Source organism: Sinohyriopsis cumingii, chromosome 6 (genome assembly GCF_028554795.1).
Source record: "Sinohyriopsis cumingii isolate HCF-2022 chromosome 6, ASM2855479v2, whole genome shotgun sequence".
NCBI lineage: Eukaryota > Metazoa > Mollusca > Bivalvia > Unionida > Unionidae > Sinohyriopsis > Sinohyriopsis cumingii.
Genome location: NC_142966.1, coordinates 135897203 through 135969291, shown reverse-complemented (window position 1 = coordinate 135969291; position 72089 = coordinate 135897203). Strand labels below are relative to the sequence as shown.

Here is a 72089-nt window from a genome sequence, read left to right as displayed (position 1 = left end):
CTTTGGTATGACTTGGCCGGCGTTTCGAACCAGCGACCTCTCGCATCTGAGGCGGACCACTAGGCCAAGGGAAACCAAAATGAAGCTTTCAAGGGCACAAGTCGACCCAAAAAGATCATTTGTGATGTTTTAAGAAGTTTTTAAACAGCTAAAGTTAACTAGGGAGGGGATTATATCTTATCTTTCAATTTTATTCGTCCTGTGGGATAGAGTCCTAGGGGGATTTTGTCCTGTAGCATTTTGATTGGGTGGGATTTTGTCTGTACCTGGTCGCACTATTGTCCGGCCATTAATGATTTACTCATGGGTAGCTGCCGGATGTGAGCTAGAAGACGCGCTATTGTAACGATATTGAATAGGTGCAAGCAAGGTTAATAATATCCGGAAGAACGCTTCACTTTGCGTTGAATAATATTGAATGCATTGTGTTCAAATAATATATATATATATATATATATATATATATATATATATATATATATATATATATATATATATATATATATATATATATATATATGAGTAAACAAAATCAAGTATACTTATATCTTGTTTCAGAATATAGTTTATGTTCGTATAAATTTGCTATATTTAGTAGATTAACCTTGGTAGGAACATAAATCATTATTTGATGCCCCTTTGTTACATATAAGCGTATATGTATGTACAGAGAAACTTCTAAAATCTGAACACAAAGGACCGACAGTAATATACGCTTTTTAGAGAGTTCTATTTTCAGATTTCGGAAAAGGTTAGGTATAGATGCACTTTCAACATTGACTTTACAATAAGATTAAAACACGTAGCATCCTATTGTATGTCCTATAGGTCTTCTTGCGTCAATATCTTCGAGATTACAAACGTCGAACCTTGATTTTATTCTCCACGCTAACTCTGACAACGATATGCCATCAGCATCATCCACATCATCCTTAGCTTTCAGAATCTAATCCGATAACAATATCATGTCATCCTCATTGCAGTCGGTACTAAATCTAACAAAATGGAAGCACTTCTAACATGGTTGAGGTTTTATTTGATGTTAAGAACAGCCAATCAATTGCACCATATCCACTTATGTAACAGAAATGCAGAATTAACTAAGACCTAATACGATCAGATTTTTGTGAGGGTATTTGTATCATTAACTTACAGTAGCGATCCTTTTAAACACGGATTGCGCCATTTTGTTCTGGCACATGCATATGCGACGTAATATGTGGAGGGAGGAAAGGTTATGTACTTTTTCAGGACAAATCTGTCCTAATATGACGTACAGAAAATAATCATTTTTTAAATTTTATTTTTCATTTCGCGAATTTTACTTAAAATCCAGTCAGGGATTATTTTAGAATGTATGCAATATTTTCTGTTATAATTTAAAGTAACAAGCAAATTGATTTTTTCTAGTTTGCTGAAAGCACTAAGGCTTTTTATATTTGCCAATAACTAATGGTGTTCGATTAGAGACGGCATGTCTCTCCTTTGCGCTGTTCCCTCAGTCAGCAGACTTCTCCTTTTCTTACTTAGTGGTGTTTAGTGCAATACATGATAGTATGAACCAGCATAATCTTTCCTTACGTTTATACCATACGTGAATACAGGAGTTCTTTGTTTAAAATGTTCATTTTCGAATAGATTTTAGTCAAGGTTATTTCCTTTAAACTTCTCTTTATCTCTGTGACATGAAAATTTGATTTAATAGCTGATCTTTAATTGCTAACAAACTCTAGAAAAGACAATATAGCCTGCAGCACTTCATACCAGATCTTATGAGACATGTACATGTTTTAAAGAGATCGCACTGTCAAGTACAAAGGCAGCAAATTGTTTTTAATAACAAACCATTCTGATGATTATGTACCTTCATCTTTAGAATACAAAATACCCAGCGATACTTAACGCCTTTGAGGACCACGACTGTTTCGACATGATAACGAAGAATTGTTATTACACTTTGAGCAGATTGCAGCAAATATTACTGTCTCTAAAGAATCTATTCATATTTAAGTGGTTACAAAAGCTCAGACTACATGCAAAGAGTGGTGTATGTTCAGGGTAGGTTGTACAACTGTCATAAAACTGAAACCTGTATGCCAAACATCAGCTCAGCAGCCTTCCCATTCACTTATCATGAGTATCTGCTGTCCTCATGTAAATTAGTCCACTATCAGTGCAACAAAATGAGGGTGTGGCCACAAGAAAGTAGCTTTGCAGGGATATGTTACTGAAATGTCCCATTTATATGAAAATTTTGAAATGACTGATTGTGGATTTGTCATCTATCCAACTTTCCTTGCATGGGTGCTTCACCTTATTCTTTTGTAAAATATGATTGGTGTGGCGAGGGATACATCGATAATAAATGCCCATTCTGTGTGAGTTGAGAAATTGGTTGATGCTACAGACTCAGAACTCATGCTTGCATAATATACAACTGAAAAGGACACGTAACTGTTATTATCAAGCTCGGTGTCAGCTATTTGTTTGTGGGAAAGACTTCTGTCATTTCATTGTTTGGACTGAAAAAACTATCGCTGTTAAAGAATAGAGCCTAATGAAGGAATTCAGTCCTCTGCATTAGAAAAGGCAAACCGATTTTTTCATCAGCTCATTTACTTTAGCTAGTGGGAGGTCTTACTGAAAGCCTGTTCAAAATGAACATATAAAAATGTTTTGTGTGAAACGTTATTTTCGAGGCAAGTAAATATTATTAACTATGCTGACAGTATAGAAAACAGTGGTGGTATCATCTGTGCAAGTCAAACAATGCAAGACGTTGAAACTGATTCAGTTACTGGGTGTGATAATGCAGATTTTTTTTTCAAGTTGTTTAATTTTGAATGCGTTAACTGAACATAGTACCAAAAAGATCATACTGCTTCACGTGTCGTTCTCTAGTAGAAGTTAGAAAGACTATAAAATCCAAGACATTCCTAAAAATAGTTGCGATTTTTTTGTCACATTACAAGATGTATTGTGTTCATGTATCTCAACACATATTTGCTATTAACTAATATGAATGGGAAAAATCAAATCTAGTTATGAACCTGTATTTATTTCGGCGTTGTTCTGAGAATTGTTCAGTGACAGACCTTTTAATACTTACTTAAGCTTTTGAATCATACGTAATCATAAGGAATGGGCAAAATGGATGATAGTAATATTGACAATATAAACGTATTGTAATAAACACTGTAGAATAATACTAAATGATACATATATATTGATCACTTATTAAACCAATATTAAAATAGTTGCTCTTGAATCATTTAATCTGAATATGACTGCTAAATTCTATTCAAATTCATTAGAATGTATATAAAATCATTGTATTTAAAAACTAATGAACAATATTTATACCAAGTACAATCGCATAGTCCATATATTCCCCAATTACACTCGTATAGTAATGTATGTACCAAATACACTCATATTATTCACTTGTGTACCGAGTACGCTCATACGGTCCATATATTCCCTGGCTTTCAATCAATCGTACAGATATTTAATGTGACTAACAATGAAAGCAATTTAGTATACTGGTATCATCATTGGCAGTTTTCAAATGCAAATATTAATATGATCAGATGTGCACAACATAACTTAATTAAATGGTACAACAAATCCACACAAATTAATTAGTGCAAATCAGACAGTAGTAATTGTTTTCAAAAACAGGAATGTCATCTTCAGAACGTATGCCATAGTCTATAGGAAGTGTATCTATGTACTAGTTCCTCGACGGGCAAATGATGAATTCTTAAATGCGATATTTTATAGATGTCTCAAGCTCCAGATGTGGAGACATGTGTTTATTGTCTCTAGTAAATGCAGGAAGGTTTGCCTCAGCACGTCTTAGTCCAACACATTATTTTATATTCAATTTACGGTCAGCTTAAACTATATCACTTGGGTTTAATTTAACAAAAAATCCAAAACATTTTTAATGGATTTTCAATAGTATAGCCTCCTCATGCATGTGACAGAATGATGTAAACTCCCTGATGTGTAGTACCAATTATGTATTTTATTATGTTTTGATGTTTGCATGAGGACCAGGCGGATGCTCTTGCATTGAGATTGGATGGGAGCTAAATGAACACCTCAAAACAGTATATAATTATAGTAACGTTTGAGCCAAATGAGTTCCTAAATACCATAGCCATCGTTTTTCGGAGCTGCTCCATGTCTAGCCAGAAAATTAAGAATTGCAATCGTGAATAAAGGACACTCATCAATGGAAAACAACGCTCTTGAAACAGTTGTTTTAGACACATTGAATCTGTATACTAAATCCTGTACCGGAACGTTCAGTCTCATCTTCATAAACATAAAAATTAGCTTTATGAAATTTAGACAAAGAACACTTTGAGGAGTCCTTAATGTTGCCTTCTTCTAATTTTCACACAACCTTTAAGATTACGGATGTTGGTAAACTTGTAATAATATTTCATCTTTGTATAATTTCCAATGAAGGACGTTTAAATTAATTCAGTTGCAGATTTCGGCTGTACTCTAATGTTAACATGTTTAGTTCATTCATTAGGTCTCTTTTGAATATAATTTTTTCATTAGAATTTACAAAAGTGTTTACCCATTAAATAGAACTTGCACTTATCTTGAGAATCGTTTTCAAGAACAACTGAAAGATCATCAAAATCAACATTTTCCTCTTAAACTTCTGACGAAACGTTAAACAAAGCACGTGCGGCATCATAGACCTCTTTCTTTTCTTTTTTTTTTTTTTTTGGAGTGGTGATGACTGTGCAATTATGTTTCGCTGATCAGCTGTACATGTATGTGTATCATTTGTGAATCCAACATGACTAAAGGGTGCCCAGACTGGGTTTCTTTCACCGTAAACTACGGCAGATTTACATGAAAACATATTAAGTAGCATACGTAAAACGATGACGTTAAATATTACTATGTATTGCTTAGAACTGCAGTTCCGTTACATTTATTTTTCCTGACGTAGAAATAGGATATGTTCAAACATGGATATATTTCAATACGGAATACAGAACGTGTACTGCTGAATGATAATACGCATGCAATATATTCAAACTTTTTATATAATTGCTTCAATAATCCCCTGTATCTTCTATCTTGAAAAATAAGTGAAAATCATCCAAAATATGACAATAATGTATTTCGTGTGATAGTATTTTCATTTTATATGTACATGTACCACAACAACAGCACATATACATGCATATACGACACTGTCACAATTGCAACGTTGTTATACTGATGTACATTAAGACAGAAAAGAATTTTGTAAACTGAAAATGAGCCGAACGTATTTTGGAATGCTTGATGTGAAAAAAATTGAACTTATTGGGACGATCTAACCAGAGGGATTGGCTTACATCACTCAACTGTCTCGTCTTGTTTCCTTGATTTGTATCTCAGACGGGATGGAATAAAATGATTTCTTATCACGACCTCGTCCGTTATGGCAGCCAACAACACTGCATGTATTTACCATGATTAAACTAGCAGAATAAGCTCAATAATTGTATATAATTATTATATGACGCGTGTTATCCCTAAGCACTTGACCATTAATATGGCGGACCGGAAGTTGCAAATACCCACTTGCTTAGGATTGAGAATTGACTATTGTGAAGGTTTCATTTCATCAACAACTTTAGGCTTTGAGATCATTTATATTTCACCTGTATTAAATGCATTCACTTGACAAATTACTCTAGCTGAACTGGTTAACCGTTACACCCAGATTAACACAAGACATTGTGCATCAATTTGTCAGTTATAGGATTAAACATAATTTGGCGCTTCTTATAGCGTGTGATCAGGTCCATACATCCGGCCTTTGGAGGTAGGGTTAGAATGAATTTCTAAGAATGATTCCGATAATATAGTCGGTATCCAAAATAACGAGGTTCCGGTTCGAAGAGGTTTTCAAACACAGAATGTATAAGAGTAATCTGTATAAAACACAAATGGTACGTTATAGAAAATTCCAGATTGGAGAAGATCAGGATTTCAGACGTTCCTTGTTTAAATATACCATACTCATGCACATTTCTTTTGTTCTTAGATTTTTGGCAACGCTCCAGTGGCGAGGATATCAGAGAGTCCGCCTCGTCCGTCTGATGTCGTGAGGTCGCGGGATGAAACCCCGGCCAATTCATACCTAAGACTTATCAAACTGGTATTAACAACTGCCTCGCAATACCGTCAGAATTAAGAGATTAGTGTTTGGACCGGTCCGGCTGGTGTCATAATACAATGACGGGGAGGGAATATATGCTACATGTATGCGACTTGATACCCTAATGTTAGATAATACAACAAATTGCCACTGACTGAACAATTGTAAAAGCCACTTTACAAATCCAAGTCGCACACACTTTGGTGTTTGAACATACTAAACAGTCAGAACTATTCAGGGCAATAAGGTTTCATCAAATTTGGATTCAAACGGTAGTTGTGAAGATTACATTTTCATGAAATACACTGCTGACATTAACACTAAATACCCTTTTTAAGTTGTGACTATTTTTTGTGATACAAACGTGTATATAAAATTATTGGGACAATATTTGCATTTTGTTGTAATGTATTTAAAATGACATATATGTCACCAGAAAAGAAAACATTTCGATTTCCACTTTTGTTTTAAATTTTAGACAGCTGTCAAAAAGAGAAGAAGAAGTCAGAAGGTATGATGACTATGCTGTGTTGATGGATCAAGTTAAGAACATTTGTTGCCACTAATATTGTCTGCGTTAGTCAAAGTTTGATTCTGGTCATTACTCCAAACTGATACGAAGAAAGAAGTAAATAAAGCATGAAACTTAAAGGTTTTTAAATTCGCTTTCTGTTTACTGTTGCTATTACTAGTCATACATACATATTAGTTTAATAATGTACATCCCTTTCTTGACCTAAAGATGAATAAATGAGACAATTTCAAAATGAGCACTCCGTCCAAACTGTAGGAGATACATGCATCTAACATTTGAATAAACATGGTCACTTTTAAATTGAAAGATTCAAATATTCAATGTCTATTTATGGATAGAGATTTGAGAAAAAATATATAAATATCCTACTTGGGTAGTTGTTTTATTGTTGCATATATAAATATATCCAACGATTAATGAACTAGATGAAATATAATTTTTGGATTAATTAAATTGTATTAAAACATACGCCTTAAGAAAACAACAATTGAAGTCGTAAAGCCAACAATTAACTAAGTCAGCATTACACATTAGACTATGTTCTGTTATACAAATGACTTGTTTCTGTATTTTGAAATATTATGAATACAGTTAATGGTGACGAGTATAACTATATTGGTATTATCTAGTACAGAACACATTTTGTGACTACTAATGTGCAGCTAAACAAAAACTGAAAACTGTAAACCAAACGTCACGAAGAACTAATATATTTTTGTACGTGTGTTTCGTATCAGAATATTTATTTCTTTAGATCTATAAAGTGTCAAAATAATATTCTTTATCTAGCGGGATGATTTGAATCATGAAACAGAACAAATATATTGGTTCATGTGTGGCAACATGCTCTCCAGACTCCTGTGGTGTGTATGTGGGTGGTGGTGGAAGTAGCAATGATGGCGGTTGTCAAAGAAAGTGGACGGACACACCACACCACACCACACCATACCACACACACACATACACACGCACAAATATACACACCATTTTCTTTCATTACAGTAGGATTCATTTATGTTTTGTTGTTTTCTCAACTGAAATGCTACAAGCCGTTTCGCATTATAAATTCGACACAATATTTTATTTTTCCTCAGGATGAAGAGCGAGGAAAAGAACGAAGACATTAAAGGGAGGATTACAGTCTTAGAGAAAACCGTTAAACAGCCCCATAGGTAAAATCAGTGACGCTGCAATTATGCAGCCATTTTCATTCTTAGCATTGTGTTTAGCCTCATTATTTTTTTTCTCTTAGTGGTAGTTATACCATAAACGCAAAGATAAAAGTCGGTAATAATAAACGTCATACAAAACACGATCTCCTCGCAATAACGTAACTAGCTGGTTCACTGGTAGCAGTATAGCACTATTTATCTGCATTGTGCATCAGATTTAGTCTGATTTAAACATAAAAAAGAAATCTCATTACAGATAAGTAGATATTTCTTTTTTAAATACGTTACCTGATCATAATACATTCAAAGAAATAATAACATCTCGCACATTCAGCGCTCTCAGACTAAAAGAGATTTTGCTGTAGAGCTAAAAGTTATCGGCTCACTTAGGTTTCAGTGAGATGGAGTGGTCTCCCCTTTATGCAGAGATTGGCGGAAAATCAACTGAATACTTAATGTATTGCTTCCACTAGTGGCAAGTAGCACACTCTGTGCATAGAAAGAGGCCTTATATAAGTATTATAGAAGTTTCTACCTTACAAAAAGGTGAAAGAGTCGTCTCTTCGGAGGGAAATATACTCCATCTTTAATTTCCAACGTTTCTTTCTTTAATCGATAACGTTCGATCATTTTAGAAAGATCACTTTGCCGCCCTCACACTCCTGGGCGATTTTCAAACCCACTCGTCCCCACTACGTCCTCTCACATTGATGTTGTCTGATTTAAATATATGCAGGTTTGGTGCCTAATTAATAATATCCTTTTAACATTTTCTGTAACTTCATCCATACACTTCGTAATTATATACTCTAGGGGTTACCGAATTATCTGTATAGGCCTCTTTTACTTTCCTTCAGTTAACATTGTCTTGCAAATTTATATTATTGCCTCGTAAGGATCACTAGTGAGCTGTTGTGCCATTAACAAATTCATTCTTCCGAGATACAGATGGCGAGATCCGTGCATCCTTAAATCGGAAAAGACTAGTATGCCATCGTCCGAACTCAAAGATGCCTAATGTTGAGTCTAATTTACATAACGATGTGAACATTTTTTCCCGTTTGCTTACTGCGAAAAAGATAACCAACTTTGAGTACTTCTATTCATTCTAAAAACCACTTCCTAGGTTTTTACGAAATTATGTACTACGTAATCAGACATTGTGCGTCCACATCATCTACGTACACGGCGGTGTATATAGACGCTCTCCTCTAAAAATGTTAAGTTTCTGCTTCTCAAGAGCAGAAGCGATTCGTGTCCGTTTTTAATCTCGGTTTTATCGTGATTTGAGATAATTAGTTCCTTCACGCACGCCAGTGATTTATTCAAATGGGTGTGGAAGTTATGATTAGTCTCAATCTGGTACGCCTCCCTCATGTCTGAGTAAACCGAAATGTTAAACACGAACGGATAATTCAGCCGATAGTTCTTGTAAGTAATCTGGTTATTCAATGTGGCTGTGGATTTTATCCCGCTGCGCTGCCTTTAAATGTATATCCATGATTATGGCACCTTTTTAAGTCCGCTCTATGAAAAAGTCAATATCGTGAACGAGATAAGATTATGAATGTGTGAGTGGCGGCAACCGCGGTTAGCTCGAGACAGGCATTCTTCTGTAGAAACCACAAACGGAAGTATACACACCAGTACATACGTGTGGAGGTCCACTTGTTGTCGCACTTCGAATAATGTCGGCGGAATATGGGGACGAGGAGAACCACCCTACAGATCAACCTCCATATGAAACTTGTTAAAAACGCCTCTCAGTTTTAGAAGGGCAGATTCTGCCTTAAGGCAGTCTTGATTATATATGATGAATCGCAATTGTTGACTTGCCTATTCAACCGGACAATTCGGGGCACTAAATCCTCTGACCTATGCTTGCCGTTTGGGCAGTTTCTTCGGTTTAAAACAAAACAACGGATAAATTCCACTCTGAATATTTTGGAGTGAAAGCGACGTATTTTCGGGGATTAGAGCTGAGACATTAGCATATCATCTTTTGATGTCTCAACCCTCTACTAGCCGTCGTTTTCGACTAACTCAACGAGGAGAAACCTGGGTACCAGTTACCACTTCTGTCGCATTCATCATTCATGGCAGAATATATATCTCGTGAACAAGACCTATCACATCTACTAGAAAATTTTGATGTCAATAGGTAATGATTTTCCATCATGTTTCCAAACGGGCAACTGGCCTAAATTTGATTATGGCTCAATATAGAAACATTATAAGCTGTTAGCATGCTAATCTCCTATACGATAGTTTTACTTTCGGCATGTTGGGTGAGAAACGTGCATGCCTTTTCAGTCGATCCGAACTATTTTTAGTTCAGATCGGATGGTTCGATGATCGATATAAACCCCAGGTTTAGTAGCAAAGAATCAGTCACAATTAACGGAAAGTCAGAGAGTCTTGATACGCTATATTTCATCTGCTAGATCTCGTATATGCCCTCACGCGCGATAAGACAAATCATGTCAAGCTCAATGAACTCTATCTCCCATGCCTTAAATGGTTCATCTGCTCGGCGTATTTTGACGTATCAAACAAGGAATGTGGCCTCGTGAGAATATGTCCGCGCATGTAGGTGGACATGCATCATATACATTCTCGATTTTTATCTCAGGGATTTATCTTCACAGAGACAAGCCGTGAATCTAGTGGGTTCCGTGGCTGCAGTCTACATGACCACCGGACCCAAATAAAGCAACAAAGATTCACAACTTCACTGGATTTGCCAGTGAATGTTGACAGTAAGAAAAGTTCAATAATCATTTTTGAAACATGACCGATCCCTTCGGGATCACGTGCTCATATAATGGGTTGCTTTAATAAGAGAGCTGGTCATCGTTTACATAGAAAAAACAATCTTTCTTCCTAGAGTGATACCCGAAGTATAGGTAGAATGTTCAGCATTCTCTACTCCTCTTGTATAATCTCCTTACTTCAATGTAATCAAGGAACGTATTTGATGGAGAAAACAAATTTTTAAGTGAATTGTTTTCCCGAGAATATTTACCCGATCACACTACTTAAACCCTCCAAAGCACCCAGCTATGAGTGCGTCTAGTCTGGTATACATTCAGTTTAGAAACACCTGACACCTGATGTTGCCAAGGGAAGTAATGGGTAAGAGTTATTGTCCTTTCTGTACATGAAATACATAGAAATGACGAATGTTTATATTGTGTTATGGCTAGATTCTGGAGGTATCAAACGTATATCCTTACGTATACTTATTAACGTCTTATTATTCGCACAATCAGATGTACTAGCCATACATACAATATAGTTTAATAATGTACACATCCCCATCTTGTGCTGTTGACGAATAAATTAGACTAATTTCAGAATGAGAACTATTTATAAAAACTGACTTGCTTAAAACAATTACTTGCGTGGAACATTTCATAAACATGGCAAAATTAATGAGTATCCAAGGTATAATGTATTTATAGGAGGCACTGGCATGCCACCTACCACGTTGTTTAATTTGGAATTAAATATTTCTTATGCTTTACATATTAGTAAATATACCGCATAGTGCCGTTCGTGTCTTAATGAATATAGCTTGACAATTGCCAGGTTTCATCACCTAATAATCAAACACCTGATTTGTTTTAGCGAATGTATTGAAAACATCACTGGAGGCGTAGCGTCTTTTAACAGTTGATCAGGTAGTATACTGGCCTTGTGCTATGCCTATTTAACGAATTCTGAAACGTGTTGTTATCCTCTGTGCCTCTCTGCTTGAATTTGATGACACTTTCCAGTCCCTCTGCCTTGTAAATATTAAATGAAAATATAAAAAACTATAATAACAATAATAATAATAATAATAATTATTATTATTATTATCATTATTATTGATATTATTTATCTCTTTGCACATTTTGTACAAGGCCACCTAGTGGCTCTCCGTAATGGAAACGAGCATCATTACTGAGCCGAGCAGTAGTGAGACTGAATATAGCACACACAGATATAGCAATAGCTCTCATGCACGGAACATCCACATACAGAAGCTTCATACTACCTTTGTTTATCGACGGGCAAGAGGTACTGTAATTGCGACATTTTGTTAATATAGATTTAAATGTTCATTGTTGGGTATATATCGAATTGTACCTTATACATAATTACTCGCAAACAAGATGTTAGGAACTGTATGTTAACTCTGTGAATCATTAAGGACAAAGGACACGTCGGTAAATTCTCAACCATTAGTATTTAATCCTTGTAATTCAAATTTTACTTCTTTTTTGTCCAATCAGTTGGCTCCGTCTACAAAACGTTTGATTTTTATAGAAAGTAGCTTTCACTAATTAGCTTCTTGACATGGCGCGCAAAATCCTAGGCCCAGTTTGCCACCCATGGGTCGTTGACTTTTCAGATGGTAGTTAACATTGGGTAGACTGTTAGAGCGGGAGATATGAGGACCTTTTGCCACTCACTTGTTTCTATTTCCCTAAGAGGCTATTGCTCTTTCAACATTAAGATCATATCTGGTGCTTGTAGCTTTTGTATTCGTTGTACTTGCTTTCTCCCCATTCGCTCTTTGAGCCAGAAAATTGTCTTTTCTTAGTAAAGTTCTGCACGTATGTCACATAACCAGAATCTCCAATAAAAGCTGTTGAAACAATGTCAAAGCAAAACTCCAATAATTTATGGCCGAAATACAGTTCGTAATGCAAGTCGTATGCTTTGTTTCCCTACATATGTGAGTGCTTGAGTTGAGAAATGATTGAACAATTACATTGCTTGAACTTGTGATTGGAGATTTTATCTGAGATTACGTATTTTGATCTAATATCATGGGGATGGTAGGGGCGTTTTTGTTGACATAGACAAAGTTTGACGGAAAGTGTACCGCACGCTGACTGGAACCTATTAAGCCTCTAAAATTTTACCCATGTGTTAAAAATTCCCGATCAGTATGGCTTATTCATGTATATCCAATCACATTGATAAATCTCAGTTAAATCATAATAATTGTAATTATTTGACTGTATTTCATGGGTCAATGTTGATTTGTATCTATATATTATATAGCTAGCATATAAGATACATACGGATATACAAGTAATATGCTGCCTAGTAGCACGAAAACACCCCAGAGCAGTCAGTATTGAAAAGTTTACATTATGTCAACACTTAATGTTAGGAGTACTCAGCTGTTGTTTATTTTAATGTTAGAAATATCCTGGTACGTAAGTCGCATTGAAACTGTACAAACTAAAAACAGTTATAGCCAATCGCCATAGTAGCAGGCTTTTTTTTATTTCAATTTATTTTAGTTTTTTCATAATGAATCCAATGATGATTCACTATACATTCATTTAGTAACAATACTAGTGTTTTTCGTTCACTAAAATCACGTACACAGTGCACAGTTTTTCATACTACCTTAGAAATATTTATTTTCTCATATGTAAATTAATATATACTTGCACCTAGTAATATACATGACCACACTGTAACTCTAACCCTAAAATAAAAGCAAAAGCTTATATTATGAGAAACTAACGCATATAAAATTCAGTTCTATTGTATTTCATTATATAATTCAGCCATTTGGAAGCTGACACAGACTGGAAACTATTATAACCCAATGCCCATGTAGCTTGCCTTTGTATTTGTTTTTCATAGCGAACTTCAAAACATCTACCATCCAGTCGCTTACCGTCTGCTTATTGTATAATCTGACCCTCCATTCCCTGACTGTTGGATTATACTTATTATTGCTTGCACGCACCAGCCTATATTCCATCCGTTCTATCTGGTGTATATTTATAATTCTCTATAAGTAATCCTAGATACCTTGATTTCTTTCATTGGAATATGGAATGACTGTGTAGATCGATGAAAATAATGATTGCGTCATCATGCGAGTGTGTCTGCTACGCACGAGTGCATATAACACCGATTCAGTCGCATCATATTTTGGTGATGCGTGCATAGTCGTGATGGAATATGGGCTGGTGTGTGCAGCCAAGACGATAGGTGCCGTTTACCTGCGGATCTGGGTTCGAATCTCTGTAGAGTGCGAATTACAAAATTATCTAACCTCTATGATAGCATTAGTTGTATTAAAATATTAATTATGCCTATTATCAAGCATTATTCTATAGAATTCATTGATAGCATTTTCCGTTCTGTCTGGTGTATACTTGTAATTCTCTCTCTCTCTCTCTCTCTCTCTCTCTCTATATATATATATATATATATATATATATGTTCTCAAAATAATTTTCGATTTTGCCGATTATTCAGCACCTTGAAACTATTGGAACTATTATTTTTAACAACCACGTGTATATCTTAATGTAACTGAATGTAAGAAACTTTACATACTGAGGTTTAGTAGTGTTCGTGTTTTCAGACGAGCTACCAAATTATGGTTAGATACGCTCGGAGTGTTTTCAACAAAACCCATACATGTGTCCTCCTTGCCGTCGCTGAGGTGAATTAATTAACAATTCTAATTTCGTAACTTCTTTATATTCTGAGATTCGGTCCCAGTTTTTTTTAAAGTCAAAATGGTATATGGTTCATTTAAATACTAGTTTCTCTTTTGTCGGAAACGTTTTAAGAGCGCTAGTGCCAATTTTGATATTATTTTCATCAAAATTCACATGGTGATGCATTAGTGCAAGTTAAGTTTGGTCATAAGACATTGCAATTTTTAATCATATCATTTCATTCCAGATTATGCAGATATGTGTTGCTACCATTTATCAAGGTTCATTCCATGACATCCACAATTTTACGGGGTATACACAGGCAAATCACATGCATATACCTCTGAATGTACCCGTGTGTATTAATGTTAAAATGTTTAATTTTAACTAAGTTTTTTGTTTACATACGTTTTTCATTTAATGTCAAAATAACATAATAGTATTATAAATTTTCCATTAGGTTGACTAGTAGTCATACCAAGGACCGCAATTTACTGATGAACAGATGTGACAAGGTTAGTTTGCCAAAATGCCATCTATCTAACCCAAATATACCTAAATCCATAAACGTCGACCAGTTTCCTCAATATAGAATGAACCAGCACTGTAAGGTATGGCTATGTAAATATTCTTTGAGCATTATATCTATCCATCCTGTACTCTGCTCTTTTATGTTTAGCGGCTTCGACCATCTTTGCATTAAACACATATCTACAGTGCTTTAGTATTACCGGGAATGAGTATATTAGGATTCAACCTTAAATAATGCATTTATGTGTGTAGTCAATGTACAGGGCCGTTTCAATTTTTTTAATACTTTTTACGTTTATTTGTTTGTGCTAAATATCCGCTCATTCTGTTTTACATTATATTCTGTGAAGTGATGCTATATTCAATTTTATGGATATACTGCAGATGACAAAGTATGTTTTTTCCATTCCTAATTAAACTGCGTGCAAAACACAGATTATAGCTTTACAAATTGGATGTTAGATTGTCTTATTCACCTGATCTTTAAAACAAATCATCACGATTTATATCCATTTGCATGTTGGAACTTTTAGGAATGATCATAAGATATAAAATAATGTTTTGTCTGCAAGAGACGTATATGCAAACTTAAGGCACAACAAAATGTCCAGGATGAGGTTCATAAGTTCGCTTCCTGAACATGTTTAGTTTGTAAGAAATGCTAGACCATGAATTCAAATCTCAGTTAACAACATGGCACAAACATGTGAATAGTCATTTAGGCCAAACCTCTATCTATGGATTAGGCACACGATACAATTAAATATACACAGCAGTATATTCTTATGTTACAAAGTTTAAAAACAAACCAATACTTATTATTTTGAAATATTAATTATGTTATGCATTGGACTTAAAAAGATTGTCTTACGAAATTATTGTGAATCAGACAGATATAATATTTGCTTATGGATCAAGTATGAGATACGCATTTGTAATATGTTTTTAAAAATAAAATTACACAATTGTATTTGCTATTGGAACTAGAACAACAATATATGCTTGCATTTCCTCTATATGTAGGCACCAAACTCCTGTATTGCTGTTGTTGCCATAAGTTGTGGAAATTCAATGTCCCGATGTGCCTTTTCGTTCACACATACTTACAATACGCATCCAAGGAAAATTTTTGCCCTTGACTGGGTGGCAGACGATGAACGAGGACAGTTGTGTATTGTCCCGACATCAGTCCTGATAGAAACGGATGGGAACACATTTAATTCCTTTGGTTATGAAGCTGAATGTAAATATGCTTGTCTAGACGAAAATGTGCAAACGAAATGGTATTACTTTCATCAATTCAAAATGCTGCAGCATGGGAAAATGGTAAGATCACACCACTGACACTACCACCATTCCACCACCATATCTTCAACTAGCAATAAATGAAACGACTCATTACTACTACTTCTAGAACTAGTCTTGCTACTACTATGTCTAAAACTACTATCACTACTACTAGAACAATTACTACTGCTACAACAACAGCAACCTCAGGTCATGCCATAAATCAGGTATTGCACCTCATTAATATGTCGATACACTGAACTTGAAATCAAGTATACATGTATCAGTTGAAATTTGCTGATTAGACGCAGTTGTTGCAGACACAAGCCAGACAATATGAAATTAATGCAGGGTCTTCTTATGAGCCTAAATAGCTTTGGCCGAGGCTAGAAATAATAATAATAATAATAATAATAATAATAAAGTAGGAAAACTGTTGTAAAAGTTATGACAGTGACCATAAAGATAATATTGATGAACGTCATCTACATCATAAGATCGTATATTGATCTAGTCATACGTTGATAAGTAAACAGATAAACAGATAGACTTTGGTGATAATATCGTTGCTTCTATTCCGATTAGTATTAAAGGAGACATCAGTTTTAAGGAGAACAAATACAATGTTTCTTGGACACTAGTTAAGTATTTATATGAATCGGAAAATATAATTTACGCTTATACACACTCATTTTCAGAATGCGTAAAGTTCCCTTCAAACCTGGAAATGTAGTTGCTAAATTTTTAACATACGTTAGAACATATTAATTACTGTCAGCAAGTACTTTAGTGGGTTTACCAGAGACCGAGGCCCTGTTTGATGCAAGCTCTTAGTCTATAAAGGCTTTGACATTTAGACGCGCAAACGTACATTTCAAATTTTTAGCTCATGTCTACATTAGCTAAAAGCCACCTTACATATATTTCCCGGATATATATATGCAGCCATTATTCAGTTAAGTAAATGCACTAGTATGTCTTATCCACAGATAATCGATGGAAATATAGATCTAGAGGACAAAGCGCACAAGACTTTGCCAGCAAAAACAGTCTACTCTTTTGTCATTCGTTACTTGAAAGATGACATGATGAGTGTCCTTAGAGAACAAACCGTCGGGATGGTAGAAGAAAACGAGATATTGTGGGTTTTTACCGTGCCCGCAGTCGCAACGAATGTTAGCATACAATTCATGAGGGACGCTGCGGCTAAGGTTGGTTTAGTAAAAACCTATCCGTCTGAACTAATTTTAATATGTTGCTCGTAATTGAGTATTTTATTATTATATGTCCGTAGTACATATTGTAATGTAAAGTTGTCAGTAAGTTTCCATACTTCACTCAAATTAATTACCCTTGGTATTTAATGACCCATCATTAGCAGCGACTTACATATCTATATGTGAGTCTATTATCAAGTGTGTGAGAGAACCTTAGATTTGATGACATAAGAGCAGAACGTTTAAAGTTCATGTAAATTTTCAATTATTTTGTTTTCCGTGTTCTTCAGTAGTATGTTTTAGGACTGAACATTTACTGTTAAATTAATTTGCGAAATCACAAGGAATCGTATTTCAATGACGTTGATCATCATTCATTTAAATGTGAAGAAAATTATATATTCAGAGGTTTCGTAAGGGCTGAAAATGATCTTTAAATATAAATGCTAATTATTGCGTTGAGTGATATTAGCATCGCATTTAGAGGAATTATGCTGCATATAATGGTTTTATAGAAGATCCCTTGAAAAGTATGGTCAGTCGACCGCAGATCATTCAGACCCTACCCACCCCTCGAAATAAAAAGCAGTGCAATGGATGTTATCCAGAGGTTTAGATAAACAGAGTTTGCACAACTTGAATCAGTTTCAGAAAGAATGTGCCAGTCAATATATTTCACTACACTTTATCATAAATACTCAAATACGACAGTATATCGTTGATATAATTACTATTAATTGCAGAATGACTCAGAGAGAAATGTATTCCAACATTATGTCTACTAGTGGCTAACATTATATTTCCTGTGCGAATTGGTTTACTCATTCCCAAACATGTTAAGAGGCTACGGATAGTCTATGTAATTACAATAAATTCCAGTTTTCTTCTGATATTTGTTTGTATTGTCTATGTTGTATTTTATACACTTGTAGGCTGGGATTAAAGACCAAAATCTACATATAACACTAGAACCAGAAGCTGCGTCTATGTTTTTCCTCTCTGCACCGATGGAGAAGATGGTCAATGGAAACGAAGTGGCTTCGTTTGAGCCGTTTTCAATATATATGGTGCTAAATGCAGGTGGTTATCACTAATATTACTTTTGTGTATATGTAGGGTTTTGTTTGCTTTTTTTAAGTTAGCGGTATACACTGTAGTATATATTATCTACAGAAACTAAAACATTTATAGTAAGATCTGTCAAAACAGCTTTAGGTCACATGGCCTCGTGGACAAATGTGCAGCTTGGTCCTGCATCAGGCGTGCGTCCTCCCTCGTACGGCGATTGTCCAAAACCATATTGCAATTTATTATTTACAACGGTTTTGCCAATTTCTGTCAATCTTCTTATGAATTTTCTTCGGGATATATTCTACGAAAATCATATTTGAATTGGTTGCTCTAGCAACGAAATGGATTCCATAACCATGAAAATAGAAAACATTTCCATATTCTAGAACGGATCAGTAGTATGTATAGAGTGGTTCCGAAAACACGGGTGGTTTCATGATGATAATAGGTTCAGTTTACTTAGCGAAAATGGCCTCTTGTCTATGGTAATGGAGGATGTGAACACTTTATTCCGCTACCCCTCCCTCTTCCTTTGACCCAGACCTCCGTTTACATTTGCTCGAAGTCAGGCTGGACAGAATCCTGGTCAGTTCGTCCACTAAGTCCATGATTACGTGAAAAAAGTGCTAACACCGTCTGGGCCCGTTTCACTAAAGTGCCTAAGCCGTGCGTAACGTACGTCTGGCTTAAGTTACGAACACGACCCTGCTTAAGCAGAATTTACCCGTCTCGCTAACGTTCCGTAAACTAAGTTTTGCGCAAGGAAAAAATGGCCGATTTATATCATCTTCGGACTGAATGAAGATAAAAAATATCGGACAAAGTTTGCGACGCCAACGTGTGTTCCGGACCAAGCACATGTTGTGAATGCTTTTGTATGATCTCAGTTTAACATTAAGATATATCTTTCCAGGAGGCATTCTTTTGCAACTGACATACTTGGTGTGAGATGATATAAAGAGACCAACACTGATATTTCATCTTATATCCACACATATTTAGGTTTGTATTATACCTCATAAATTTAAATTTAAATATGCCACCGATTCTGATTGGGCAAGTAAATGCTCCTTTTAGTATTGACCATAGGAACAAAAAATTATTTACCCTACTGAAAAGAGCATTTACTTGCCCAATCAGAATCGGTTAGCTGGCAGAGGGGAAATTATAGTATTACTTTTTTGGTTTTGAAAGAATAATCATTATGCATCGTGTGTGTGTGTGTGTGTGTGTGTGTGTGTGTGTGTGTGTGAAATAGGAGCAAGAACGTAACAAAACTATTTAAACGACACAATTAGTAATATGCAAAAATAATGCTAAATTTCTATTTAATGTGCCTTTCATTTAAAGTTGTATATTATTAAGTCTTTACAACGGTGCGTCTTGAGACTGGAAATGTATTGTTTCCCCTCCCAATGCTCCTTATTTTCAATGCACTGATTTAGTTGTACAACAAAGAGACCACATACAACTTACCCGCATTGCAAAATATAAGCATGTCACTACGATGCATACACATATATCATAAATATCATAGTAATAAATAGCAAGTTGCGACGGCTGACGCTTTATTATCTCAAACGAGTCTGACGTTAAATGTAAACAAAACAAAAACACTACTAAAATATGCAACAACACCAAATAACTTTATGTGTACTATAAAAATATAATTTATACTATAGATTAGGTTATTTCGTGTTGTCACACATTTAAGTATAGGTCATGGTTTTTGTTCCTTTCTTGTCTCATTGATAGAAGGTCACAGTCTTGTGCTTACAACCAAATTACTGACTTTACAACAAAACGTCCAAATAATTTTCCGGGATGGGGGGGAGGCATCAGTATTAAATAAACGTTTCAGAATGTTCATTAAGACACTGGCAAATGTGGGCAGTAACCCAATTATAGCTACCAATAAGTATACCTCTTGAACTATTAGATGATCGATTAGGGGCATTATAAGCATAAGGCTGTCATATACATTTGTAATTATTATTTTATACCAATGTAATTACATTATTTCAGCGATATATTTTCCACTTTGATTATCAAAAAAATTAATATTGTAATGTTATAAAAGGTTAATGTTATTTTTAACACACTAAATTGTTTCTGCAGCTTCCCGGACAATTTCATCCTTTTCGTAAAAGGCTAGTTTTTGTAAATTCTTAGACAGGTTCATTTAATTATTTTTATTAAAAAAAACTTACATATCAATTTTTGTCTCACCATACGTATCGTTGAACTTAACTGAGGTGGGCTGTAACCCACTTCTAGCTACCGATAAGTATACCTCTTGAACTTTTAGAGGATTTATTTTTGGATGATAGAGTTTTCCGCATTGAGTGAGCACATGGAGAACCATTGAAATGAGTGGCATGTTGGGGATTCAGGGTACGCACAATGACCTTAACTAATTACTCCCATATTCAAACCATGGTCAATAGCAGAACAGAGATATAATGATGTCCACTCAAAAACTAGAGTTAATGTGGAGCGGGCATTCGGAGCATGCAAATCACGATTTCGGTACAGGTTATTGTATTCACCTATATTAGTAACTGATGTCATGATATATATGAAATCATACACCTCAGTGTCAGAGAGAAATCACTGAATTACATTTTAAATATATCATAAGCCTTGTCATATTATGCAAGAATGACTAAAAGGTCAAGGTGACCATCCATATGTGCGTGTGTTGCAACATACTTAAATGTACGCTTCACTCCCCGCTCCTTTCATGGAGACATTAGACGTATCTGAGAGTGAGTTTAATATCCCACTGAAACAACTCTGACGTTTACTGAAGGGATTCATCTTGCTTGTTATCCACAAATAGAACCATATTTTTTTCATCAATGCTATTATGTATTGCACATGCATATGTGGAACCACTGTATGGCTCATTTTCTATATAGGACTCACAGTACTAATTCATTTTCCATATCAAAGTTATGCAAATACTATGATATTAAAACTTCGATAACGTAATTATTTTAGCACTCTTCAGCAAACCTATATTTAACAGCATAGGCACATTATTGATGACTGCTTCTGTAAGAGGAAACCATATGAGTTGCAGCATTTTTTGTATCTACATGTGTTTTGAATTTTGTGCTAAAGAGCCAAATTCTACTTTTAGTAATATCCATAAAACAGGAGGGCTTCTACCCATCCAGCCCTGACAACTGTGTGATGATTACGACACCTGTCCTCAAACTGCACTACAAGGTCATTGATGAAAAGTTACCAACAGATTTTGATGGTGATGACAATGAAGACAAAAATGATCTAGTGATATTTGTTAGCATCATCAATGAAAGCGTAAACATTAGCAGACTTCTGCTATTGAGACGATTTTTGAAACACAGTTTATAATTTGTGAACTACTTGCAACGCAGTGTTTAGTATAATAGTGATAATAGATTAAAAGTGATTAAAGAAAAATAAAATATATAAATACTACACAAACATACACTTTATAATACACCAGATTAACAGAAAGAAAGCAATGAATTCCATTTGACTAATTATATCTTACACAAAAATATTGGGGGTGGGGACACAGAGAGGTAGTAATTTATGTCATCATATTTTTTCAGCTGGTACATTTTTTCAAGAATTTCCAATTTTATTCTTTGTAAGAGCAATTTCTCCACTTCAATCTTCTTTAAACTGCTATGGTATGTACACGTTGTCTGGTTATCTACACATGGAACTAAATAATTTAATATTATTTGGTACAGTAAATATTGAAGAGAAATAATTTTAACAGAAAACTAATAACAAAAAATTAATTCAAGATTCATTCATCATCATCAGTCTCATGACCTAGTGTGGTCGTTGAGGCACTGTGCTGCTGAACATCTGACCAGTTCCCTCCACTTGTCTCGATCATGTGCCAATACCTGTGTCTCCGCAAAACTTTTCCTGGTCCATTCGGTGATGTTGTCAGTCCACTTTTTTCTCTGTCTACCTCTCCTTCTGCCACCCTGGACGCTGCCCTGCAGGACTGTTGTGGATAGACTGTTGGCTCTAGTGACATGGCCATACCATTTCAGCTTTCTCTTTTTGAGGGTGGTGAGGAGGTCCTCATACTGGCCCACTTCGCGCCTGATGGTGTTACGCACTTCTTCATTTATGATGTGGTCCATGTAAGAGATGCCAAGGATGGTTCTGTAGCATCTCATTTCAAGTGACTGGATTCTTCGTTGTAATTCTGCTGTCAGGGTCCATGCCTCACATGAGTACAAAAAGACTGAGATGACTAGAACTCGCAATAGTCTTATTTTAGTTTTCAGACAGATATTCTTGTCTCTCCAGACCCTTAGTTTTGACATAGCTGCCATTGTTTGTGTTGCTCTTGACAAAATTTCTGCTCTTGATCCCTCTTCAGTGATTATGGAACCAAGATATTTGAACTGGCTCACTGTTTCCAATTCATGTCCTCTGACTTCGATCTTGGCTGAGATTTGTTTGCCACTATTTGTCATCAGTTTTGTCTTCTCAGCGCTTATCTCCATGTCAGATCTGGAAGATGTTTCATCCATGTTCGTCACTAAGATGGCTAGCTCGTCTTCACTGCCTGCCAGTCCATCAATGTCAACTGCAAAGCGGAGGTTGGTGATGTTACGCCCTCCAATGCTGACTGTCCCACAGTGGTTTTCCAGGGCTTCGCTCATGATGCGCTCTAAGTAGATGTTGAAAAGCGTGCGTGACAGGAGACAGCCTTGACGCACTCCCACTGTTGTCTGGAACCAGTCCCCCACAGCACCTTGGGCAATTACTGCACTGGTAGCCTTGGCGTACAGTTGCTTGATGGTATTGATTAACTTTTGACCCATGTTACACTTCTTCATTGTTGCCCACAATGCCTCATGCCACACTCTGTCAATGGCCTTTTTGAAATCGACGAACACATGATAGATATATTGTTGGTGTTGCGAGTACTTTTCGCACAGAACCCTGAGATTGAATATTTGTTCTGTTGTGCTTCTTCCACTCCGGAACCCGGCCTGTTCTTCAGCGATTATTTCTTCTGCTTGTGGTTTCAGTCTGTTCAAGATGATCTTCAGCATTACCTTACTAGCATGGCTGATCAAACTGATAGTTCTGTAATTTTGGCATAGCTGGAGATTGCCTTTTTTGGGAAGTGTTATAATCAGTGATTGGGTCCATTGTGTTAGCCATTCACCTGTCTGCCAGATCTTGTTGCAGATTTTTGTTAGTAGCTCTTTCACTGATTCTCCCCCATTCTTGATAAGTTCAGCTGGGATGTTGTCTACTCCAGCTGCCTTCCCATTCTTCAGTGCTCTTATTGCTGACTCCAAATCTTCTTTGAGAATGGGGAAGTCATCATCATTTGTGGAGTTTGGAACTTCAAGCACCTCTGGGTCTCCTGTGGACTGATGGTTGTAGAGTTCTTTGCAATACTCAGTCCATCTTTTTGCAATGTCACTCGCTTCTGTGAGGCATTTTCCATTTTTGTCTTGAATGGTACTCACTCTTGGTTGTTTCTGTCTGGTGCGGTCTTTCACAATTTGGAATGCCTTTTTGCTGTTATTCTTTATCAGACTGTTCTCCATTTCTGTGCACTTTTGTCCAATCCAATTTTCTTTTGCTTTGCTCAAGTTTTTTCTGATATTCTTGTTTATTTCTCGGTACTTCAATGCCCCTGTTGCGTGTCTGGTGCTTTTTAATTCTCTTCGGGCATCACACAACTTCAGAATCTCTTCTGTAACCCAGGGTTTTTTCGTCGGTCGATGGATGCCAATGATGTCCTTGGCAGTTGCTGTCATGACTGTGTTGAAGGTGTCTGTCATCTCATTGACATCAACATCCATCACAAGGAGTGGAGCAAATTTTCCTCCAATTGTGGCTTGGAATGACTTGCAGATGTTAGGATCCTTCAGTTGTTCAATGTTGAATTTGAGCCTGATGTTCTTTGGCTTGTTAATTTTCTTCAGCCTCACTCGGAAGTTCATAATCACGAGGTCGTGATCACTCCCAACATCAGCACCTGGGAATGTCCTTGTTTTTGCTCTATTGATGCCAGTTCGGTAACTGTTTTGAACCAGTATGTAGTCGATCTGGTTGTGATGGGTTCCATTTGGTGAGCGCCATGTCCAGCATCGTGAAGCTTTATGTTGTCCCAGGGTGTTGGCTAGTACCAAGTTGTTGTAGCTTGCGAACTCGAGCAGCGGTTTCCCTCTTTCATTGGTAAGCTCAATGCAAGAAGGTCCACAATGTACTCCCAAGTCTTTTAGAGCATCTTTGCCAACTTTGGCATTCCAGTCTCCTTGGACAATGAGGATATCTTTCTTATTGACCATGTTTAGAATACCCTGTAGTTTGTTGTAAAACTCCTCTATTTCTTCATCATCATGATCGGTAGTTGGAGCATAGACTTGGAAAATTGTGATGTTAAAGGGAGATGCTTTCAATCGAATGGAAATGATTCTGCTAGATATGGGGCAGTATTCAAGCACAGATCCCTTGATGGCTTTGTTTACAAGGAAGCCTACTCCATTTATGGACTTGTCACACTCTCCACTATAGTATAATATATGCCCATCTTCGGTTTGGTGTTCTCCTAGGGATTTCCATCTAACTTCACAGAGTCCCAGAATGTGCCATGTGTAGTGTTCCAGCTCATGTGTCAACTCTTTGAGTCTTCCTATTTGCGCCAGAGTTCTAATTCAAGATTACCGTATTTTCGCGTATATAAGACGCGTCTTATACACAATTTTACTTACCCCGCACCCAGGGTGTCTTATATTAATGGGCGTCTTATCTAAGTATTTTTTATTATTAATCTAAGTCATGGCACCAATATTATGTTTATATTTGATATTGGTATAAATGCATTCACTTTAGCGTTTTGCTTAGTATATTTCCGTCATTTTTCAGTTGCTACGAACACCTTTATATTTGTGTATATTTGGTATGTTAGCAGTGTTAGTGACCAGCTTCGCACTGCTAAAAGAGACCGCCGTAAAGCTGAGATTCTTTGGCTTTCCACTAGATTCACTATTCATAAGAAAATATATGAAGTCGCTAAGAAGAATGTCACAAATATAGTCGATGCAGCGAAATCAGCCCACTACACTACTAAGATCATGGAAAGTTCCAGCTGCAAAGAGCTCTTTGTCAAATTAGAAAATTTCCTCCGTGATAAAGTGCAAACCATTAGGGAAAAACTTGACACCACAATTGTAATTGACTCGTCGTCACCATAAAGATGGGATACATAATTTGAGCGGCAACCATTAGCAGCATTTGAACCTGTCTCTATGGATTTAGTACGTACAATCGTGATGATGAGTGCACCAAAGTCATGTGAACTTGATCCAATTCAAACATTACGGTGCTTGAGTGACTAGATCCAGTATTGCCTTCACTAACTGATGTTATCAATACCTCTCTCTCATCCGGGGAATTCCCATCATTTTTCAAAACTGTCATTGTAAAGCCTCTGCTGAAGAAACCAATACTAGACGAGAACGATTTAAAGAACTACCGCCCAGTTTCGAATCTCCCATTCATATAAAAATCTTAGAAAAGGTTGTTCTATCTTAGATTGTATCCCATCTAAATTCAGACAGTCTTTTTAGCAATGTACATTTTGCATATCGCCTGTACCACATTACTGAAACTACTCTTGTAAAATTAGTTAATGACAATCTCTCTGCGTTGGATAGCGGAAAGATTATAGTCCTCACCCTCCTTGATTTGTCTGCAGCATTTGACCCTATAGACACAATTGACCATGATATATTACTTCACCGTCTCCAGCATGTATCTGGCATTCATGATACAGCCTTACCGTGGTTCAATTCCTACTTGGACAACAGGACACAAATTGTATCTGCAAATGGAATACAATCCAACCAAGGTGATCTATGTTGTAGTGTTCCACAGGGGTCTGTTCTTGGACCTGTTCTCTTCATTCTGTACACTCAGTCGCTCTCAAGTGTCATTGATCATCATTCAGTGTCTCACCACTTTTATGCTAATGACACCCAGATATACAAATCTGGCCACCCAACTGAAGTTGATGCTACCATACAAGATGTAGAGAGGTGTATTTCTGATGTGAAACCATGGATGACTTGTAACAAGCTGCAGATGAATGATGATACAACTGAGGCCATTCTGATCACAACACAAAGACTTTCTCATTCACATCCTTTACCTCAAACAATAAATATCAGCAACGCCAACATTAAATTCACACAATCAGTACTAAACCCAGGTGTTACTCTGGACAGTACTCTCACATTGCACCAACATGTCACGAACATATCCAAAGCTGCATATCTTGAGCTGAGACGTATCAGCTCAGTTCGCAAATATATTTCAGTTGATGCCACTAAAACACTTGTGTGTTCATTAGTACTTTCAAGACTGGACTATTGTAACACTATTATGTCTGGTTCATCTCAATATCTACTCCAGAAACGTCATAAAGTTCAAAACACAGCTGCCCGGATCATGCTTAGAGTACCACAATCAGAGCACACCTCCCCGCTGCTTTGCTCCCTACACTGGCTATCAATTCGATCCAGAATCTAACACAAAATTTGTTCTCTGTGCTACATTTCACTGTCGGTGTCCAACGTACCTATCTGACCTCACCCATGTGTACACACCAGGAGAATACTTACGCTCCTCTTCTGACAAACGTATACCCATTATTCCCACTTTGAAAACAAAGTCATATAGACAGCATTCTTTTACATGTCAGGGCCCAGCAGCGGGGAATGAATTGCCAACAAAACTTAGACACAAAGACACAGTGATGACATTCAAGAGGGCTCTCAAAATTCACTTATTTCGACTGCAAGAACAAACGTAAAGACCTAATAATGCTTCCTACCCTACCTGAAATATTCTCAGCATGTTTTTTTTTTATTTTTTAATGTTTTTCTAATTTCATATTGCTTGTTTTTGTAATAATATTATTATGTTTCTTATTTTATAGGTGTTGTCTAATGTTCTAAAGCGCTAAGAGCTACTAAAGATTAGGCGCTATACAAAGTCCTCCTTATTATTATCATTGTTATTATAATTATTATTAATATGTAGTTTTCTCTGTTATTGTAGTAATGCGGCTAGAATAAAGCTTCTCATAGTTTGTCATAATTTTGTCTGTAAGGCACTCAGTTTTCCCCTCACACTATTTACTAGACCTTGAATCTACCTTCGTCATTATGGTTGTCAGATAAGATTGTTTTGTCGTCTAATAAACTGTCATTATTTTCGATACTTTACATCACTAACGTCGATAATTTTTTCATTTATCCCTAAACTGTCACAGGATTAAACGTTGCAGCAGATGTGCAAGTTGCAACAATGTATCGGATTTGCGTACACATTCGAGAAACGCTCACTTTGCGTACGTGACAGCGTTTATTAACTTCCTACTTTGTGCGTAAGTTACGCCTTTGATTGTGAAACGATCCACAGGTAATTTTCGTGAAGGAATTTTTTTTTAAACGTCACCTTTCTTTACGCCTTTAGCAGATAGTTTACTTCGCCGCATGCTAATTTGATAGAGCACATTGTTCTGCGTAGTAAGACGATTTCAGCTATTGGTACCATGTTCGTCTCGTCCATAAACCTTCCGATCACCTTGTTAGTCTCGTTGTAAAACGGACTGGACTTAGCATAATCTGAAAGGTAAAATAGGTGCATGTCTTCAAACATCTGATAAATATCATCGGTTTAGAATTCGTAACATAAGCTGTCCCTGTCTCCAAACAGCAATTTTGCATCTGGACCGAAGAGCCAATTTATGTACCCGTAATATAAATCATGCATGAGCAGCTTGGACGCTCCAGCACGATCAGTCTGCAGTAGATGTGCTTGCTCATGACGACGTTGTTTTGCTCTTTATTTCCTGTGAATGGATGCTATATTTTTGTTAAAATGTTCACGTTGACAATGGTGGGATCGTTGTAATGAAGCCCGTACCTGCTTTTTTTCTCTCGTAAGATTAGGCACACGTGTAGGCACGTTCGCTCCTGTGCACTCGAATATAGTTTTTTGATGGAGAGCGTGAGACGACTGTGTATGGCTTCGGTCACCATTAAAGTTGTTGGAGCTAACGGATAATCGCCACGCGCCTCGTGAATCTCTGATGGATAATACAGGTCACCCTCGAGTAAATATCCGGTGGTGTCTTCGCTGTTGAGCATGTACTCGGTGAACGTTTCGGGATTCAGCAAAGCAAACTTTCCCAACGGCATTTGCTGAGATATAGCCCACCATATAAGTTAAGCTTATCAAGTTAAATGATACATTTTGACCCTTTTTCCAGATCGCAATCGGGTATGTATTTGTTGCCGGCAACCGATTGTCTGAGGGGGATGACGCTGATTCTTCTTGCATTCATTTTTCGGCAAATTTAAAAATGTCGATATATGTAATCTAATTTGACTCCCTTGATCTTCAACACGGAATCCCACGACAATCCCTACACCGAGTAGTATCAACAGGGATCTAATTTTTAGTAATTATTATACACTTCCACAAATTCTCTTAAACGTTCGCGATCAGTAACCCGTCCTTCGACATTTACAATTCGAGATTATCTCCTAGGTGACGTATACCAAAGACTTTCCACAGTCATTGCGCATGTACATAATCCTCCTCGCTGATGTGCGAAATGGCGAGAAGCTGTCAAACGCCTCCTTGTGTGGTGGTAGCGACGTCACCTAAACTTTGCCTCAAGCGTTCATGTACTTCTAGGGATAAATTCTGCAATCTTTATCGTCCCACTAGACTGTCCATAAACTGAAAACTATCGATGAATCTCAGTTTGCCTATCTAGAACGACATGAATTGTTCCATGTTGTTAGGAACGCACTGTATCTTGTGCTGCGTATATTTTGGGATAAAATACGGGGTTTGAAATCTGGCACGAACTCGTCGTGTGCGGATTTTCTGTATTTTTCCGTGTAGTAAGAATGATATTTTACCTGATCGTTGCCGATAGCTCCTTTGCAAAGGTTTAATGGATAGGGGGATCGAAATTAATTTTATCCTGGGAGGTCAATATATCGAGCGCCTACAAAATACGGTCTATTTTATCCGCCATACTCAGCAAGTCTTGCACGAATTTTTCCGTATAATTTGACCTTAGGTAAAACGTGACATCTGGACGGTAATTTTTGTTGATTCTCACGAACGTTTAAGCCAAACTACACTGAACGTGCTCCTAATATGTAACAGCGTTTTTGCCGACGTCATTCCCTACTGGTACGATGAGCGCCTGAAAACCGGCGTACAAATCAAAAGGAATTTTAGCTGTGCAATGAAAATTCGTGAATGTGATTGTATTCTTTCTTTTGTCTTCAGGCTGCTTTAACGCCATCACATTTTCGCAATCGAGACCATGAATCTGAAGTTTATCCTCCGATGTGAAAACTTTTGCAGAAAAGCACCGCACATTTTTTTTCTCCAATCCTGCCCGTTCATAATTATGGAAATATTCGTGATCTAGTAGTATTGACCACAACGTACAGTAAACAGATCTTGGACACCTTGTTTCCTAACGTGGACAGCTTGAAACCCAAATAAATTAATGTCGAAAAGATGTCGCTTTTCAAATTTTGGACTATCAGTTATCCGCACCAGAAACCGAATTTCAGTACAATTCAACCTGTTTTGGAATAGCGAGTAGTGATACATTCGGTCTGGGGTTTTCGCTGCAGGAAGAAGCGTTGATAACACTGACGACGATACATTTTTAGTTATGACAGAGTCTATGTCGCCAAAATAACAACATCCCATGACCGTTACATTAAACCAGTAAACTGACGTTTGTATATCGAGGTACAGTGCAATAAAATCTTTGAGCTGCTGATGCAAATCCATTATACTTTATTTTAATGATCATTCTCTTATATATCAAAATGTGCGACGATATTTAAGTCTTCATCACAGACGTCATTTAGCACAATCCCGAAATACTGGATGAAGCTATAGAGACGGTGATCAAAACACTATAACAAAATCCTTAGGCGTGACACGCGGACAATTTTGTTAAGTAGAAAACAGCGAAATAACCATCAGAATACGACCTAATTGGGGTCACCTACCTCATCCGGAAGCTCTGTACGAGGTACATGGAAACGGAATACTTTAAATGTCTCTTGACATTATCGCAGTCCTGATGGTCTAGACATGGGAGAAAACATGCAATACCTCACATATGATGTCGTAAAGCGTAAGGATGTCGTTTATGACTGAGGCTTGATCACGAAACATAGCACATCCTGCACGCATCGAGTAGAGCGTACAAGACTCATTCACGTCATCTTCAGAGTTGACGGGAGGGGATGGGTCTGGATTCTGTCTAACTTTTCTCTCTTGCCAGTAGTCGGTAGGTTACCGGAAACTATTTGCATCCACCATCAATAGAAACCAGAGATCATTTTCTCTAATTAAAATGAAGCTATTTTCATCAACAAACCACAAATCACCTGTGTTTTCGGAACCTTTTACATTCATACTACTCTGCTCAGCTAAATCTAATCATACTTGTTGGCAATGTTTCTTACAACATGGTGTATCACAATTACATCCAGTGTGGATCCCCAAAGACGGCGTCGCTTCTGTTTACAATATGTAAGGCCTGTTTCAGCTAATTAGAATAGCTAAGCTAAATTCGAACAAGCTTATTAGGAAAGTTGTATGTAACATGCTGTGTCAAAATTAGCTTTTTGCCTGGCTATCCTATAAACAGTGTCCATTCCTATGTAAACATTGGGAAAACCTAATTTCGACGAATGTCGTAAAATGGCTGCGTGATGATCTGATCAAACGTAATAGAAATATTCATAGAATGTGGTCTATCAAACTGTTGCAAGGTGTGATTCCCATAGCAAACGTACAGTAACTGGGTGTAAGCCTTATAAGAACGCCTCATCCAAATTAAATTGAATTTGGCAGGAATATTTCCTAATGAATGTTTTATCATTAAGGTTTATGGTCTATTTCCTATAACAACGTTGCATCATTTATGGCAAACATTTGTAAAATATAGTTTTAGTATTTTCACCAGAATAGCTAAACTAATTTTGAACAAACGTGTTAAAAATAATTTTTGGACATGCTAGATATATATTAAGTTCCAAGTGGTTTCACAAATGACATATTGCGTCCTTTTCTATCGTATGGACAAGCTATTTTGAATTCTGATATAAAATGGCTGAGCCAAATCTAATGCAATTTGGTAGGATATTTTCTTAGTATAGTACATGTATATCAATTATTTTACGAATTTGCTTCCTTAGAATATAAAGTAAACATTTAAATTACAGTTTTATTAATTAAATTGCAAGTAATTCTAAATGTCATATCACAAGTCCAAAATAATAGAATGTTTCGAATTAACCGTTTTCAATGGCCTGATGTACCACAATGATGTATTTAAACATGTCTCTGAATATGTTATCGATAATCCCGGTATAACATTTAGTCAAAAAAATGTCAATGAGCGCTTTGTAATGTCACTGAATTATTTTAATAAATAGCTCATCTAAAATTATGCCGAAATACAGTTATAAATGATCTTTAAAAAGGAAAGAATACTCGTCCATGTCACCTGCGTCACAATGGTATTTTCTGAAAAAGGTTATTTTAGGTAGGCAAAACTCCACAAACCTCACAATTATAACAAAAGTTAGTTACACAATATACATTAAATATACTTAAAACATACATACATATAAACTTGCAATCATACAGGCAGACATATGTATCCAAACCTCTCTCACATATCAAAGTAGGTATAAATGTAGAGTCCTAGCAAGAACTCCTTCGCATTTACTAATGCACCATGTTGTCTAACTACAAAAACAGAAACACAGTTAACCAGTCCAATATCACCAATTATAATTGTTAAATATACCATCGTAGATGTCTTTCAAAAACTGGCACATGCGTTATTAGTATAGTTTCCTTTTACACTAATGTATGAGCTATTGAACTAGAATAAGTCTAATGTAGATTCTGGTTTCTTATAGTTTGTAGAGTTTGAAGACGATTGTATTTGTCAAACTTTCAATGCATTCTGAAGTCTTTCCTGCAGTAAATATATGATAAAATAAGTTAACAATTATGCTTCATTTTAATGAGCACATAAGTAATGAAGGTATTGCAGTGACAATTCTTATTACATCTTCCACAGGTGAAACAGTAGATATTACTGTCTACGAGGTGGTAGGCGGTGGAAGACTGAAAGAACTTTACAATGTTTGTGATGAAACATGGGGAGAAAATCTAGTAGACGAAGCCTATAAGCAATTTTGGATTACCCTGGCTGGATATCCAATCTTCCAGCGCTTCCAGCGAGAATATGTAGATGAGTATCGGTACATGCTCAGAGAATCTGAGACAAAGAAGAGACAAGTTTCTGCATTTAGAGATAGGACATTTTATTTTAGCATGCCGCCATCGTTGAAAGACATCTTTGAGGAAGAATCTGGTGAAGATTTCCACAGCGCCATTATGCAAACAAGATATGCTCACCAAGTGTCCTTGACAGGATACAAGCTTGGTACAAATAGCAAAGTAATGACAAGTTTCTTCTCTGATGCTATTCAAAGTATAGTATCAATTGTAAAGGATACGATGGATGTCTCGGTTGTTAGCGGCTTATCCAGCATTATAATGGTGGGCGAGTTTTCTGGGTTCACGATGTTGAAAGACTCAATTCAATCCAGCTTCCCCAACGTCAAGGTCATTATACCGCATGAACCTCAATCAGTTGTCATAAAAGGGGCCGTAATTCTTGGCCATAACCTTTTGCCATAACACATAAAGAGGTAACATCAGTGTTTGATTGTACAATGAAAATCACAACACCACTAAGCGAACATGAGAATTTGTACGCATTTGCTTCTCCTTTCCACTTCTAGCCTTCTTCTCCCTCTATCCACCTTTCCACCTCAATTCATTCCTTTCACGTTCACTTTATTTCACTCCCTTCCATCTGTCCTTTTCCCTTCTACCCTTGAGCCGTTCCTGAGCTGGCACATTGAAAGCATCTTGTAGGATGAAGAAAAGATACATAATTATTTGCAGCCAGGTAATCGACACACTTCTCTCACATATATTTCGTCAGATTAATGGTCGACCAGTTTTATAAAGTCCATTACATAACTTAAACAGTTTTACCCCATTACGTAAGAGTAACTACTACTTCTAAGAATATAGTAACACACCCTATAAATGTTCAGTAATCTACGCCATAGTTAATGAAGTAGTTATTCATCCTGCTTGCGTCATAATAATTTCCGCGTGGGTCGGTAGTTCTTTCCGGGGATTTCATGGGTTTCTCCTCCATTATTTATACTGGCCGCCATGTATAACACAACTGCTCGGATCATACTTAGAGTACCACGAATCAGAGCACACCTCCCCGCTGCTCTTTACTCTACACTGGCTATCCATTCGATCCAGAATCAAACACAAAATTTGTTCTCTGTGCTACGTTTCACTGTCGGACTCTAGTCCAACATACCTATCTGACCTCATCCATGTGTACGCCCCAGCAAGATACTTACGCTCCCTTTCTGACAATCGTATACTCATTATTCCAAGTATGAAAACAAAGTCATATGGACAGCATTCTTTTGCATACCAGGGCCCAGCAACGTGGAATGAATTGCCCACCGAACGTAGACACAAAAACACAGTGATCACGTTCAAGAGGGCTCGCAAAACTCACTTATTTCGACAGCAAAAACAAACTTAAAGACCTAATAATGTTTCCTACCTGAAATATTCTCAGCATGTTTTTTATTTTATTTTTTGAATGTTTGTCTAGTTTAATGTTGTTCGTTTTTGTAACAATATTATTATGTTTCTTATCTTATTTGTGTTGTTTTAAAGTTGTAAAGCACTTAGAGCTTCTAAAGATTAGGCGCTATACAAAGTCATTATTATTATTATTATTATTATTATTATTATTATTATTATAGCCTATTCTGTGCTGCAAAATGACGTTAAACCCTATAACAACAACAGCACCATCATAAGAATTAATGATGACTTGTCTAACTCAGTTAGAGCTTATGCAGTGATCTACTACTTAATGAATAGAGTAATTATTCATAACGATTGTGCCAAAGGAATTACAGAAGACATACCTAGCTCAAAATCTAGGTTCGTACGAATGCAAGTCTGAGCCATTTACATTGTAATTAATTGAACATATGCATCATTCTCAGTGCAAACTTAATTATAGGCAACTGCTTGCAATATAATCTACGTAAGCCAGTTAACTATGAAATTCAACCGCGATATCATCTTACTTTTCGAACATCTCAAGTCCAATTCTTTAATGAGTCAATATAATGTCAAGTTCTATATGGAATGGCTTTAGTTATGAGTGCACTTCCATCCACTCCTTGTACCTAAAACCTGGTGGTCACACTCTTACGCTGATATATCTTTTTGTCGTTGAATTATACAGTGCAATGTCAAAATTCCATGAGGTTCTCCTACACATTCTCACTTTTCGCGCCTCATCTTTAGATTTCGCTCGTCCCGTCCCAACACACATACAGACACACAAACACACACACACACCATTCAGGGTTAAAGCTTTAGTCTACTTTATCTGATTGGTTCCTCGCTTCCTTTGAATGTATTATTTCCCACCAGTGTTCATACAACCAGATGTATAAGAACCCCTAGTACGCCTCGGGAATTAACTAAGTTAAAAACAGAAGATTCCGCATCTTTGAAGTATTTCTAGCATTCAAGATTGCATAACAAATGTATAGGGACTATTACACGTTTAATAGATTAAAATCAATAGGTAAATAATCTGCAGCCAAATATTCTTACGAACAAAACTTCATTATAATTGTATGTCTTCTCTGTATTCTAATACATGTGTGGTCTAAATCGTATAATTTAGTTCTGCATCTATGTTCAGGTAACGTTGATGGAACATGCTTAAATGCCAAACTATCACTTAATGTCTCCCATGTATTTCATACTTTACAAATGTTTAAAAATATTCAAGTCCTTTGTTTATTGGTATTGTAACAGTAGGTAAATGTAGTTTGCTAGTGTCATTGAAATATGTAATCATAGCATTATTAGGAATGGGCATTCTTCGTACATAAAATTAATAAAGCACTCTACATCCATGTATTAGATTATTTTTCTCATCAAACTTCTTTTTGTATTTATCGAGTATCTCTTCGAGTGTTCTAATTGTATGATACAATGCAATATTATTTGTATCTAGTTAAGTATTTTGCTTTTCGGTCATGACTATTTTAAATGCATGAATGTCACCTCTTTAATGCAAGTTTTGTATATTACGTTTGTGTTTTAACTGCATTTTATTCTTGTAAACGTTTGCTTCAATGCATTTCGTTCGTGTATCGCACATTTTATGAGTTTCTCTAGTTCGTGAATATTAATATTTAACCCACGAAAAATATTAGTTTCACTTATCATTTTCGGTTATGTCTGTATGGATCACAACATGGTACTTGTATTAAACCTCTTGAAACTTATCGTTTGTCATTTTGACATAGTCATTCACATTTGTAATGTATACATCACACGCCGTTTTAATCATTTCTTCATTTACATTTACTTTCTTATTATGTTCTTCGTTCTTGTTGGTTATCTATGTTAACACATTCTTTCTAAGTCTGATAAGTATTAATGTTTGCAATTATCGTGTTATTAACATTAGTAATATTTGTACTAAACAGATTCATAAACTTTCAATCACTTTATTGTTTTCTTGGATTTCTCTATTTAAATTTATTTTTTTTTTTAAATTTAGGGTAATGTCCTAGCTTTTACAAGGACACTCTTTAATGCATTTATATCTGACTGTATCCTTTGATCACTGAGCATATCTCTGTTTAAAGATGTAATATACATTTATGTACTTTATCCTGTTGTCGTCAATCTTGAAATGTGTTAGCTGTTTAACTGTCCTTCAGCTAAATAAAATACATTTTGATGTAAGTTTGTACTCCCATCATGTTATGTCAAATCATCATCCCTCAAACACAGCATAGCCTCATACAGATTTATTTACGTCTTCTAAGCATATATCACAGAGTTTACCTCAGGTCAGACACATAGTAATAAATATGTGTTTTGCATCTAAATCCTCTTTCCTGTTGCAGTTCACCTGTTTTTGAAACTCCTGAACTGTATCAGCACTCTCGTCGGTATCAGTCTGTTAAATATAATATATTTTGTTTGTTCCCGCCATGTGTTATATATTTCAAAATATCGTTCTTCAAAGAATTATGACTCTAACTAAAATTCAAAGAACGAAGAGCTACATAATTTACACGTACATTCTTGTCATGTTGCGTGAGAAATTTTTTTAACAATTCTTGCGGTGGGGCGAGAAAATATGTCGCTTGCAATTAGCAGTGATGTCGCCGATCTGCTTAGACTTGGAGGCCGGAAACCCGACATTGTAATATCTCAGTGATAACACCGCAGACCGTTTTCAAAGTGACCACCGGTATCTAATCAGAACTAAGGTAAAGCAGCAGGGAGGGCGAACAGACCAAGTTTATTTCTCCGAATAAAGGCTCCTACGGGAGAATCTTTCCTAGAAGCTTCCATTTATCAAATAAAAGGCTGAGAGACCCCATAGGCACTGGCCCTCCCTGCTGCTGTACATTTTCAAAATGTTAAAATATTTTGTCAAGACCGATCTGTAAATTTTGTATGATGATTAATTAAAATTATTAGCATATTAATATTAATGGATATTGGAGAATCATATACTACTAGATTAGCACGAGAACGATTAGAAGTAATAAAGAAATATATTCCCGTGAGAGAATCTGTCAAACAAAAATTACGAGCGGTTGAAGACGCAAAACGAGAATTTGCTGAGTCAGCTGAGTTATTGTTTAAACCTGTCACTGCAACCGCTGAAAAAATTCTATTAGGAGATATTGAAGATCCCGATGTGAGAAAAAAAGGTATTCTTCCAGTATTAAAACAAAGTGAAGAACAAACTCGACCTCAACTTGTACCTGCACCTATACCTGCAACTGTACCTGCAACTGAACTTGCAGCTTAAGCTAAAGTTGATGTTCCATACATAGAAAGATTTACTGATGATGCTGTACGAGTAATAGAAAAATATCCATTTGAAAATGCTCGTGATATAATTGAACTTGGTGCATTTGCTTACTCAAGCGTTAAAGAAAAAAATAGATTTCTAAAACCTGAGTATCTTACTCAAGTTAAATCTCGTGGTTCATGGACTGATTTAATGTATAAAGCAAAACGAAATATTACATGTTTAGATAGAATTGGTGACGATATTTATCATGAATTTAATAGGGGTGTAATATCAAAAGAAGAATATGATCTAAAACAAAAGGACGTAGAAAAAATAGAAAGAGCAACAAGAAAAAATTAGACAAAAGCAAAGAAGAAACTAAAAAGCGTACCAAAAGAACAACAACCTTCATATGAACTTTCTGTAGTACAACAACCTCAACCTGTGCTACAAATTCCACAACAACCTCCTTTAGAATCCCAACCACATGAAACATTTACCGATGATAATCTTATTGATTTTAAGGACAGAAATAAATCAATTAAAATTGCCATGCACGGTTACGATAATAAGGAAAAATATTTAAAACCTGAACATGTTAAATTTGTTGAATAAGGTGATTGGATTCCCTCGGTATATTTTGCCTCTGTGAGATCACCTGTCGTGTTAAAAGATGCGAAATATCAAAAATTTCTCGCTGATTTAAAAAACATTAAACAACAAGAACAATCTATACTTCGAGAAAAAACTTCTCAACTACAAACTCTACCACAAGAACAATAAACATTACAAGGCCAACTAGTTACATCTATGTTTAATAAAGATTCATTCCAAAAACTTAAAAATCAAGTTGTATTAATTCATATTGCTACATTTGGCTACAATGACAAAGGAAAATATATATTAAAAAATATTATGATTATATAACCGAACATGATTGGATTCCCGCGTTATATTTCACTCATAAAAATATCAGAGTTGATCTTGATGATCCGGGATATATAAATTTTAAAAGTTATATAAATCAAACGAAAGAACAAACTGGTGCTAAAGAGTCTCTATGTGCTACCGGTAGCCGTTATAATTCCATCTGCCCCGATAGCGTCCTTAATGATTTATCACTATTAGAGGTTCTTATGGGATGAAAAAGAGCTGGAAATAATTCATCGGAAATAATCAACGAGGCAACTGATATATGCAGAAGATTATTTCAAGGTGGCATCATGGATCTTATCGTGTACAGAAATCTCATCGATAAAATTATCGACGACTACAGCGACTAGTTGTTGAATAAATAATTAATTAAATAAAATGATAGTTCACAAATATCATCGTAAACCAGTACCTGTTCCAGTAGCAAATGCATGGTTAGCCATGTACAGGGTTACCTATGGAGACGGACTTGATGATGTTGTTAAAGGATTCATTACAAGAATAGCTCCTAATGTCGGACATATTGCGAAACAATTATCAATGAAAGCCATGAATTTTGTTCATGATTAAGCAATCTCTGCTGCTTGTGATATTGCTAGCAAAGCTTTTAGCGCCGTCAAGGACAGAATATTAAATTTGATACGCAGAAACAAACAACCGGTTGTTGCTCCGGTTAAAATTGCCAAGCAGGTCTGTGATGCCCAACGACGTTAGCAAGGTAATAAATGATGCAGCAAATCAAAAATTGGCGGAATTAACAAATCAAGGAACCGATCAAATAATAAATACTAGTATGATATCGGGAAGTGGTCTTAGTTTTAGAAGATAATCTTTATAATAAAATGTTCAAGCAGACATCCAACGATGCATTTAACATGGATGAATCTATAAATAAAGATATATCAGTACGTGATTATCAACATTACTCGTATGGCGCAATAACACCAAATAGTAATAATCGAGTTGAGGTTCAGGTTCATGATACAAGCAGATATTTTCTGCCCTGTGAGGCGTTTATCGAGGTTGTAGGTGAAATTGTAAAAGTTACCCCCGATGTTGGCCCTCTCGTTGTTGACACGTTCGAAGATCATTTCAAAGTAGAATTTGTCAACAACGGTATTATGGCGTTATTTAAGAGCGTCACATAGATAATTGATGGAAGAGAAATTGAATCAATTAAGGATGATGTTGATATTGCTACGACAATTATAGGCCTAGCTAGGTATTCAGACGATTTTACTAAATCAACTGGTCCAAGTATGATGTTTATCAAGGATAATTCTGATGAGGCTGATCATGATCCATTTTTTAGAGTACAATTGACTCGAGATTCCTCGGTTGACCTTCAACCTGCTGAAATGATAGCTAGACCAGCTGCTGTGTTTCTGGTACCATACAACTCTAATCCTAATTTTAATCTAGGATTTGCTACACGTAAAAATATGTTATCAGGTGCTAATGATGCTCCTAATAATGCTAAAGTAGTGTTATCTAAACCTACCCTGTGGATGCCGGTCATACTTATGATAGAGCTATGATCCTCGAAGGTATTAGTGGCCGAATGAGAGTCATTGATGCTCCAGTGGAAAAAATGTGAGATTGATTTAAATCAATCATATAATTATAATACCATACGATCACGTTAGTGTGACCTTGACTCAAGGTCAGGTAAAATAAAAACTCCAATCAAATACAACAAAAATGTGCGGGTCAAAATTAACATTAAAAATGCTCAAATTGCTAGCGTTGGTCCAAATAAACTGTCGCTAACTAAAACTCAACATAAATATTTTACTAAAGCTAAATCAGCGAATACTGGAATTCAAATTGATCTTTCTCCGAGCGCCGTAAAGGATATGATTAAAATAGGTGGTTTATTCCCACTTTTAGCTGGGTTAATACCAGCATTAATAGTATTACAAAAAAATATGTTCGTGCACAAATGAAAAGTTATCTTCGTACGTGGTTAAATTATACGCGGCAACTGTTGCGTACACAAAATTCTCTTCGTTGTTATCAGAGAGTCTCAATGACGGAAATATATCTGATTTCGATTTCTCGCTGATGATAAAAATTTATAATCAGGCTGATATTAAAGCTACAAATAATGATAATGTCGGAATTACTTCAGCAGATTGCAACAAACACAGTTCGGCGAAGAACCACGATGTTGTCGGCAAGTTCGACTAATCCAGAATTTAGTATTAATTTTCCGACGCCAATTTCCGTCGAGGAGATCGCGTTATCACAATTGCGAGTACATCATAGCTGGACCAACGTCAGATCAAAATCATTCGGTGGCTCATTATCAAATAATTCATTTGTTTTCGCTAATAAAAACAAACCAGATGTTATTCCAGATTGGACCGCTGTTGGATTGCCAACAGGTAGCTATCAGGTCGAAGAAATCAAGAATGAGTTATTGTATAGAATAAAAAATATTACCGGACAAAAAGAACCAGGAATAAAAATAGCCGCTCATAAACCAACATTAACTTCGATAATTGAGATAACCTCGCCTAATTGTGCTGTTGATATTTATCAATCTACATTTAGAACCGTTCTAGGATGGCCTGAAATTCAACCACCGGCACCACCAGCGCCACGAGAACCTAAAAAATCCGATTATACCACAGGCGGAAACTATTGTTTCCTGATCAATATGATGAAACGCCAGCATACCCATATGATTATTCTGGTAGATATTATGGTGGTATTCGGCCAGATCATATGAGACAGTTACAGGATATGAAAAGGAAGGGGTCAAAAACTATATTTTACTTCGATGAGAATAATTTATCGTGGTTATTCGATTATATTAACGTTAATCATCACGATGAGAAATTTATCTTTGGAATAAAATTTATTTCACGAATGACCGACAACGAAGTTTGGATTATTCGTGATAAACGTCATCCTATAATTAGCGGACGAAAAAATATTATTTTATCTGCCAGCTCCAGGCCGGGATTGCTAACAGGTATAGATAAACCATACTATTCTCGATCTTATCCTTCTACTGCAGTTGTTTATGGAATTTATCGGCTAAATAATAAACCAGATGTTAAAAATCTGGCCTTGATGAAATTATCTTCGGGGATAAATTGTGCAGCTGAACCAGTTTAGAACATCTAAAAATACAAAACGTGGATCTGGTTTAAGTGATTTAAAGCTAGCAAAAATAACTACATTGGCGAAATCAGTAACTGCGGGTGCGTCAATAGGTGATGTTGCTGCGTTGTCTGGTAAATTAAACTTTCCAATAATAGTGAAGTCGTTATCGAGAGAAATTTTATATGAATCAGCGTATACATCTCGAGGAGCATCAATTATAATAACTGATCATAATTCACACGCGCGGACGTGCGCGGTGACAATATTTCCACGAGATCGTGTTGTTAAATTTTATTCCTCGGAAAATTCCGCGGACATGTTCAATTTTATTTATAAAATAAGTAAATCAGATCCAGTGTCAGTATGGTTATTTCTCAGCGATGATAAATACGATCAATTTGTAAGACCTAGCGGTGAATTATACAGAAATGAATCACTACATAAGGAAATGAATGAATTAGCAGAAAAATACTCAATAAATTCTGAACAGTTATTAGTTAGTTGTTTTACTGTTCGATCAGTTGCTGCTCACACTGCCAGGTAAAAAAGATCTTTGGAAACAAACGCGAGGTGCATTTCTCAAAGATATACAAATGAGTTGCGTCGAATATGGACACGGTGGTTTATGGAACACTAAATATAATTATACTGACATGGTATCATTTGACATGGTTGCGTGTTATCCTGGAAGTTTTCTAGGATATGGCGATTGTGCCAAATATTTTGCTCAATTTGGACATCCTGGCAGCGAAATGACCCGAGTATCAATTAATGGTCCACTGCCAGATTTTCCAGTAACAGGATTCGCTCGTGTAATATCATTTGAATTCTCTGGAAATCTCCATAAAATCTGCTACGTTTGGTTTGGCAGACACTTTTCAGAGCGACGCTGGGTTCACACGGCGTTGCTGCGATAATGCTAGATTCAGCAATGTTAACGTCGTTGATAATCATTGAAGCAATTATATCGTATAAAAAACAAACTAGTGCCTGGTTACCAATGGATCATGACGAAAAAGCAGCAAAAGATCTAGGTAGAAAAATAATTGGTAAATTTACCGAAGGTGGGTCATATGATCATCAACGACATCATTGCAGATTAATCATGGACGACGCTGAATTAGATTTTATAATCGCTGATACCACCGAAAAAATGTATTTTGTAACCTAGAAAATATTTACCTCAATGACGGTACAAAATTAGGTACCGTTGTCAGTTACGTCGACGCAGAATCTCCCCAGTATACTCATTTAAGATCGTCGATGTTTGCATACGTAAGTATAAATTTACTTTCGATGATAAATAAATTTCCCAATGACGCAGTTAGAGTAGCAACTGATTCATTTTGTATTGATAATAAATATTTATATCGCTGTTGGAAAATTTATCCAGCGACGGTTCATGGGCCACGTCAAGGGTAAAAAATGAAAATATTCTTGATTATTGTGAATCAGCTGACGTTGAAGTTAAAAAAGAATATTATCGTGGTGAAATATCAAAAATTTCTTCATCACCGTGTGTATATGATTCGATATCACGACATAAAACAATCTACGTAAACGGGTCAGGTGGTTCAGGTCAAACGGCTCGAGTAATTGAATTATTTAAAAATTCTGACTTAATTGTGTTAACGCCGACACACAGGCTAGCAAAGGAAATGAAGCAGCGAGGAGTTAATTCGTGTACTTATCATAGTTTTTAAAAAATATAGTGGCGGCACGTGGACATCCTCGAGGATGGGTGATAAATGCATAAATAAAGTTATTATTTTTGATGAAATAAGTACTGTCCCGTTGGAAACGTTAAAATTACTTTTAGATTGGTTATTACTGAATAATACTGCTATAATAATGTGCGGTGATCATGGTCAACCAAGTCCAATTGATGGTGAATCTCCTCATGAATAGCTGAAGAATTTTGTTAATTATTACGAAGATATTGACACCGATCATACATCTCTTGATGTAAAATTAACTGAATTTAAAAAATTAATTCGATTACAGTCGAAAACAATTCAGTGTAGCATAATGAGAGAAGTAATCAACGAAACGTCAATTAAAAATTTCTTATATATATGGAGACCAAATGATTTGACAGTTGCTAGCAGAAAAATAGTCTGAGATGCACTTCAACGAGAATTATTTCAACTACAACAAGATAAATTTTCATTATTACCGGTACCATTATGTTATCGACCAGCTGATACACGACAACAAAATATCAACGTTGATGTGCCAGGGCAAGGAAATTTGTTTTTAGTGTTAAATGATATTGTCGCCGTTGATGTTGATCTCGTTAAACAAGCACTAAACGCAGAAAAATCTCCGTGGACGCTAGGATATGCAATGACAATTCACTCATCACAGGGGTTAACTATTTCCGATATAATTTTTTTGGATTGTTGATGATCGCATCAAGTGGTCAAATTTAGTTTATTTAGCCGTATCTAGGGTTAGAAAAATATCTGTTAAGACGAATTGTCCTAGATTAGCCGATAATTAACGATGAAACCTGCGAAGATATAATTGAGAAAAAAATTATCGAGCTACAAACAAAGTGACAAAAAAATAATCGTGAATTCGACCTAGATGTTGATTTTATAATGTCGTTAAAGAAAATACAAAATAATCACTGCGTGATTTGTAATTGTATAATGCTATGGAAATATATAAAAAAATGATTCAAGACAATTTACCGTGGACAGAAAAAATAATAATCTCGGTCATACACGACAAAATGTCACGTTGGCGTGTTTGAAATGTAACAGACCTGTTACTTAAGTGATTTAGGTAGAAACTGAGTATCAGCGGGAATTACGTGTAGTTCTTCACGAGTAAATCCACGTTGAGGAGCAAGTGAGTCAAGAATATAAATTGCTGGTCTTCCTGAAGACCTTGTCACAGTGGATATTTTATGTCATGTAACACTCCAGACGGGATTCGTCGCTCTTTTTCTGCCACCTTCAGCTTCACCTGGCTTATATAAATATCTCACAATGATACTACCTAGTACTGGCCTGGTTGAACAATCTCGTCTTTTTATTGCTATAATTGTTTTTGTGATTGCGATGGCTGGTGTCATATTTGTTGTTCGTGTTATTTCTTTATTTATTGCTAATATTACATCTGGTAATCTATCGACCCATTCGTGAGATCTTTTATCTTTGATAAATTCTCTCTCATATTGATATCCAAATAATCGTTCAGCTAGTGTTTTATTACATCTCTCAACAATTGCCTGATCTCGATGAATTCCAGTGTGTCCGCGTCGTATTTTAACGGTATTTTGTTTCATTAAAAATGATACCGCACCTAAAAATTCTCTGCCAGGGTCAACTTGAAGTAAAATTGGCCACCGTAGACCACCTCGTTGATAAATTTTACTAAATGCATCTGCGACCTCAGTGGCAGCTTTAGTTATTAGCGATTCTGCTTCTTTATATCTACTTGCGATATCAACTAAGGTAAGAACATATTTGTACGTGCTACCGTTAACAACATCATGTGGCAAAAACATAATATCGGCCTGATGAACTTCACTAGGTACACTAACGTCAAAATGTGCATGTTCGATTCGTTTAGGCGGCTTAAGATAAATTTGCCACACGGTCTGTTCAGATAACCATAATGCTGCAACTGGAATCTTTACCCGAGCTGCTTTGGCAAGTTTGTTAATTGCTGCTTTACCTCTCCAAAATCCAGCAGAAGAATAATAAATCAATTCCATATTATTAATTAACCAGCACCTAGCGCTAATTTACTTTTCATCGCAGTATTAATTAACCAACTAGATAATTTTTCTCTGATTGGTTTTTTAGGGATAGAATTTAACGTGTGAATTAATTTTACATCCGCGAGGTGCCTTTGTTATAAATCGTTGCTTCGATAAGCAATATCATGAACGTAGCATGCATTATCAATAGCATTTACGGGATCTTCATTCAATTTTGGTCGAACATTGTTGTCAACATTTTACACAATATAAATCCATAAATATAATTATATCATGAATGTAATTGATTTTTCCGCAAAAAAAAAACAAGAACCAGTTAAACATCACGCGGCGTTACAAATTCCATCAGAATGATAATAATAGGTCCATCTGGGTCAGGTAAAACACAGTTGCTGTTAAATTTGATAATGCGGTGGCTAAAATGGGATAAGTTATATTTAGTTGCACCATCAGTTGATGATCAGCGATGTTATGAAGTGCTAAAAGATTTCAATGAAAATGCGCGATTATTGAATGAAAATAATGATGATATTATTGAATTTATCACTGATATTAATGATGCACCATCAGTTGATGATCTTGACGGAGGTATTAATAATTTAGTTGTATATGACGACGTAATGTTAGACAAACAATCAAATCCCGCAAGAATATTTTCACGTGGACGACAAAAAAATACTGACGTTATTTATGTAACTCAGAGATACACGCAGATACCAAAAGTAATTAGAGATAATTGTAATATTCTGGTGTTTTTAACGGCGTTGACACGTACACGTTAAGAAATATTCATCACACTTGGTGCAACGGCGACATGGATATAGTTAAATTTAAAAATTTATTTAGTCGTGCTCAGTTAACTCCACATGGATTTATAACTATAAACTTACATGACCCACGAACACGATATCGGGTCGGTCTTGACAAAATATTTAAAATTTTAGTCACATGTACAGCAGCAGGGAGAGCCAGTACCTATGGGGTGTCTCAGTGATGGCCGAGGCAAAAATAACGCTCCGTGGAAGCCTTTTATTTGATAAATGGAAACTTCTAGGAAACATTCTCCCGTAGGAGCCTTTATTCGTAGAAAAAAACTTGGTCTGTTCGCCCTCCCTGCCGCTAAGGTAATCGTATTTTGGGTGGGTTTCTCATACAACCAGACATTATACTCTTTAATCCATTGGGAAAGAATCAGTGCACGTCTGGACATTGAAGGTAGCAGATCATAGGTAAATCGGAGTGACTAGGCTGCGCTCCGAGTGCCGACGTTTACTGCTCTTTATACAGGGCAAAGGACGGGACGTTAGTTCCAGGAACGTCGGAAGATTGGAACAAATGATTCTGATGTAAAATATCTTTGTCCGAATCTGTCTCACTTCCTAACTAGGTGTCACAATATGTTTACGTTATGTGCATTTAATTTAGTAGAAATTTAATGTTCCATGTATACCTGAATTAACAACATGTCGTAATGTAGTGTATACCAAATTAGTAATATTCAGGATTACGTTATGTAATTGTTAGGATACAATCGAAGTGGATGTTGTAATCAGCTATAATGTTGCATCTTGTTGCAGAACTAAATTGAATAGTGAGCAGTTAGACCTTGTACTTGTTTGCATTTGAATATATATTTGTGGCTTGTGCAGAGTTAGGCTATGTTGGCCTTGTTTGTATCTGTCTTTTATAATTTGTACGGTAAAAAGTGCTTAGGAATATTGTTGATATTGATAGTTACTATATAGAGAATTAAGGATATGTATCGTTATTGGAATAGGCTTTATTATAGAATAAGCGTGTATGGAATATCACGATGTGAGTGTATGAGTTGACCTAACGATTTAATTGCCATTATCAGAGTGTGTTAATTCACCTCTGTTCGAACAAGGAGGCACCATTGTACGTCCCTTCTAATCCACAGGGTGGGAACGGACGCCACCCAAAACATAGAGAGGAGAAGTAGTGGAGAGCACGCACATATAGGCTGTTGTGCGAGGAAGGAGGGCCAAAGACGGAAATGAAGGTACCGGAAGTACCGACAAGAAGGCCGAGAGAACGGAAATGATGGTACCGGAAGTACTGACAAGAAGGTCGAGAGAACAGAAACGAGGGTACCGGAAGTACAGACAAGGAGAGCCGGGAAAGGAGTACAAGGCGGAAGTTGCAAATAAGTAACATAGAGGAGACACGGGAAGGAGATACTCTCACCATTGACTTCGCGGGATGAAATAATTGACAATTTGGATGCTCGTAGATTAAATGGAAGCATGTAATTTTGGAATACTGTGATATTGTTTATTAAATTGTTATACCTTTCACCTTATTAATTTTACATTTTAACACCTAGACCGTCGGCTTTACTACTGGTGGCTCGGATCTATTTATCCTTAACTTGTCCGTTCTTCTCCCGGGTTAGTAATAAATCCGTACGAGGCACGTGACCATTATATTCTTTCCTTCCGTTTCCGTATACTACACGTTCTGCATGATTTAAGCTACTGGAATTGTATTTCTCGTTTGTTTCCTTCCTTTTTTTAAATATGTTCAAGCCTCTCCGTAAATTGTCTATCTGAATTACTCTTTTGTTCCTGACTGTGTTTTAATCCAAGTGTATGTGTTGTGCTCAGTAAATTGAAACTTATAATCCCCACGTTTGCCCTTTTTATCATTGCTTGCATTTTAATTATGTAGTTCATAGTATCTGAATTACCAGTAACAGAGGTTACAATGTCATCGATTTAAAAGGTTGCAGTGTAGCAATGTTTCATTAAAAGGTTGCAGTAACTCATGGCGTTACAACTATTATCATGCAATTTTTTTACAGTTGCGCTTCCTGATTGGAACGTCAAATCAACTTGTGGTTATCAGAAAACACTTTTTGTAGCGTGTAGTTAAAATATTTCTGATTTTAGCTCAAACATGGTTTTGATGACATCCACTTATCCTCGAAGGAAAGTTGTTTTGACTTCTGCTTTTCACAAACATGCTATAACGTCATGTTATTGGTCCTAAATGAAAATACTTTTTATCTGACTCTCAAAATAGGAACCATACAGGCGAGCTAAACAATAGTTTTATTAATCCTCCTCCTGAAATACGGGTGCCATGAACATGAGGTGATAACTTAAACGTCGCTTGCAATACGTAATGGATCCGGAATGAAAATGTTGCAGGCCTGACCCGTATTGTAGACAAGTCAAAATGTCAAAACTGGCATTTTTGTCATTTAATTAAGTTTCGCCCACTGTTACTTGTACGTTGCAGGCCTGACCAGTATTATGGAGAAGTCAAAATGTAAAAATTGGCGTTCTTGGTATTTCATTAAGTTTCGGAACATTGTTATTTATACGTATTTAATGAACGTTTACATGACCTTGCATTTCGTTCTTTATAAATAAACAAATCTACAGTCAACACTCTGAACTGTCTTTTAAAGTCAAAATCTTGATTTGGCTTCTATCAGTTGTGATAACATAAATAGGCATGCACGAACTTGTTATCATGACCTGTTTGTGGCTATATTTCAAGAGTGCTTTGATTAATATATGTTCTATAAGTTTATGCTTTATAACGCATTTATGGCTTAAATCAATCAGTGTGTGATACAGTTTGACAGTCTCTTAGACAAGTTCAGTAATCTTCTATCCCTGTATGAGTCATGGACAAATGCAGTGAGCATGATTTCAAGTACTGCACCTTTTCGTAAAGATCTTAATTCAAATACATAAGAAATTACTCTTCTTCCCACAAGATAGCATCTTGGAAATTCTCAAGAATAGCTGGGACGATTTCGATTTTCGGCATTAAAATAATTTGAAACGGAGAAAGAAACTGACTTTTTGTGCAAGACTTGACACTCATTCCATCCCCTCAAGTCTATTGATTTATTGTGCGTTTGCATTTGACAATTAAAATGTATAATATATGTACCGATACAAGTTGTGAACGTAAAAGTCAATTTTCTTGGAACCCAGACCAACTAAATATTACGGTTGGTCAAGTACGTGACATAGATTTAGCCCCGAGGCAGGAAAATACCTAACAACTAGCTTTAGATGTTAAATATTTCAAGTAAGTATGTTTGCCCTGTTGAGAAAAGAAACATACGGCCTATCTAAGATAACAAATTTAGCATCTTTGGCCTATATCATGATATCCCAATGAGGTATAAGCGAATATCAATATAGCGGACGGTAATGCTAATCACGATCTAGAAAAAGTATTGAGGGTCGAAGCGACAGCAGTCAATACAACATATTTGCTGCGTTATTATTATCATCGTCATAACCATCATCATCACATGTCATCGTGCTGAAGCAACAAATCAGTAATGTAAGGGACAGGCCATTTACTTTTCCGAGAGCTCAGTGTCTTGGAGAAAAACATGTGACCATCAAATCGCTTGAACAAAGTACTTTTGTTCCGATTTTTAAAATATTTGTTTGGAATTTTTTTCTCTTGAGACTAAGGAAAAAAACAGTATCTTCGCCTAGCATTAGAAAGGCGGTCCTTAAATATACATCTTCTTTAGTGGGACTGGCAAAATTACACCTCTGGTGGAGATCCGTATATAAACAAATGATATCATAGACATCTTTTTCTAATGCGGCCATACGATTGTCGGGGTCCTATTTTGCTTCACATCTGCCAGAACCGGAACAAAACAAATTAATATATTTCTGCCAACCGGCGCTACTTGTCGAACAATCATTTGCCAATCACCTCTGTACTGAAACTAGGAAATCAGTCAATATGACCATGCGCCACTGTTGATTAAAGGTCTGCCAACTCGTTGTAAAAAAATTAAAAAAAAACATTAACGGCAAATTGTGTGTTAGCAATGAGGTACAAATATTATTCATACAACGTCATTTTTCAATGATCGTTCAAAATGAGATGGGTTGGACCTTGTTCCATACTCCTAAATACTGCGAGATCAATACACTCACATTTCCATCTGAAAATAATGGTCCGTACACATTATCTGGTGTCATCTTTAACATTTCTATGTGGTTTAACGGACTCTGATATTACCAAAAAACATGTATTAATTTTGCAATGCGTAGCGTTCAGGAGTTGAAACGATTTTTGTAATTTGCTTTTTCGAAATTCTTTGGTGCCAATCAGCTCCTGTGTATATTCAGGTTAAATGAAATATATATAGCGAGATATCAATAAATTCCTTCAAAAGGGTTTGAATATAAATTTAAAGAGGTACAACTATTCACGTGATAATGTTCTAATATTTCCGGATTAGACAAACTTAATTTTCAAAACGAAATAACTATCCATGGACAGATTTACATACCAATTAAATACTAACAACGATATGATATTCAATGCACGCAGATTAATCGGAAAACAGAAACGTCTTGGCAGATAATAATAATAATAATAATAATAACGTGAACTTAGTACAACGCATAATCTTCGAAGGTATATGAACTTTGGGAAAATAGATACATAAAAGCATACACTAAAAAAAAAACAATTTCCAAAACAAGCAACATGAAATTACGAAACAAAACCACGCGGTCAATAATTAAGGAAGTAAACATCATTAAGTCTTTATGTCTCTTCTTGTAGTCGAAATTGGTGAGTTTTAAGAGCGCTCTTGAATAAGATCCATGTGCCCTTGTTTTTAAGATCTATGAGCAATTCATTTCACGTAGTTGGGCTCTGGTACGCAAAACAGTGCTATCCATATCACCTCTCTCTCTCTCTCTCTCTCTCTCTCTCTCTCGTTCTTGGACTGTTTGACAAAGCTTTACCATCGTTCATAGGTCCAGTGATATCGCTCGTATTTTCATGAATTTTTCGCCCGACAGTGGGGTCGGGGAGATGATTAGGACATTTTTATATTAAATAATTAATAATCGAGTTTTGAGCATTATATTAGGTTAAAAAAACAACAACCACAAAGCATTAAATACGCTACAGTATGGGTGCCTCGTAACCGACCAATGTAACATATAGGCCTAGTGTCATTGATATTATGAACACTGTATATAGCGTAAACATACCGTTACGAAGAAACAGATTACCGTAGCTTACTTGGAACAAGTTCCATTTTATTTATTTTTTTGTCCAGCGCAATACGTTTTTCTCTCTCACTCCAAATTTTGCCTATTTTATAAGTTACGCACGAGAGGGGAGAAGGGAATGGAAAAAAGAAAGGATTCCGACGAAGTTGTGTACAATTTTAATTTCATTTAGAAATCACGGACTATTAATACTTTTTTCATTATTTTCATATCTCATTTATGATTAATAAATGAGTAGAAATTCATCTTTGATATATAGACCTGCAGTTGAAAGAATGTTTATATATTCGTATTTTGCGCCATGGGCGGATCATAATTTGACAAACCAGTAGTATTGGTATATAAATTTGCTTTATAGCAACACTTTAAATGTCATGTTATTTTTAATGCATCTGGTATAACTGAACTCTTGTGCTAATTTATGCCATTTCTTCTACTTTTTCTTCCTTGATCATTTGCTCCTATCAGTATTTAAACGATTAAAAGTTGCAATCCTTCATTCTCCAATATTTTTAGGGAATAATGAGAGGACAAAAAAAATGAGAGAATTAGTAGTGTGGAGACAGAAATGCTTGTTATAAATCAACCAAGCAGCTAATGTTTTTAATGGTAGCTCACTTTGATCAAATTTGTCGGAAGGGCATCCTAGTATAAAATTCGATTAACCTTATATAAACAATTCCAATCTGTCATCATACATAATCGTGGATGATAAGAATAGAAAACCCGTTCAGCCACTACTTTTCAAAAACCACTAAGCACAATTTGACTGAATTTGACTTTAAAAATTACTTATAAGTTCTTGCAAGATTATGCAACTAATCATGATATCAACTACTTTCAGGTTTTGCAATGGATTCCTGTCTTCTGTTAAATGATGGCCGCTATCGCTTAACCGGCTTGAAGCAGCAGTTCCGTTTTTGTGCCGTTTTCCTGATTAATGTGCTGGTTGCCTGTCTTCGTCTACGTTATTGTGCTCATCATGTATTGACCGTTTAGTTCGTATGTGTTTCTTCATATCCTTGTTTTGGAAACGAGAACAATTAGACTTTTTCTTAGCTGTCTTGCTCCACTGCTACAACTTCCTTTGTTTTTGAACAAACCGCCATCACGTGATACTCGTCAGTCAACCCGTTTATGCTGTGATGGACCCTCATTAATTCGTTTAAATGACAACTCCTTTGCTCTCCACACTACATTGTGTTCTAGACTGAACGAACTAGGACTACATTCATCATTACCTAAATGTAAACAGAAGCGAAAACAAAAACGTTGTTTCAAAACTAGCCAGCGTAGAACAGGAAGAAGAATTACAGTTATCTCCCTTATGCCCTTTCCGGCTAAACAATTTACAAATTCAACTGTTAATTTAGATAACCTAATTCAAATCCCAAATAAATCGTCAACCTTTGTGTCAGCTATCCAAGATATACCTCTGCGTATTGCATTATTCAATGCTCAATCAGTAGGACTACCGGAAAAGCGCACAGAAATAGTTAATTTTATCAACGACCAGAATATCGGCGTCTTTTTCCTGACATAACATGGCTAAAACATCAGGCGATGAGCCAAAGTGCGCGGGTCTAACACCCTCTGGTTACGCCATCAAGTCGTTCCCCTGCCACTATCGCGGAGGTGGTATTGATGTCCTAGTATAACAAACAAGCTTACTGAAACTCTCTTTTTGAAGCAGTTTCTGAATCTCCTGGAGTATGGAAATTATATTGACAACCTTATTATTCTTGGAGAATTTAACTTTCACTTTGACTGTCCCGGAAACCCAAACATATCAAAACTCCTAGATTTCATTAATGTTTTTAACCTCAAACAGTCAGTTAACCAACCTACTCATAAACATGGTCACATTTTACACTGGATTCTTCATAGACCTGATGATAACATTCTACGGTCCTCCCTGGTATCCTACGAACTTGCATCAGATCACCTCTGCATTATAAGCCATCTTGACGTATCAGTCCCTAACATTCTACCTTTATCTGCTACTATGAGAAACCTCGTTATGATAAATTGAACCAAACTAATGCATTACATCCAAGCAAACCTAACAAACTGCTTACCTCCAACAGCAGAGTAACTCAATAACTGCCTGCGTTAATTGCTCGACAAACATGTCCCAGCTACCAAGTGCAGAGAATCAGTTCAAAAGTGTTCTCCATGATCATTATCTAGTGCCTCACCAATTGTACGCTGACGACACATAAATATACAAACCTAGCCACCCATCTGAAGTCAATGCTACCATCCAACGTGTAGAGAGGTGCATTTATGATGTGAAATCAAGGATAACATGTAACAAGCTTCAAATGAATGATGATAAAACTGAGGCCACTCTGATCACAACATAAAGACATTCTCATTCACATCCTTTACCTCAAACAATAAATATCAGCAACACCAACATTAAATTCACAGTCAGTACGAAACCTAGGTGTTATTCTTGACGGTACTCTCACCTTGCACCAACATGTCATGAACATATGCAAGGCTGCATATCTTGAGCTGAGACGCATCAGCTCCATACGCAAATATCTTTCAGCTGATGCCACTAAAACACTTGTGTGTTCATTGGTACTTTCAAGACGGAACTCTTGTAATTCAATTATGTCTGGTTCATCTCAATATCTACTCCAGAAACTTCAAAAAGTTCAAAACACAGTTGCTCGGATCATACATACGTACCACGATAATAGTACACCTCCAGCTGATACATACGCTACACTGGCTATCCATTCGATCCAGAATCAAACAAAAAATGTGTTTTTTGTGCTACGTTTCACTGACGGACTCCAGTCCAACATCCCTATCTGACCTCACCCATGTGTACACACCAGCAAGTTACTTACGATCCTCTTCTGACAACACTGGTCAACAGTGAAATCATTACTGACTTGAAAAGGCCCTAATCTGTAGTATTTTGGTGTGCCGAACACGAATATAACCGTGAAAAATTTGTATTGGCTCTCGTTTTGAAGATATTCATATACCTCATTTTCTATGTTTCACTGTGTAAATTTCTCCAGTAGGACTGCAGCAACATCCGGAATAATGATGTAACATTGCATAATACCATCATGCTCACATCATCCACAGTTGATTGCATCATTTTCTGATGCAATGCAATACTAATGCCATGCGGCTGCTGAAGTAAGTTGACGTCAGCAGTGTACTATACATGTGTAGGCCTATTATACTAATGCCAGGCGGCTGCTGAAGCTGACGTAAGCAGTGTACTATATAAAGCCCAATCAGATAGGTTCAGCATTTAAAATATTTTAGACGTTGTGCGAGACAGTTCAAGCTACTGTTACATAAAACGTATTATTTTATCCATTTACGTACAATAAAGAACAGTAATGCCTCGAAAGTGTGTTAATACCGCGGACAATTTTTGCTATATTTGTGGGGAAGTGACATTTGCCAACCAGAAGAAAAGTATCAATTCTCAAGTGAAGAAGGCATATCATCTTTACTTCGGATGCAAGGTTGGTGACCAAGACAAGCCTTGGGCTCCGCATATATGCTGTGCTACATGTACAACACAGCTTTCACAGTGGTTGAATTGCAAAAGGTCATCAATGCCGTTTGCAGTCCCAATGGTGTGGAGAGAGCCAAGCAACCACCTAAATGACTGTTACTTCTGCTTGGTTCCTCCTCTTTCCGGCGGAATAACGAAGCGAAAGAAGTCGAGAATAGTCTACCCAAACATTCCGTCTGCATTGAGACCAGTTCCACATGGTGAGGGACTTCCTATTCCAGAACCTCCAGCAGAATATTCTCTTGATTCATCTGACGAAGACAAAGGTGAGTCGACCTGTTCTTCTCCTGGTCCATCAGCATGCAGTGATCCAGATTTTCACTGTGGTGCATCATCAACCCCACACAGAATAACACAGGAAGAACTAAATGACCTGATTCGTGATTTGGACTTATCAAAGAACAAGGCAGAATTGCTAGGATCAAGACTCCAACAATGGAATCTTCTAGAAGAAGCTGTCACAATTACTGCATATCGAAAGCGCCACCAGCAATTGGAGCCTTTCTTCAGAAAGGAAAGTAATCTGATATTCTGTTCCGATATTGAGGGCCTCATGAATGCTTTAAAAATCACTCATGACCCACAAGAATGGAGACTATTTGTGGACTCTTCGAAACTGAGTCTCAAGGCTGTGCTTTTGCACAATGGAAACATTCTTCCATCTATTCCAGTAGCGTATGCTGTCCACATGAAAGAGACATACGATAACTTAAGGCAGCTACTGAATTCCATTGAGTATAACAAGTACAGCTGGCACCTCTGTGGTGATTTGAAGGTAGTTGCCCTTTTAATGGGACTGCAGCAAGGATATAAAAAATACATGTGTTTCTTATGCGAGTGGGATAGCCGAGCAAGGGAAATGCACTACATGAGGAAGGAATGGACTCACAGGCAGAATGTAGCCATTGGAGAGAAGAATATCCAACACCCAGCTCTGGTTGAGGCTCAGAAAATCTTGCTACCACCCCTTCACATCAAACTAGGTTTGATGAAGAACTTCGTGAAAGCCATTGACCGGACTTTGCCAGCATTCCGATACCTGCATGAAAAATTCCCTCGACTCAGCGAAGCAAAGATTAAAGAGGGAGTTTTTGTGGGTCCTCAGATTCGAGAGCTTTTCAAAGATGACCGGTTCAACAACTTGCTGGAAGGTGACGTGAAACAAGCATGGAATGCTTTTCGCCTAGTTTCTACAAACTTCCTCGGAAATGTTAGGGCAGAAAACTATAAGGAACTAGTAGAAGACATGTTGATGAAGTATAAGAAACTTGGCTGCAATATGTCTCTAAAGATTCACTTCCTTCATTCCCATTTGGATTTCTTTCCTAGCAACTGTGGTATTGTTAGTGATGAACACGGCGAACGTTTTCATCAAGATATCGCAACAATGGAACAAAGATACCAGGGAAAATGGTCCACTACAATGCTGGCTGACTACTGCTGGACACTCCTCAGAGATGCTCCCGAACAGCTGTACAAGAGACAGGCGAAGAAATCTAAGATGTAGTCAATGACTTGATTTTTTATAGGTAGGCTATTACAGTTGACCTTTTACTATTGGAATGCATTTCGTTATGTAAACATTAATTTCTTGCAGATTACAAAAAAACTAGAGCCAATTTTGCAATTTGACTGTCATATTCGTGTTCAGCACATAAAAATTGATAAGAATTGACTAATTTTATTTCAGTAACATGACTTTTGTAAAAATTTGTTGTCCAGTGCAATCGTATACTCATTATTCCCACTATGGAAACAAAGTCATATGGACAACGTTCTTTTGCATACCAGGGCCCAGCAAAGTGGAACGAATTGCCCACTAAACTTAGACACAAAGACACATGATCTCATTCAAAAGTGCTCTTAAAACTCACTGATTTCTACTGCAAGAACTAACTTAAAAGACCGTATAATGTTTCCTACCTTAAATATTTTCAGCGTGCTTTTTATGCTTTCTACTTTCATGGTGTTTGTTTTCTTGTAATCATATCATTATATATGTTTTTTCAGGTTATAGGTGTTGTGTAATGCTGTAAAGTGCTGAGAGCTCCTAAAGATTAGGCGCTATACAAATTCCTCATTATTATTATTGTTATTAAATTTGGCAAAATTCCCTAGGAGTTGGAAAATGCATTTATTAAATAAGGTTTTCTCAAGAACTGCTAGGCAGATTTTAATCAAGTCTGAGATAAAATATCCTGGTCAAAAAGGCTTACATTTGGGACAATTTGCCATGACATTTGTCCTTGGTTTATAAAAAGCTATACGTTTTTAAAGAAATTTCAAAGGACCAAACAACCCTTAGCAAATATGATGCTCTTGTTCCTTCAAACATGGATGAACATAACATCAACAGCATTGAAGAAATTGATTTTTATAACATTACTCACAAAGTATCCAACTGACGTAACGATCTGATAGGGTAATCTAAAAGAGTCAGGTTAAAAACGGTTTAAACATTTTCGTATCCCTACACGAGATTGTTCGAAAACAATGAACTGAAAAGCACTCTGAACATCCGCGAACTAAAAGGGAATGTATTTCCAAAAGAAACAGCACTGGTGTCCAAGAAACAAGGAAACTATGCATATAACGCTGATAATATTCTAAAACAGCACACCAGTTCAAACATCTCTGTATCCTTTACAACAACATACATAGAACACTGAACAATTTTTAAAACCCAAGCAACACACTCTGATTCCTAGACTATGTTCTGAACTCGTAATTGAACGTTAAGATTTGGACAAAATAATGGAATAAGCTATACTGTGATAGATTCGATATTCTTTGGAGAGGTGATAAACATATTGTTACGAGTCTATGCTCTTAAAATAAGTAACATAAAAGATTTAACATATAATTTATTTCCCTAGAATACAATGTGAAAGGTGAAACAAATGTACTTACGGTATTGCGAATTAAATCCAAAATAATCCAAGGATTAAAGACACAAGTCCTAGTAGCAATATATCCTGAATGAAACTCAAGTCCCAAAGAGATCCAAGATTGAAGGCGATGACGTGTCAATACATTTGTCGATAGTTCAGCAATTATGGAAAAAATTGAAACAAAATTTCCGATATTATCCACTCATACGTAAAAATCGCATCAGTTGCATTTTACTGATAGGCACAAGGAATTAAGAGATAGCCTTGGCCTTCACGTCTATAGGTTTAACTTAACCATGCCCCACGATATGTCCTAGAAATGTTACACAAGCACGGCAAAAGCTATTTTTAAATAAAGTAATTGTCAACCTTGCATCAGTGAGTTTGTCAAACAGTTTCTTAATTTTCACTAAATGTTCTTCCATGTGTCATGGTAGATGAAGACATCATCGATGTAAGCATCACAAATATCTACACCAGATGTAATCATGTTCATTAAACGCTGAAAAAGACTTGGCGAACCCTTCATCCCAAACGGCATCACTTTATATTGATACAGTCAATCTGGAGTCACGAATATCGAAATTTCCTTTGCTCTTTATGTCAGTGGAATTCGCCAAAAATCCTTTCAGAAGCTCAGATTTGGTGACATACTTTGCATTTCCCATTTTATCAATGCAGTCATCGGTTCTTGGTAATGAAAATGAAACTGTTTTATTCACACTGTTCACGTTTCTATAATCAATGCACATGTGGAAAATATTATCTGGTTTCGGAACAAATATACATGGTGAACTCCAGTCACTTTCTATTCGTCTCTATTAAATAATCTATAGCAAATACTACTTTCTTTTTTCTAGCATTACTGTTTTGAGAGGGTTCATCCTGAGTGGACTTTATAATTTCAACGTCATTGTAGATTGTGTTTGTTCTTGTAGGAACATCTGGTAATAAGTCCTCATATTGAAGTAATAACTGTTTAAGTTCATTCGTTTCTTGTTGTTACAAATGTGGGAGTTTATGGTCCTTATTGTTAATGATTTCTGAATTACGAAGACTTTTTACTCCAAAATCAATGGATTCTTAATGTATTCCTTAAATCCTCACTGAGTGGGACAGATACAACGAAATTAATTGCATGATTAACCTGGATATCTCTCCCAACATACAGGTACTCATTTAAATTAGTTTCATCCCAGGATTAATATTATTATAATTTATTATATTTTAACTCATTCACTTTATTCTTAACTTTGTAAGGGCCGTAATACCTAATCTGAAGAATTTTTTTTTGAAAAATGAGCAAGAGAGACATGAGATTAGCCTTATGTATCTTCTCATTGGGTGTTCCTGCTGTTTGACAAGTATGGCAAGATCTACAGTATTTACAAACATCATGTTTGATGTTTGGCCAATATAAGTGATTCAAGACCTGATAAATCTGATTAATCCCTATATGACCAGCTAAAGAAGTTTCATAGGCCAGACTAAAAACTACCTGCCTGTACGATTTTGGAACTACTATTTCATAGTTCACTGACCACTCGTCACTAGCAGATACCTCAGGAGGTCTCCGTTTTCTCATAAGAACCCCATTTTTAATGAAGTAGTTAACAGGTGTTTCTGTTGCTTCCGTTTCACTAATGGCCTTTTGGAGAAGTCATATCTCGGGATCTTTTCCTGGTCAACGATAAGTGATTGTCGTTTCTCACCCTGATTAGAATAAGGAGAATGAGTAGGTAAAAGAGGATCACTGTGATCAATACCTTTTGATTCATCCAAACAAGGAGTAACAGTAGCCTCATCAAACGCCTGACCAATACATGTATCAGCTAAAGGAATACTTTCCTGATCAATATTATTCTCAAGAGCTTTCTTTGCTATAGCTCTAATAACTGCACAAGCTTGGTATGAATCAAGGAATTCATTTTCAATAAAATAGACTTTCCGATCCAAACAAGGATTGACAGTTACAAGTGGAATAACCACAACCTTATATCCAGCTACTTTATTGTCTAGTAATAAATGAATACCCTCAGTTGCTAGAGAATGCAATGTTTCGACTGTCATAGGTCAAGAGACCTAATATGATGATAAATTTACGCAGTTGAGAGGACTTATCAAAAGGCAAAGTTCCTGAAAAAGACTCTGAGAAGCTCCTTTGTCACTTAAACCTTTAATAGGGATATGACTGGCCGAATTACACACGAGTGATATAGAACCCTTCGACATAAATGGTTCATAATTTGCCATAATGAAATCAGACTAGGGTTTATTAGACCCAAAAATGTTTTGCTTTCAATACATGACCGTTACTTTGACATCTTAGAAATAAGGGCATTTGGAATAGGTTTGCCTTGATTCTGTTGCTTTTAATTTGTAGCAATAACGTGTTCTTTCTTCTTGCAATAGGTACAAGTAGAAAGAGATTCGGGTTTTTTCTTGGTCTAAAAGTTGTGACAGATTGACATTTGGAAAGGCTCGTACTAGTCATACATACATATTAACCAGAATACTGCTAAGTGGAAAATTTACTTCTAAAAGCAACCTTGTGAGCTAAGGAATACTCGTCAACAGTACGAGCAGTATTTCCCAAGGTTTCACTCTTATGCTCGTTAAGATAAGTCTTATTGTCAGTATGCGCACAAACCTTGAAATCTTCAAGCAATAAGAGTTTTGTCTTAGATTTTCGTAATCTTGATTAACTTTCTTGGCTAAGCACCACCTATCAAATAACTGCTCTTTATCTCTTGCAGATTCGACATGATTTTGTCCATCTTTTTTATAGTTCCTTAATTTGTGTCGATAAGCTTCAGGGACTAACTCATAAACCTTAAGATGCATTCCTTAACCAAATCATAACCAGTACTCTACTGTACTGACAGGGAAGCATATATGTCTCGGACTTTGCTAAAAAGTGCACTCTGTAATATTAGAGTTCAATGCTCCGCTAGCCATTTCGAAGTTTCAGCAATTTTTGCAATAGGAGGAAAATATTTATCTACGTCTTTTTCTCAAAACGGTGCTACTAACCTAATATTCTAAGTAACATAAAAACTTGAATTTGTATGTAAAGTTGGAAGGTGCTTTTCCTTTGCCAGCTCTACTTCTCTTAATCTAAATTAAAATTCTATTTCTTCCTTTGCTTTTCACATTTGCATTTCTCCAAATGAATTTGTATTTGTTTCTCTCTCTCCTTTTTCCCAACAGCATTAGTTTTTTTCTTCTTTCAGTAACTACATTTTTTATCTCTCTCTCCTCTTTCTCCAACATAAATTTCCTCTTTTTCCTCCACTTTCTCTAACAGCATTTTCCTCTCTCCTTCCTCCTTATCTTAAGACATTTGTTTTGCCTCGTCAGCTTTCTAAAAGTCAAGCTTTAATAGCTCTAATTCCATCCTGAATTTTAATTTTAATTCCTTTACTTTTATATTAGAGTCTGATACAGACTTATCCAACAATTAGACACAACTCCTGGTAATACAAAGTCCTGAATGATAATCAGTTCAAGTCCCAAAGAGATCCAAACTTAAAGGCGATGACGCTTCTGTTATAGTCTACGGAGTACTGATGTGTCAACAGTCTCTTGCTGAATCACACAAATATTATTCCAAGTTTTAATTCAGTATAAATTACAATGAATGTCTTTATCCAAGAAAATAATCACTTGAGTTCAGTAATTTAAAGAAAAACTAAGTTCAGCCCCAACTGGTCACAACATGAAACAACTTAAAGTGCCAGATGTTAAAACACAACTGGAAAACTCCTTACAGTCACAACATAATATAGTTATCTGCTTGACCTCAGGTCACATTAGCATTTTCTAAAAACATCCATTACCTAATGAAAAGTAACCTTCTAGAATTATCTAATGAGTCTTGTTTACTTACAACACAATAGCCTACAAACTTCACATGGGAATCTCTATAAACCCTGCCCCTGATCAACATATTTACCATTTCTTGTGTACCTGAATAATAATTCAGTTAATAAGCTCATACATATAGAGAATAATGAAGCTATTATTAGTTGCTTGCATACACGAAATTAAAAAAAAGAAGGGCAATCAGTTCAAGCAGAAATGAACTCAATTTAGGACAAGGTCTAGTTCAGTAGACAATGTTACATTACAATGGCATATAATGAAAATTTTTTAAAAACATTAAGCTAAAAGACAATAATTAAATTAAATGTACATAATAGTATTTCGCCAGTTTCTCATAAGAGCAACACTCTTACCATCAGGAGAAAACGTATATTTGTGAAAAATAATGTATCTCATATATAGTGTAATCAAAGCTAGCTGTATTACAAAATAAGATACAAAAAAATGCAAATGTTGGTTTGTCGATTTTAGATATCAGGAAAGGCAATAGTGTACAGTGTATATGTAATGACGAAAACAATCCGATATGGACTATCATTCTAGCAACAAGTTTGTGTAAATAAAGATTTTTGAATAATGAATAAATTGCATAAATATTTTAATTAGTATGACATCAAGAATGAATAAAATATGTATTTATTGAACGTATTATATACAAATTTATAAGCGACCAACTTTCAGTATAATGCAAGGATCTTTGAATCATTCGGAGATCAATCGTTAAGGATTCAACAAACATTTACGTAGAACTCATCCACAACAAAGTTTGATTAATGGAGTACATTGTCACTCAGCATATGAGAAAACTATTTGGGAATCTACATCACGGATGACAACATTTGACAAAAATCTGAAAGGGTTTATACGCTGAGTACTGCTGCAATTAACATTTGCAGTTATCGTTGCAGGCGCGGTTGACTTGTTGATAACGCCTAATGACAACTTCTCAAGCGTAACATGTTCTTTTGATTTTTCCGAACAATTATAAATGATCGTCACTTTGCAGTGCAAGACAAACAACAGTATTCAGGTCATTATTACCTTGAGCCTGAAAGTACGTAACAAGAATGATAATATGATAACGAATTAAACATGACACAATACAATAAAATATGATGAAGTAAATGGCTGGATAACTAAACAATTTGAGTACATATCATACAATCAAGCTAGAAAAGAATTACCCTCTATTTCTATTCCTTGCTTGATGTATGGATAATTTGACAATTCAATTGTTAATTGCGAACCTTTTTTATTGACTTTGATAGCCGCGAACAGTCTTAAAAATGTTGAGACAAAAATATATTTCCACTAAGGACCAACCGTACAGGATATAATCATTAATTTTGATTCTGCATCAATCCAGCAATGCCAATTTTGCCAAAAAAGTGCTATCCAACACGTGTTTTGACTTCCTTTAGACAACCGTATCGTCACAAATTTATCACAGGGTTGTTAACAGTTACTGGGATATATTTTTTATTTTCAGAAAAAATCACGATATAAATTATATTCATATTTTCATAACGTAAATGTTTTGCCCCAAAAAGGTACTTTATTTGTATTTCTGTACTAAAATTGCAATAAACACACAACTTAATAATTGGATTTAACTGATAGCCCCAGCCTTGTTTGGTTCGTTCATTTCTCTATACTTTGTCATCATGAGAAAGTTCAAGCTGATCATTCAAATAGCCTGTAGCATATTTAGTTTACTGCGGTTAGTAATGACGTTCCCCTATATAGACTCGATATATAATAGTGGGTATTTGTTTCATTACGGGGAATACTGTTTCGGAAGATATAAGTCAAACCGAACAATTAGACAATTCGTAGGTATAGTTGTCATACTGAAACTTATACAGAAAATCTTAGGGCTTTAGGGTAGCTTGGGTAAATTTCGTAATAATTTCATGTTCTGTTGCATCTGTATACAGTTTGTCTTTCTCTGTGTATAGCTTGTGTTACGCCTACATGTTTCATTATTTATGTATACAAATCACTTTTATTTTGGATTTTATATTTCTGTCTTTTCGTATTCCCCAACACCGTTTCTGATTGTAATTAAGTGGTTGATTACACTTGAAATATATTATATTACCTTCTGTTGATCAAATAAGGATGATGAATTTATTCTTTTGCGTTCGGTCTTGATGCAAATGTAGGAACTAGATGGGTTACTTTTAATCATCAGTAACTGTGTTTAGGTCTTGTCCTACATCAAAACAAAACAGGATCTCTTGTTATCGATATTGCAAACACCAGATTTTATTATGCCATCAGTCTCACTTTTATGGCAATTTGATTTTATTTAATCTTTTAAAAATGACCACTAAAACCATCTAACGCAGACCTATAAGTGTCAAAACCTCTTACCTTACCTACCAAATTTATTTTTGTTCACTTGGCTCGTTTCTTATCTTACTATCAAATAATTTTAAGCAATACATTTCACTACGTAGTCCGATAAATTCCGTTGCAATTTTGATTAAAACTTTATCTTCAAACTTTCTTGTTACCTTTTTATTGCCATCGCCGTGAAATCCGCTATTTGTTGGAAGATCAAACAGATCCAGGTGTTCATAAAATTCTTTGTAAATATCATCCGAATCTTTCTTGTACATGAGCGAATCAGTGTCAGTTAACAGCAACTCTGCATTGTTTGGGAGGTATATTATATCTTTCTTGCCCAACGCTTCGACGATAATACGAGAATTCTATCTACGAAGATTATGTGCGACAACAGGAACGAAATCTGGTGAGGTATATTTAAGATTGCATTTGACAGTCATCTTGAACACGATCTACAGTCGTAAACGCCTGCTCGCAAATGTGAAATGTTCTAGCTGAAGCCAATTCTATTTTTTTTTTACGGTTAGAGGTTTCATTTTCGTTGGTCTACCTTGCAAAATGGCATCTCGTTGATGAGAGTTTTCAGCAACCACAAAACAGGACTTTCTTCCGATGTTGAAATCGGGCGGTAAAGTTTAACAGTTTTGATAAACATTTATCAACAACAGATACAACTTTGTATGCAACAGCACACGGAACATGTTTTTATACTTTTCTAGTAGAAGATTTATCAGGGTTATTTTTTTGCTTTTAGCAGATAAAGCAGAACAGACTCAATTTAGTAGTAGACTATAAACGGCACTTTCATCTTGTGTCTGTAATTCGTAAACTACAATATATTTTCGTCTTTACCTGGCATAGATATTTGTTGAACGAAAGAATAGTATTATAGATGACGATTTAATGCCAGCTGGGACTTGCAATTGTGAAATCATCTGACGAAGGAAAATATCTTTTCTTTGTGATTGTTGTACTTCCCACCGACTAATCGTCCAATTTTTAATCCACACGTAATGGGTTTTACAAAACAATAATGTGTTGTGTTTGTTTTGATTTCGCGAGAGGTTATGAGGCACGATCGCTGATATATATATTGGATAAACATTTTGTGCATCATCTACTCCAAGTACATTAATGCCACATGGCAAAAATAAAATGTTTTGTTTCTCAAATTTTGGAATTTGATAATCAGAAACAGGAAATACAATACCAGAAAAGGTTTGATTTTTAAAATGACAGATCTAATTTTATACTCTGTCAGAGTGCTTATCTACTGGAAACAATGCTGATAATAAAGCCCATTAAAAACATGTGTTATCGTTGTTCATGACATTGACACAACATTGTGAGCTTTAAATTTTAGTTGGCAGATCGACATTTGAGCTACCTCGCAATGGATTATATTTCACAGTACAAATTAAAATTTCTGTTATTCGTTATTCACTTACCAATTAGTATAGCGGCAACATCGCTGTTGGTCAAACAACAATTAACATATTTGTCCAGAACTACTATGTCGTATTCGATCCAGATCTTAACATGCAATCAACTTCAACGTTGTTAAGCAAAATATTAATATTTTTTCTCGTTCTATTTTGAAGTTAACCAAACCCAAACGATAGTAACTTTTTATTTTTGCCGGAGTGCTAGCACTCTGGGCTTGCTTAACACAACCACCAGTGATTGTATCACCGTATTTATCATGCTAAAGAAACATACTCTTTCGCCTGCCACATACATCACATATACTTTTCAGCATTTGTTCTGTTATTAACGGTTGCTTCTGTAGTTTCATTGATGTTATTGGTTTTGGTTCTGCATTTGAGGCAATATGTTCTCATTTTATACTTGATGTCAGACAAAATTAATGTTAAGAACGTTTACGATCCAAGTAACGCTTTGCGATCATTCCTGATTCTTGAAAACGGGTTAAATAGCAAAATAAACTTCAAAATGTTGCCTGGTTTGCCATCAGACCTGGCCGTTTGCGTCCAAGACATATGAAAAATAAACATAACGCAATAATAACCACAAGCAGCAGTTCCAACTGGCTGAAGCTCATTAGAGTTACAGTTTATATTTTTATATTTTTCGGATACATTGTTTGATAAAATCACTCGGAGGAAGACCACACGAATACAATCAGTTGTTGTTAATAGCTACCCAATGCGTTCCAGATCCGTCTTTGAAATTTTGTATATTGATGACATAGTCCTGATTATGTTTCGGTGATCTATCAGCTAACTCATCTTTGGAAAATACTCCGATAAATCCGCTTGTATCCTTAACTGTATTAGCAATTTCAAAATAACTTAAAGTGGACGATTTCAGCTTCTGGTTTAAAGTAGCATAAGGCCTCGGCTACGACTTCCACGAGTCCGCAAACGTATTGGGTATACCTGCATTCCCCGTCCTATCCCTAACAGACTTGTTAATAAACTTCATGTTATCCCTGCTAGCAGCGGGCCTATAAATCCACCCTTGACGATGTTGCAGTTCGTTATTTTGGTTCTTCTTTTTCTTTGTCATAGGGCTATTTTTACTTGTGTTGTCCTCATTGGTATAATTATCGATCAGATAAACTTTAGACTTTATAGCGGCCACTGTCACATTAATTGTTTGATTCTGCCACCGGATAGAGCTTTTTTGTTGTTCCTGATAGTGAACCTGATGCTGCAGCCATACTTAACGTTCCAAACACAGGTAATATCTTTGGCAGTAACGTTCGTGCTAAAGTAGCTATCGTTGTTCCGATTTATCCGCCAAAGGATAGTCTTCAATCTGGTAAATGCTGATATTTGTGTCACAGATCGAGTATAAAGGGCTTATTTTTTAGCATTATGTTTATTTGTTGTTGTGTAAGAAGTAATTTTGTTGGAACGCGATGCGTTTTCAAATCTATTTTTACTGAAACCACCTTTCGTTTACCTATAGCTAATGCTAGTTTTTGTATTTGTCCTTCTGACAGGTTAGTATCATGCAAAATATATTTCATTATTTATTTTATTAGATAAAATAATTTTAACAATACACCTGTACAGTCACTATACCTTTGACGGCGTCAAGTGTTATGTATCTGTCAGATGTTACAAGAGCATAAGCATAATGTATGTTATCTAGAGCAATAGGAACCACTTCTAACGACAATGTTCTTTCGATGTCAGCTGTTGATTCAATAGCTCGTTCGCTGTGCTTACTAACATCAAAATGAAATAAAGAGATCGAAACTCTTCAGCAGTATTTGAGATCCATTTTCCGCGCCTCGATATTTGTTTGCATCGCCTCCATCAGATACATATAAACTCGAGATACGTTTCTATTAGCATTTTTTCCGAAGCTGTATTTGATTGCTGGTTCAGGATCTTGCTTAGAGTTTATTCCAATAAATATCGATTCGATTTGTAGTTAATTACTACGCTTATTTTGTCGCTGAAACTCAACAATTATATGTCTCGGCAAATGTTCGCTAGGCACTGTTGTTATTAGCTGTGTGTTATCTGTTGTGTTTAATACTGCAATTTGATAATCCCGTGTTGTTCAAAATATATTTTTCTGCTGTACGCGCCTAACATTATCCCAAGATTTCAGACAGATACAACAATTTGAGGAATCCATAAAGGCAATCGTTAAATCACAAACTGGGAATAAGCAATAGCAGCAGCTCTAATCAGACAATCATTATTATCAGCTCCGCCAAGAATAACAGTATATTTTATAACACGAAAAATTATAGTGTAGTCCCTGCAAAATCAAAATATTGTGCTTAATGGAAGCATCATTGCAATTTGACGTGATTGAGCCGTGTAATTTCTTCGTTTAACAAAACATCATCGAAGATTGATCACAGGAATAATGGTCTGAAATTTTTCTAACAACGGAGGTGTGTCAGCTGCAGCTCCTGGTGGATCAATTCCAACTGCATTACAAAGAGCTATCAGGGCATTTGTTACATTTGATATTGCATTATCAGCTGCTGCAACCGTTCCATATTGATTATAAAGCCTCAATAAAAAGTTGTTTATGTTAGTACGAGTTCCATCATCTTTAGCGCCAGCAATTGGTGATTCACCTATTTGAATCTCATCAAGATCAGCAGTATGTCCTAATGATGCATCCGTGATCGACAGAATATTTGTCGTAGCAGGTCTTGAATAATAATCTTTGTAGGACACAATGATAACAACAGCACCTGCAGCTGGCAAGTGCATATAAATATATTCTACTGTTTGTCTGGCTAGTTGATATATGTCACCTTTGAACAAGCTCCAGCCGTTATTGACTAATGTAATATTTGCACCAGCACCAATATCACCATCCGCATCTGTTCTTATACTACCTAGTACTTCAAGTACGGCTTTGTGCTGGGGGAAATACACATCTTCGTCTCTCGTATTCAATGTTCTGATACCCGCCTTGCTAGGCTCATTTGAGTTTTCGTCGAGATATTCAATATACTCGAACTCTATTTCAGAGTCGTCTACGGTTATCTCATCGGCAAGGTCAATTTAATGTTGTAATGTAATTGTCAGACAAAATCGTGATTATTTTACAAACACCCAAAACGCAGCAACATCAAGCCAAGTGCTAGGACTCTGAGGTTTTAGCGCATGTTACGAGTTTTCTATTTATTCGCCGGCCGGAAACAACAATTTCTTTAGTCGTTTTTGTCATCTGTTTCTGATGATGGAACTATTTCAGAAATAGCTTGTTTTTTTATTCTAACCACTTTGCACTCCACCTTTGATTTTATCAGCGATTTTATATCCGACAGCTGTTTTTGCTGCAAATGCGGCTCCTGTTTCAAAAGTTTTTGACACGTCTAACACGATTGGCACTACTTTATAGCTATTCTATGTATATTTTCTATTATTTCCAAAGAAAGTACCTACGATTACTTTGTTATACATTTTTCATCCTGACAATGATCATATTTTGTATTGGTAGCAAAGATCAATAAACAATTTGTTTTAATGTTATTGTTGCTCGTAACGTGTTGTAGTTTGGAACGATCTCGAAATTACCAGATGATATACCACAACTTTCAGCGGTTATAAGGTACGTTATTGTTGTCTTGATATATGTGACGTTGTAGGCGAGTTGTCGTATCTAAACAGATTTCCAATCCATGATATCATTGGTTTTTATGTCAAATGTAAAGTCGTCATTGACGTTAGTTTTAACATTTTCCATAGAGTGCCAGAAGGTAGCAAATACTAATCCGACCTCATATTGATTTGAAGACTCTGGCGTACCAGGATCAATTTCAATAACAGTATTATAGAACACGGAAAAGTTTGCACTGTTCTGTGTTTTCTGAGATGAGTCGAGTAGCAACGTCATCGACGACATTTATATTTGTTATTCGTAAATAATAATTTAAAAAAATGGTTAGCGTTAGCGAAATAATTCTCCGCGAATCAAGTCGCTGTGTAATACATAATACACGTCCGTCGTTAAAGAGCCGTTTGATCTCGGATTATGAAGTATTTCGACTATTTCGTTGTCGATTTCTGTGCTCATGTTTCTTTCGATGAGATTATCAGCATCAGTCAATCAATAATACCAGATGCCGAATTAAAGATATTTAATCCTTTACCTGACGTTTCTTCAACAGTATCAAATTCAGAATCCTTTTAAAATAATTTATCATATGCTATAATCAGCCGCTCGTCTTTTTTCGTTTCATTTGATTCTCATCTTCTATTTCATTCGCCATTGCTTTAATTTTTTCAGCTGTAAAACCTTTTTCATACCTTAAAATTCTATCAAAAACTTCCAAACATATCTCAGTAATAACACCTTCTCAGAATATTTTATAAATTTATTTTCAGCTTATTAATTTCCGTTGCGGAATCCAAATTAGTTCTAGCCTTTTCTGCTTTTTGCATTATATCATTAATGTTTTAAAAAGGAATCTTCATTTTGTCCATAATCTTAATTTTTGTGTTTTTTCAAACTTAAAATATCTTTTTCAGACTCAAAGGTAAATATTCTGAAACACCAATTTTCTAGTATTCCTTCCTTGTTTTCTTCTCCAAGTATATTTTGTCTTTCCCGTTGTTCTCTCGTTTGCCTATTAAATAACAAATTTTTTTTCTTTCATTTTTTTCTAAAGTCTCAACTTGTCGTGCATCAGGATTAACAATTCGCTCAACGATACTCTCAGCAACTTTCTTTTGTCCTTTTTCAAGTAGTCCTCGCAAAACTTTTTCTTTTAATTTTTCTAGGTCTTTTGGTGGTACTTTATCAACACCAGGTTGTTTGCCAAATAAAGACTCGGTGATAGCTGTGTGTTGTTGTCCAGCACGTTCTTGCTCAACTTTTTTCTTGAACGCAACTCTTGTGGTCACATATTTCTTTAGAAGGTTTGTCCATTATTGTGAATAACACATGAATTGATTAATTCTTTACAGTCTAAAAACTGATATAGTTCGCGTCGAAACATATGATTAGTATCTCTAGCAAGTTTAATGAATAAGAAAAACTTTGATGTGCTGCCTCATGAAACATATCAACACATTTGTCCCTGGAAACATCATCGCAGTTCTCGTGCTCTATGTATGGCACGTCAGTATTATCCAGTCCGTTAAACAGTATAAAACAACCCGTATTTCATCTGATAAAACGATTAACGTTATAATAACTTTGGGCAAGATGAATTGCATTACATCTTCGATTTCTTGGCAATTAAAAATAAGATTTTATCTTGTGCATTTTAGCATTGCTGAACAAAATATCATAAAACATAATAATCTTATGTTCGTCGGAATCTAGATCAGCAACAGGAACAAGATCTTCGGGTATCGTTATAGCAAAGATATCTTCATCGCACCAAGTTCATTTCTTCAGTTTTTCGTTGTATTCGTTTACAACACATATTTGTGCTGCTGAGGATTGCTTGTATAAATTTACACCCGATCGTAGTTGAATATGTCTTTGAGTAACAAGTTCATTAACAAGTTTACCAGAACCAGTTCGTCGAACTATCAGATTTTGACAATCCGGTAACTCATAGTTGTGTTTATTTGTATTACTCGCTTGGCATCAAAGTGTATTATGCTCATCATATAATATATGCACAAAATTTAATCCTGATAATTTTATCAGCAGCATACAATAAACATGAGTTACTACGTACAATTTGGTATGTCAGTAAGTGGTTCATTCGGAGAAACATCTGCAACAACAGATGTTAATCTAACAAATTATCTCAAGAAATCCGGTGACATAATGAACTCCAACATTATCGTGTCAGGATAAAGAGTGTTAGATCTAGAAACAACATATCCTCCTGTCAACGTTAATAAAACACAAGCAGTAAATTACAATCAATAGACTAAAACTGTATCTGAAAAACGTTCACTTGCCGGCTGCATAATGACAGGAAACAGCAACATGAGCAATAATAAGATAACAAATATCAGCACATCATATCCGCTAAACAACGCTGATATCATACAGGCGGTAAGTTATAATCAGCTAAATACGGTGGCAAATTAAAAAAAAAAATAACTCGGGTGATTTTCTACCAGGTACTATTATATTTATTGACTGTGGTAAGATAACAGGACTACAGTGTTTCCTCCGAGTGAACAAACAGATGAAATATCGTATGATCCGCAGAAAGGATCATTGACAGCGTTCTTAAAACTTGCCGGATGATCAATGACAGGTTCGTTAGACATAGAAGGCAATGTGATATACAACACACAATTCAAATACACTCCACGGTCCAACGATAGCTGAGTAGCAAATGTAAACTTTGTAAAACAAAATTTTGTGATAAATCCGTCGACAAAATGACAGGCACGTTAGACATGGGCGTCAACAACATAACATCAACTGCGCTTCCAAAAACAACATCTGATCTGACAAACAAGAATTACGTTGATGATATGATAGCAGGTTATACCGCAATACGAGTAGCGAAATCCGGAGACACAATGACAGGGACGCTAAATATGGGATCACACAAGATATTAAAAGCATTATTATCCAGTATCTTCAATTAATCTGAAAAACAAATCTTACTT

The 72089-nt window shown here is 35.9% G+C and overlaps 1 protein-coding gene across 1 annotated transcript; it reads left to right on the top strand.

Moving 5' to 3' along the window:
• The first annotated feature begins 16194 nt into the window (after positions 1 to 16194).
• Positions 16195 to 33290, top strand: LOC149798061 (heat shock 70 kDa protein 12B-like). The gene is made up of 5 exons (XM_089960833.1): positions 16195 to 16215; positions 17166 to 17297; positions 21627 to 21791; positions 25377 to 25410; positions 32665 to 33290. The coding sequence occupies exons 1-5, from the start codon at positions 16195 to 16197 to the stop codon at positions 33288 to 33290; spliced, it is 978 nt and encodes a 325-aa protein (XP_089816959.1).
• Positions 33291 to 72089: the final 38799 nt, after the last annotated feature.

Bases quoted from the DNA above. Each gene is read 5' to 3' on its own strand.
- LOC149798061 (XM_089960833.1), top strand. From the start codon at position 16,195: ATGCTGCAGCATGGGAAAATG. The intron at 16,216-17,165 runs GTAAGATCACAC...TCTTATCCACAG, and splicing joins TGCTGCAGCATGGGAAAATG to ATAATCGATGGAAATATAGA. The intron at 17,298-21,626 runs GTAGAAGAAAAC...TCCATAAAACAG, and splicing joins GAGAACAAACCGTCGGGATG to GAGGGCTTCTACCCATCCAG.